Below are 70,326 nucleotides of genomic sequence, written 5' to 3'. Positions count from 1 at the left end.
GATCAGGAATTTCCTAAAAGGAAAATTGTTGTTCATGGAAGGTGACATTACGATAATAGAAGATGGCTTGAGTATCGAGATTATAAAACTTGAATGCTTTATGAGTGTTAGGATAGTTGAGAAATACACATTTAGAGGCACGAGCAAAAAATTTATCACGGGAAGCATGGAGGGTTTAAGTATAACAAAGACAACTGAACACGCAAATGTGATCATAGGTGGGTGAAGTGTCGAAGAGAAATTCAAATAGAGATTTATTTTAAAGAATAAGGCTTGGTGGACGGTTCATGAGATAGGCAGTGGTGAGGACACATTCATCCTAAAATTTCAAAGGTAAGTGAGCTTGAAAACGAAGACTGTAAGCGACATTCAAGAGTTGTCAATGTTTACGTTCCACAACACCATTTTGTTGTGGAGTTTCAACATAAGCACGTTCATGAATTATGTCGTGATCATGGAGATAAGTTTGAAATTTGTGGGAACGAAATTCTTGTCTATTATCAGTTCTAAATATTTTAATCATGGTGTACTAATTTTGGATAAAGGCAAAGAAATACATAAGGTGGGTATAAGCCTCATATTTATAACGCATAAGATAGATCTAAGCAGTGCGTGAAAAATCAACTATTATAAAAAGTAATGAGCACCACATAGTAAAGAAGTATGATAATCACCCCATATATCACAAAAAAAAAATGCAATTAAAAATAGAAGTACTTTTATTAGCATGAGAAGGAAAATGTAGTCTTGTGTGCTTAGAACGAGCACAAACATCACAATAAAAAATAACACGAGAATTATTTAAAAGACTAGGAATAATTAAGCGGGAAAGATGACCTATGCGTTGGTGCCATAAGGTTTTATTCGCAGTAGTTTGCACTAAGAAAGCCATAATGGGTTTGGGCCAGTATGAAATTCAAGGGAATTGGCGATGGAGGGATTAATGGAGTTGAGAAGCCAAGTAAGGACCTTGTCTTTTGTTTGGTTCCCTTGGGTGTAGTTGGCGGAGTTGGGATCAGGTGGTGGGAGAGTGCTATCAACAAAACTTAATTTATTTTTGGCATTGAGGGCACGGGTCATTGGTTTCTACCATTTGGGAAAATTATCCCATGTAAGAAGGCCAAAAATCAAGTATAAGGCTAGGAGAATCAGAGGGATGGAGGAAATACAGGGAGGAATGAGGGTGGTTAGGGTTTGAAGAAGAGGCCATGTAGGCGATGGAGAAAGGATCATGGTTAGGCTGATACCATGTCAAACTTACAAAAATATGAACCTTTTATTTCCGGAACTACTTTTTATAATGAAAGAATTAACAAATAAATAGATACATGAAACTAAGCTTTCTATAATAACTAATAAAGTATAGAAAGAATTTACAAGGGCTAATTTCTTAAATCATGTTTTTGCTGATTTTGTACTAAGTGTGGTCCTGTCAATAAGTAGGGCTCATATGTGTTGATGGTGGGCAAAACAATTTTGAAATAGTATTGAAAAAGCTTTATAAATAGGTAACAAAGGGCTTGTTCCTCCCTCTGTTGCAACCAACTTCCCAATGTCAGATGGAGTGGAAGGGGTGAACATCCTCTACAATTTTCTGATCAATGTAATTATCATAATTTGTAGATCCCACGACATCAAAATGCTACTCGTGGATAATATGGATGTAATATTATATATACTGAAGTCCACAAGTTATTTCTATATTTTTTCAAATTGTAAAAAGTGTTTAGATCATAAAATTGTAAGAAATCTTAATTCTCTTAATGAATGGAATAGAAATGTAAAAAAGTTGCAAAAATTATATTTGCAGTCACAAGGTATCTAAGCCTCACGCATTGAAAAAAGTGGATAAGTTTAGAACCCACATAAATATATATATATATATATAATAATAATGGTAAACCACACTTTTTTTCAAAAGAAGTACGTGGACCTTTTACACCTTAAGAGTGTATCTAGCATTACTCAAAAAGTTATCATAGACTGAAACATTTAGTTCTGATTTGTTTTCACAAACAATACCATCTCATTTTCATCTAATCTAATCATAACAACTTTCTCAAAATCCTAAACAAAATACAAAAAACTATTTAACTTTTTCAAATCTCAAAACAAGAATAATATTTTTAAAAAATATATTATAATAATATTTTATTCAACTTTCATATCATCTCATCTGTAAAACTAAACGAGGTCTAATTTATAAACATATTTTCATTCCCAAAACATTTTAGGGTAACGTTTAGGTTTTATTGTGTTTATGTTTATGGACTCTATTCAAACTAGCATATGTTACTTGAAATATTTTTAAAATGATCCTTGGAGTACGGTGTCTACTTCTTTAGATACGTTTGTTTATTAAACTACTCTCAACTTATCTCAACTCATCATTACAACTTTTTTAAATTCCAATACAAAATATAATAAACAATTCAATTTTTTCAATTTTTAAAATCATAATAATATTAAAAAATAATATTTTAACAATATTTTATCATCTCAACTCAACTCAGTTTAACATCCAAACGCAGCCAACATTACAAGTGCTTTACACGTTGTATCTAATCAGTCACGATATAACTAATGAAAAAATCTATTATTTATTTTTTCATCATTCTCTCATTATTCTATGATGTGAGATTAGAGGATAAGTTCACAAATAAAATATAATAAATAATCTTCAATCATTTAATATCATTTCATAGAATGATGAATAGCATTACACATAACTCATTAGAACAGTACGCGACATATTTATATGCAATCATTTATGTTTAAATAGACATTTTAAAAAAATTGTGATAGGTAAATATTTTTTTATGTATATTGAAATAAGTCTAATAATTACAAAACAAAAAAGAAAATATTACATAAATAATACTAAATCCGACGTCTTAAATGTGAAATTTTTGAATCGGTCAACCGAATAGTTGACACCGTTTTGATGTAGCGTGAGTAGTGCTCGGTTTGAAAGTGACATCTCACCGCTTTTGTAAAAGAGCTCACACAGTAAACACAGTGTAGGCCACCACCACCCACATTTAATTCGCTCTTGCATTATTTTCGTGTTGATGATGTTTTCTTCAGACTACAATTATGTTGTCGGCAGCTGCTACATATTCAAGTTCAGGTTTTTTTTTTTCTGTGGATTTATACAAAAAAGTAAATTTCGTATTTTACAATTTAATGTACATGTCACTTTGTAAGTTTCATTTTGTAACTATAATATTTATCTTTTGGTGTATTGTTACTTTTCCTTCTCCTGTAATATATAAAATAACTCAAATAATATTGAGCGACCAATTAATGTTATCTGAACAAATACATTCAAATGATAAGAGAATGTAATAAACTCACATTTTTTCTGTTCTAAATTTTGAAATCTGAACAAAAATGATAAGAAATTCTAATGTCATATGCGTGTATAGACAAGAAAAATGAAAGACCAAATGCCAGCAGAAATGTGAGTAAAGTCCTTTTTCCATAAAGAATGAATGGAATTATCAATGTTCCAGGAGGAAAGCATCATACATTCAAATCCAGGAGCCAGCACATTCTCCCCCATGTTTGTTTTACCTGGGGAGCCAATTTATAGTTCTCTTTTCCCATTTGCACAGCATAGTGATTTGCAAACCTCAGAAACAAAGCCATGCAAAAACAGTTCAACTTGAGCTTAAAAATTACAGGATGTATGTTGTCAAAATTGAACAGAGATCAATTGTGATTAAAAAAAAGAGAATAAATTGATCTGGTCCACTCAATTTTTAACAAGATACATCCAGTAATTTTTTAACTGGATGTGAATCAAACTACAAGCAAAAAGTACACTCTAAAAAAACTACTAAAAAACGGAATAAGAGAAGCCAATGGATTTCTTGCGCAAGGCAAACCCATCAACGGCGATCAAACTAGAATCACGGTATAGCAGGAAACCAGACTGATAATAAAATCTAAATGCAACTGTGAACTTGGACCCAGCAGATATCTATCTGGGTTTTTCTTTCCTAAGCCAATCTAAAACATGCCTCTGGGGCTCTGAAAATCCAGAAACTAATAAAAGCAATCCAAGGGAAATACCTTCCACTTGGACAAAAGGACTTTTTCCCCAATACATACTTCCAGAATGCGTCCTCTATAATTAAGCTAGATAACCTTCTTAACTGGACAGCATCAACCTTAAAGAGAGAAAAACACACTGTTAATTTTCAGCTTAACAATTGGTAAAATATTTTCAGATCATCGCACTCCAATAAACCTAATTTGCAAGCCAATCCACCAACCAAAATGCATGCCAAAAAGTGTAAGTAGCAACTCAAAGCAATCTCTTTTATAAAGCAGCTCTGGGGGCTTGATTCAACATAATTCTCATAGTACGTGAGAAGAAAAAATAGTATCATAGTAAGAATGAATAAGAGAGAATAAAAGGGGGTACATGTGACGTTTATTTTGGAAATTGCTCTTTTACCTTTCATTAAATTCATTCTCATTAACTAAGTTACTATATTTTGAAGTTTAAAGTTGTAATACCCTGGATTGTGTATATGAAGGTGGTGAATGGGATCACACATTACTTGGGAGGGAGACGTTTATGCCCTTTATAAGGATTCAAGGGACTCGATTTGTAACCTTGACTAGTCCTTTTAGATTATGAGCCTAAATGTGGCTTGGCCTTCGGGTCATTACAAATGAAATTAACATCAAACCCAACTAGAAGTATGGGACTTGAGCCATGATATCCATATGATGTAATGGCCCAACGAGGACGTCGGGGATTTAAAGGAGGTTGTAATATCCCGGGTTGTGTATAGGAAGGGTGAACGGGATCCCACATTTCTTGAAAGGAAGAAATTCATGCCCTTTGTAATGATCCCAAGAGACCCCAATTGTAACCTTGAGTATGCTTTTGGAATATGGACCCACATATGGCTTGAACCTTCATAAGGTCGTTAAAAAAGTGTAATTATAGAAGGCATGCAATAGTTGCAACAGAAAATGCTGGGATATCTTTATTAAGGGCAATGATTAACCAAAGAAAATAAGATATGCCAACACACTAGATGATGAAATTCTAAGAATACTTTCTTTGAGCTTCAACTTCACATAACGAGAATGCTATATGTACTACAAATTTTACTAAATATGCTTTAAGAATGGCCCTCACCAATCCATAGGTAAGTCAAACGATATTATCATATTAGTGAGATCTGTCAACAACTCACCAATCACATGGAGTTAGTAACATTTTTGTAGTAAAACTTGTAGTATGTAGTAAAACTTGTAGTATGTTTAGCATTTTCCTAGCATAAATATCGTTATATTCATAACTAAGCCCAAGTTTTAAGCTTTAAGCCATTAGTGGCCTATATTATGGCACATAATTCAGTAGTCCAAAAAGCATACATATAACATATAGATTCACCAGTATTTCTAAATAGATATAAGAAATAATTTTTATTTAATTTTTGATAATTTGAAATAAGGAATGATATATCTTGCCATTATGTGTTTGTTTGGGGATAGAAGAAAGTGGAGAGAAAACACACTTATGTTGAGATTAGGTCGTATCATTACTTTTCAATTTAACAGCTGATAGAGAGGAACTGTCACACTATTTATTCAATATCTTAATCGGAATAAAAGACACACACACTCAACCACTCAGTTTGATGAACTTAGTCACTTGGCATTAAAAAAAAATTTCAGGTGCATCAGCGAGCCCATTGTATGCTTTACTCACCATCATTGACCACACGGTAAGAGATATCTACCAGCAGTCACCGACAGTATATTGCCTGATCAATATGTGGTGGAATTTGCTTTATCTCAGTCCCAAGTTCTTGCTCAATCCGGTACCTATTGGGGAAAACATGAAAAATAAATCATGAAGCCACCAATAAATAGCTGTTTATAGCTTTACGATTAAATATAATAGAGAAAGAGACAAAATACATACAAGTTAAAGCGGTCCTCATATGTGATCAAATTCACGGCTAAACCAAGGTGCCCAAACCTTCCAGATCGACCAACCTGCATGTAAAATAAATCAGTAAGCAAAGAACACGTGGAGAAATCTGCATTCAACAACTGCATCTTACATACCCTGTGCAGATATGTTTCTGAGTTCTTGGGAAAATCAAAGTTAATAACCACATTGACTGCTTGAATGTCTATTCCCCTTGTAAATAGATCTGCCATTTCACCAAAGGGAAATCAGAAGAAGTAATAAATGGCTAATCGAGGGTTTTTTCGTTTAATGTGTATGATAAATGTAGATTTCCTTCTGAAGTTATAAATACAGCCACGGGTCATAGTCAGGTAAGAAGTTCATTATATGGCAATATTAGTTTTGTCTTAACACTGATAAATAAACTATGCAATACTAACACCTATTGTTGACATGAGAACTCAAATATCATCACCTTCCAGCATAAGTGTATTCCACGGTACAATGAAAAAGTAACCCCCACCAACTAAAACACATGCATGCACATACTACCTATGTATATAATATCAGACAGTTAATCCTGTGTAAGATCCATCTCTGTACAAACCAAGCTTGGAAAAGATGCAGAAAAAACAGAGATGTAGGGGGGGTGGGGGTGCAAATGCCGTCTAGAGCCTAGGCGCAAAGCGCAGAGTATAAACCAGACTGAAGTAAAGCACAAATTTTAAGATATATGTATAGTAACAAAAAAAATCTATAAAATACAATAAAAAGAGCTTTGAAAAGCAAAACAGTAATATATTTAGCCTAACTCAATTTACTACAATATTGTACAACATAAAAATGAAGTAATAAACTAATAACATAAAACTAAAACAAAATAGTTTATATAACTCTCCCATGCTTCACTAAAAATACACGTCTACAATATTTGATAGCCATAATCAAATTAAAGTACATGGTTCAATCAAAATATACCAAAAAGGCCATGAACAAAAAGTTCAAGAATGCAAGTATTGACTTCTATGCTCACATGAGCAATCAAATATCAAGCCATCTAGCAAGCCAACTTAGGCCTGGTTTGGATAGAAAGATTCTTCTATCTCATCTAATCTCATTCCATCCAATCTCATCTCAATATCCAAACACCACAAACACAAACACTTTTTCAATTTCAAATCTTCAACTTTTTTCATCTAATTATTACAATTTTCCAAAACTTCCAAACAAAACACAAAATAATTCAAAATTTTCAAATTCTAAAACAAAAATAATATTAAAAATTATATTCTAACAATATTTTAACTTTATAATATTTTTATTTAACTTTTTCTCTCTTTTCCCAAAACCCCATAAAACATTTTAACTCAAACCATTTCTAGCTCATCTCATCTCAACTCAAATATCTCACTACCATTCATAAACCATCTTAACTCACCATCCAAACCAGGCCTTAGACTATCATATTGGGTTCATAGAATATACATCACACATGACACGTGACGCCATTGGTAAATGATCTTCAATATCAAATGAATACTTATGAATATTTTATTACCTCATTTTCTGGGTCTTGAACTGAATTTATCATTTTTTCTAAAAACGTTACAAATGCGTGATATTATGCTCTTTAAGCTCACACAAAAAGTGCACTTTTGGTATATGAAGCACTTTGGCCTAGGCTTTTAAAACTTTGCGCTTAAGCACACTTTTACCAACACTCGGGGGTGGTTTGATAACTAAATCAGCTGCATGACAAATTCATGGAAGTAACATACCAGTGCAAACCAGATTCCTGCATGCACCATTGCGGAAATCATGAAATACTCTGTTCCGATGGTCTTGCAGCATCTTTGCATGAATATAAAAACACGAATAACCAAGTTCAGTAATTTTCTTGGCCAATAGTTCAACCCGATTCACTGAGTTGCAGAAGATGATTGATTGGTTTATTTGCAGCTGGAAAAGAGAACCGCCAAATTATTATTATTTTTTTACAAGTAAAAGATTGTATTAATAAGAATAGGCATAGCCCAAGTATACAAGATGGTATACAAGAGGTAACACCTATCTAGGAAGAAGAAATGGAAACAAGAAAGTCATGAACACCGAGGCCATTAAAATCTACAGCTATGGCCCATAGAAATAAAGTTCTACTAAAAAGAGATCTAAGTTCCTCTAATGAGAACCACCAAATTATTATAATAAATAGAAGGAAATAAATAATACATGCATAAATAGCTCATATTAAAACAAACCTTGGAGAAAAGGGTATTTAGGCAGTGGACTTTCTGTCTTTCTTCAACAAAAGCATAAAACTGTGTGATACCCTTCAGAGTAAGCTCATCCATAAGGTTAATAATATATGACTTTTGAAGATATCTGTCTTTAAAGTCCTTGACTGTAACAGGAAATGTAGCTGAAAACATCAATATTTGACGGTTTGCAGGCAGAAATCGAATTAGCTGCTCTATCGATGGTTGAAATTCCGGAGACAGAAGCTTATCAGCCTAGGAGATTCAGACATTTCAGATTTTTGCAGTTCATGACATTTAAACGAACCAAATCGCATGTAAAATAAGAATCAAATAAGCAGCATATTAGAAATTTCACCACTCAATCATACAGTGTCACCCATAATTTTTTTATGAGTAAATGTCCACCATGAATGATAGTTACAGGTGAAAAGGAGATAGCTGGCAGAATCTGAGTTATTTGAAAATTCATAAACATTGAAAGTGCTAACAAACCTAAAATTTTAAGCATTTACCTCATCCATAACAAGCATAGAACAGTCTTTCAAAATGCAAACACCTTTTTTAGCAAGATCTAAGATTCTTCCAGGAGTTCCAACTAGTAAATGAACTGGTTGATATAAGCGCATGATATCATCCTTTAAGCTAGTACCACCCGTTGTAGCCATAACTTGGATATTCAAATGCTTCCCAAGTTCTTTACAGACTTGTGATGTTTGAAGAGCCAACTCTCGGGTTGGAACGAGTATAACAACTGCATAAAAATAATCAAGTCAATACACAAAATGAAGATAAACAAGCATCAAAATGAATGTCAAATGCCTAAAAGCTATGTACTGAACTACATAATACCTCCTTTTCTAGAACAACAATAGTGAATAAAAGCGTCTATTTATCATCCCCTTTTTCATAGAAAACATAGTATAGTCTTGAATAACTACCATAGACATCATTTGAGCAAAACTACCAATCAAATGTAAGTAGAAGTATTCAAATGCTGATGACCAAACCTTGGATAGCATTGTTATCTTGATCAATTTTTTCCAATGCAGGAATGCAAAATGCAGCTGTTTTCCCAGTTCCATTTTTTGCTCTAGCAAGAATATCACTCCCAGTTAAAGCAATAGGAATACTTTCTTCCTGAATAGGAGATGGTCTTTCAAACCCCTTCTCATATATTCCCATAAGCAACTCACGCTTCAAAAAGTAGTCTTCAAACTCATTTCCCTTAGTTGCTGTCACATCCTGAATGTAAACATTAACGACCATCTCAGGACTAATTTATAGATTATAAAGTAGATTCCAAACACATTTTTTTATAGGTAGATTCCAAACACATTAATAACAAACATGTTCAACCCCACAAATAGTAACATTTAAAATACCTTGTTGCCAAACACTTGCAATAAAAATAAGCATATCAAAATTACTTTAACAATAAACAATGTTCATAGCCTTTTTTTTCCAAGATTCGAGCACTGCTACTTTTTCTTCAGGGCAGAAGATATGACTGAAATTATTTGAATCTTGGGAATCAATACAATGAGCAGGCATATATTCACTTTTATGCCTGTAAAGAAATCATATTATTTAAGCTCTCACATTTATCGAATTAGCACGTGATTACTCCCTTTTGCATGTGTATTGAAGAAAACAATTAAAAAAAAAAAAAAAAAACTATATGCATTACAAACATGTTGCCAAGCCTCACACATAAAACACAGCAGGGTAAAAACCTTCCCTATTTCTTCACACAAGGCAGTTAATGTCCTCATTACCAAATACATTTATTGTACAAAAGAAAACTACAGATAATTAACTAAAACAACATCAAACAGGGAAACACCACAAAAAGATGGTTCACTTTTACAGAATAAATTTCAACCATCCAGCGGATCTAATAATAGAAACCTAGTTTGTTACTTCACTATAAGGATCTTTAAAAGCATAAAGAAGGCAAGTGAAGTTGGGTTAGTACCAGGATATGCTCCGCCAAGCTACTTCACCAACCGGGCAAGTTATCCAAGAGTTGATAAAACATACACTAGAGAGCTCTGGTGGAGAACCTCATAAACTTGACGGGTGTTTTATTCAGTTTATAGAGAAATTAGGATGCCTTCAAATTACTGTTCTACACGGTAATCAATCTCCCCCACAGAATTGATTTCAAATTCCATTTGCCCATGCACAAACAACGCATTCCCTCCCAAAAATAAAGGGAAGAAAAGAATGAACACGACAGTTAGAAGCAAATATCTGTTGGGCTGTTCACCCAGATGTAGATGTAGGTAGCCAGCAAAAACATGATCCACATCTGCGTTTGCAAGATGTTGGCGGATATCTGCCTGGCTTATCCGGATTTTTCCTGGGCCAATATCCGCCCATATCCAGGAATAGACACCCAGAAATCCGCATTATTTGGGTTGTAACTGGATTTTTTAATCCACCCATCTCTCAGGCTTATTTTATCAGCCTTTTTAGGGCCTTTTTAAAAGTATATTTTTAGTGATTTTATGGGCTCTTTTATAGGTCTTTTGTGCTTTTTTTAATCATAAATAGAAAAAATATTTCAAAAATAACAAAATTTGATTAAAAAACACCCAAGATAGGACCAGGGCTGCCCAAGGGGTGGCCACCGAGTGCCATCTAGCGATGACCCATGAGGGGCTGCCCAAATAGGTGGTCGTCCAAGGCCACCCACAAGGGACAACCTTCATGGCTGGAATTTTTTTTTTCCCAATTCTTACTTCTAATTATTTTTTTGATAGGATGTCAAAAAATACATCTAATTATTTATATATATATATGTATTTTTATTATCTATTAAGTTTTTCTTTAGAAAAAACTATCCGCTATCCGGCCTGGATAGGGCGGGTAGTGAATGTTGTTATCCAGTACAGATTAATCCAAACCAGATAACCGCTCAAATGAATCCAGATATATAGATCCCAGGTAAGTCCGAATAATGAATGAACAGTCCTACAATTAAGAACACAATGCATGTAATTCAAGCGTTTAAAAGTTGTCTAAGAAAGCATTGGCAACTATTTAAGAGTTTTATCATTCGTTGCAAGCGCATTCACCACCGTACCTCAGTTCTATAGCGTGTATCAGGCGGAGGTATCTTTAGCCTTGCCTTCCAGTCTTGTGAACTAGACATGAAAATTGGACAAAAAAAATCAATACGAGCTCACATTTTAAGTAACTAAATACCATAAGGATACACAATTTACAGAAAAGCAACCAAAATGATTTAGCCCACATTTTGAAAATCAACAACAACATTATGGAACCAAAGCAAGAAATCAGTTTCAATTATCAATTATCAATTAATCTCCAACACAAATTCCATATTGGTACTAATCTTTGCATGATTATTTTGCAAAATCAAGAACAATGTGGAAGATAAGGAAATGCATAAATATCCTGGGACATATCTTGATGGTATGAACTTCCTTATCCTCTAAGAAACACAGTATCCAATCAACTTTGTCTAAAGAGAGAAACGTGGTGATCCTAGGCTCACAACACCTCGAGCATACTATAAACAAAATAGACCTACAAATGAGGAAATTGTTACTACAAAACCTGCTTTATAGATAGTGTCATATCTTTATCATAATTGGCTACTGTGTCACACAAAAGGAAATTTTGTAACAGTTATCTACGACTCAAATGGCTACTACGTAATTGTATTGAAGATTACTCTTGCGAAGTCTCATTTTTCCACTTATAAGAAATACTAAGACAAATAAGCAGAATTATTCCAAAATAAGGATGGCCCTTGTACAAGTTGCACCTACTCATCCAACTAGATTCAATTCCCTCACATTACTCATCCAACTAGATCCAATTCCCTCACATTTGAGATAACAGAGCAATAAGAGTTGGCGCAAACAACAGTAAAACATGCTTAGGTGTGACAAAACCACATACATTAAATGAAGATGGAATACATGCGAGCTATTAGAACATTATTGGGGAATACCACTTTTAGCCAATGAAAACAGGTACAAATATAACATCCAAGGCTTCTACGATGTCTACCTGCCAAATTACCCACCCTATACAGAGGCTCTTATTGTAAAGAATTTAGTATATATAAAGACTCGGACAGCACAGTCTTTGGTCTTCAACACGTTTCTCTCTGTAGTCTTCAACATGGAAGCTCAAACTTGATAGTACAACAGGATACACAAAAACATGCATACGTATACAATACATCAAAAGCAAACAGCACCTTGAGTCGACGGCCTCGGACTGCACAGTTTTCTCGACCTCGTCGACAATTGAATCGGCACCACCCAACTGGCCTCTCCTAAGCCACTGTTGCTGTTGCTGTTGCTGATGATACTGCTGCTGTTGTTGCTGGTACTGGTGCTGCTGTTGCTGGTGGTGGTTCTGCTGCTGCACCAAGCTCCTCTGCACGTAATGTTGCTGCGGGACCCTCGACTGGAACGCCGGGTTCAGATTCATGCCTCCGCCTCGGCCAGCGCCGATTCCCGGCGGATACCTACCCCTATTGTTGTTCATCGCACACCGGTTCAAACCCCACCCAAAAGGTCGAAAACTAGGGCTTGTTGGACGGGAGACTACGACGATAGGATTTCCTAGGAGTAGAGATCGTAAATTAGAGTACACACCGTGGGCGTTCTAGAAATACTAGCAATCGCTTGATGAAATTGAAAAAAAAAATAACCCACGTAGACAAAATATTTCCAAAGCCTGCGGTTTCTCAAGGCTACTGAATCTCAAATTCAAAACAGAACCAAATGTAAGAATTTTGCAGTCGATGCAACAAAGAATAAATCTTCAAAAAAACAAAACAAAAACTAGGGTTTCTCGGTGGCAAGATCGTAAATTAGAGCAAGTTAATACGGTCAGAAATCGGCGGAGACGTAAAAGCGTAAGAACCAAGAACCGGAAGAAAATGAGGGTCTAATCCAGAACCATGAGATGGAGAATTAGAAAAAACAAAAAACAAAAAAAGCAGGAAAATTAAGAACAAAAACAGAGAGTCGATCTTTCTTTTTCTTTTTTTGTACAGACCTGGAAGATCGGAAATTAGTGGACGGAATATACTCGTAAAGCTAATCCAGAGAAATGGATGGGGGGGGTTTGGAAGATGACATAACGTAATTGGGAAGCTCTAGCTGGTTGTGGAAACACCAAAGGAACGGAGCAACTGACGCCTAATGGAGCATCCTAGGGCATCATCGCAAATGAGACACTCTGAATTTGCTCAATGGCCCCCACCTTTACTTGTTTTTGCATTCAAGCTTTTTCCATGCTCTATTTTGGTTTAAAGTTTAAACAATAAGAAATTATAGACTTTAATTATAAAATTAGCAGTTAAGGTTTTCATGTTTCTATAATTTGAGTTTAGATTTTCGACTTTCGCACAATTATTTCTCAACTTTACAGAACTTGCAATCTCTTCATTGAAAACTGTTGGGACGTTACTGCTTGAGAATAGTATGCCACGTGTCAGTTATTTATTAGTCGGCGAGGCATGCGGATGCTACGTGACAATCTTTCCATTTGTTGAAGATTAATTTTTTTAATTTTTTTTAAATATCATTTAAATATAAAATATTTTTAAATTTTTAATTTTTAATTTTTAATTTTTAATTTTTTTACCAAATAGCATTAGTATGCTACGTGACAATCTTTCCGTTAGTTGAAGATTAATTTTTTTATTTTTATTTTTTAAATATCACTCTAATATAAAATATTTTTTAATTTTTAATTTTTAATTTTTATACCAAATCATTATATTTTTTACAAACTTTAAAACAAAACATAAATATTAATATAACTTTTTTAAACTTCAAAATAAAAATAATATTAAATTATTTATCTCTTCTTTTCCAAAAATAATATTAAACTATTTCTCTTTTCTTTCCCAACTTTTTCTCTCTATTTTTTAAAATTAAATAAATTATTTTAATTTAAATTATTTTATTATTATTCAAAGAATTCGAATATACTACAAATGCCCAAACGAGTCCTAAGCCTCAATTTGTAAAAATATGAAAATAATGATTTTGCAATTAACCAAAAGTATAATTGGAAATTTTGTTCTCACGTCGTTTGCATTATTTAGATTTAGGACCATGTACTTTTTTCTTTTTCTTTTTTTGTCCATCGATAACCGATCGGAAGTTGTGGTTTGATAATTTTAGAGAGAGGAGGTTGCGTTAATTTTTTTACCATTCACCGTTACGGCCTGGTTTAGATAATAATTTAAAATTATTTTATTTCATTTCATATAATTATTATATTTTTTTAAAATTTTTTAACAAAATATAATAAATTATTAATCTTTTTCGAATTCTAAAATTTTTAATAATATTTTATTCAACTTTTAATTTTTATCTCATCTCATCTCAATTCACCATCTAAACTAGGCCTACATGAACAAATCAAAGATTGTGCATGTGTCAATTTGAGATTCTTTTTTAAAATATTAATGAAATATTTTTTGAAAATAAGAAATGTATATTTTTATAATAAAAGCTCATTTTCTTATCCTAATAAGCTTAAGAATTCGTTTGACAATACAATTATTCTCAAAAAATTTTAGATATTTTATTCTCAAACAACACTTAAACATAAAATGTTTTTATTTTTAATTTTTAATTTTTTTATCTAATCATTTTCTAATTATAATTTTTTTAAAATATTTTAAATAAAACACAAAAAATATTACTTTTTAAAATTTCAAAACAAAAATTAATTTTTTAATTTTAAAATATTTTTATACAACTTTTTCTATCTGATTTTTTAATCAAATATTTTCGACAATTGTACTTTGAAGGAACAAACTTATACAAGGCCGAGTAGCAACAGCCAATACATATATATTGAAAATAGCGATGTGCTTATTCAACTAGTACTTGTTTTTCGACAATTGAGAACCACAGAAAATACCACTTTTATTGGGGTTTCCAACAACATTTCCTTGCTTTTCTTAAAATTCTATTGATGCATCTAAGATGTCTATGAAAATATTCCACATTATAGCAAGATCTTAAAATTCTATTGAAATAGTAGATAAAATGAGTCACTTGAAATATGTCATATCACCATGTGTGACGAGGATGACAATGATTAAGATAGAAAATAACATGAATAATACTACTTATCATTCTAATTTTCATCATCCTTCCATCATCATATGATGTAGCATCAGGTAATTGAAAATTATTTATTACATTTCACTTGTAAATTTATCATCTAATACCATATCATAAGATATGAATAGATTTTTTCAAATAACATTGCTAAAAAAGATGTTACTTCGAGCCTCAAATCAAGCAAAGACATGATCAATATCAAATTTAAAACCTTTGATGAACGGTCTAGATGGACTCACATGCTTTAGAGTTAGGACCATCCATCCATATATTTGACAAGCAAAAGAAAAAAGTATATATGTTTAACCGACATAACCACCAAGACACCAAAACATAGCAAAAAACAGTTGGGTTTTAACGATGATTGAAAAGGTCAGAGCCAGCAAACAACCTGGTTTCACTCCCAATTCATACAGATTCTTCCTAATTACAGCATTAGTTTTCCATCTTTAATTACTTCGTAATAGTGGGATCTCCAATCATTTCTCCACCATTTACAGCTATTTAGCATATCCATCCATCATAAATTGATATAAATAAGTGTGGTTTAAGCAAATCCAAGACTTTGTTCAATCCCATTTGTCTGAGGTAGAGTTTCCAAGCTCTGTTCATGCTTCCTCTTCCTGAGCTTCTCTTTGATCCTCAGACAATCTGAACCAAAGAAAAACATAAGATTTCGGATTCAACTTCAAGAGCAGCCTAGGTTTCAAGTCTTGTTGAGAAAAAAAATAAGGGAAAGAAAATGGCATTCACAGGAACTTTAGATAAATGCAAGGTTTGTGACAAGACTGTCTATGTGGTTGACATGATGTCTCTTGAAGGATTACCTTACCATAAGTCCTGCTTCAAATGCAGCCACTGCAAAGGATTTCTATCGGTACGTATGATCTCTTTTTTTTTATTAACTACAAGAAAATTGCTTATTGTAATTAGTTATTTTCTGCGAAAATGATTATTTTTTCTAAAAAGAGTGTTTTCATCGTAAATAGTCATTATTTTTACAAATAATCCGTTACAAATGTTGTTTTTTTTTGTAGTGACCCAAATTTCATCTTGAAAATTTGGATTGTTCCAATTTCCATCCTTTTTGAGAAGCATTTATTTTTTGTTGTTTTTTTCTTTTTTGGTAAAGCCGTTAATCTATAATTTGATTAGCTATAATTAATTATTTACAGATGAGTAGCTACTCTTCCATGGATGGAGTCCTGTACTGCAAGCCTCATTTCGAGCAACTTTTCAAGGAATCTGGCAATTTCAGCAAGAATTTTCAAACAGGTAAGATCTTGCTTTCAAGCCTTTTTTTGATTGTTTACAAATTTTTTTTATATGGGTTTATTTTATTTTATTTTTTCTCATGGATTCTAACAATATGTTGAATTTTGCTATAAAATCGGTGCAGCAAAATCTTCTGAGAAGCAAGGCGAGCTGGTAATATTTATTATTTATTATTATTGAATAATATTAGATAGAGTTGTATGGTGCAAGCCACGTGCATTTCCTTTTAAAATAATAGAATCTATTATTAAAAGAATAATTTTTTCATGTAGATCACAAACTTACCCATATTTCTCAAATAAGGTGCACTAGACATACATACTTTAGGATTGCACATATCATTTCTTATTATTATTATAAATTGGGACATCCAAATCCAGGCCGCTTCAAATTTATCAATTTTTTTTTTTTTGTAATTAAAAATAAAATAATAAAATTTTATATCTTTGACAGACTAGGGCTCCAAGCAAGCTCTCTTCCATGTTCTGTGGAACCCAAGACAAATGTGCCACTTGCTCCAAAACGGTGTATCCTCTTGAAAAGGTTGGTTGCTACAAGGTTATGTTGGTTTTTTTACATGTTTTGGATGGAGTTTGAAGTCATCAACCTAGCTATATATGGTTTAAAATGTTTCATGCTTTTAATTTTATCCACCACATTCTTTTACAATTTTTCGGGTCTAAATTTTTAAAATTCACGAATAAATCACATCATAATGTGAAAATAAAGAAATATTGATTGCAATAAACATTATTAGAAATTTTAAAAATATAAAGTTAAAATTGAAAATAAATGTAATGAAACCCTTTATATTCAATTTTTAGAAGATAGGTTGCTACTATGGTAACATTTGGTTATCCCTTCTACCCTTTTATCAATAAAAAGAAAATTAGTTATTGAATATAACTTGAGTAGCTGACAGCCATGAATGTTGAAATGGTTATTGCATGTTTCCTTAAGCAAAATTAACCTTGTTTTCCTTTGTTTTTTTTACCTTACAGGTGACATTAGAAGGAGAATGTTACCATAAGACATGCTTTAGGTGTGCTCGTGGCGGGTGCAATCTTACACATTCTTCATATGCTGCCCTTGATGGAGTTCTCTACTGCAAGCACCATTTCGCTCAGCTCTTCATGGAGAAAGGAAACTACCACCATGTCCTGGAGTCTGCTACTCACAAGAAGAATGATCAGCCACCTCCAGAAGCAGTAGACTCTGACCCAAAGGCGGAGCCCGAACCAGAGGACAACACACAAGAGCAATCCTAGAGAAGGCACTTCAAGGACAACACACAAAAGCAATTTTTCTTTCTTTCTTTCTTTCGCTTTCTTTTGTTGGGTGCATAGCCTCTCACACTATTGAACTTCATATCAAATTTGTTCACAGATTCTTTTGAAGTTATTGATCTTGTTTTTAAAGTAACAAGCACGCGGGGGCAATGTATTTATTATGTACTTTTTTCAATTGATTTTTGTTGGAGAATTATGTAAGGTAAAAAAAAAACCTTGCAGTTAAGCAAAATAAAAAGCAGAGAGCAAGTTAATGGAGGCAAAAAGAATCTGCCATTCTCATTGAGGAGTTTTTTGTACAACGCAATACAGACCAAAATGATTATATATACAGAAAGAATGCTAACAGACTAACTAATTGAACCTATGGCCTTGTGCCAGCTAATATGGAATAAAAGTAAATAACAAATGAAGCAAATAAATAATAAACGACTAGTAGCTTTGGCCCGTATCTATTAACACCCCTGCAAGATAAAGAATGGAGATTATTATTCCCATCTTAGATAAGTGTGATTGCAGAAGATAGAATGGTAAAGCTTTAGTAAATGTACCATCCAAGTATGTTTGAGAAGAGACATGAGTTGTTGTGATGCTTCCTTCTTGAATTTTGTCTCGAATGAAGTAACAATTAAGTTCAATGTGTTTTGTTCGCTCATAAAAGACTGGATTTGCAGCAATATGTAGAGCTGCCTAACTATCACAAAAGAGAAGTGCAGGTTGGGGATGAGATTTGCCAAGGTCCGTAAGGAGGTATCGAAGCCAAGTAAGTTTTGAACAAGTTGCAGTCATTGATCTATATTTGGCTTCTGCTGAAGATCTGGAAACAATAGTTTATTTTTTTTCCAAGAGATAATAGAGTGGCCCAAGAAGACACAATAGCCTATAGTAGATCGACGAGAGTCTAGGCAAAAAGCCCAATCTCAGTCACGATATGCCTTGAGTTGAAGCTGAGATGAAGAAGTGAGGAGAATGACTTGAGTAGGGGCTGTTTTGATGTATCTCAAGATTTTATGCGCTGCTGCTAGATGTGATGAAGTGGGATGTTCCATAAATTGACTTAACAACTGAACAGCAAAGCAAATATCTAGTCAAGTTATTGTGAGATACAATAACCTACCAATCAACCTTCTAAAAATGCTAGGATTAATAAGAGGTGTTCCTTCAGCTTTGTAATTTTGAAATGTTGATCCATTGGAATTTTGAGTTTGCAGCTTTATTAATATCTCAGGTTTGTAGCCAAGCATACCCGAGTCTGCCAAAATATCTAAGGCATATTTCTTTTGACAAATATGAATGCCTTTGAAGGATCTAGCAATTTCTAAGCCTAAAAAATAGCGTAGACAGCCGAGGTCCTTGATCTTGAACATTGTGTTGAGAAAGGTTCTTAAAGAGGCAATAGATTGATTAGAATTGCTAGCCACCAAGAAATCATCAACATGAACTAATAAGGCAATGTAGGAATCTCCTTTTTGTTTAGTGAACAAACTATAATTTGACTTGGATTGTAAAAATCCAAATGCAAGAAGAGCTGAAGTTAGTTTGGAGTTCCATTGTCTTGAGGCTTGCTTAAGACCATAAATACTTTTAAGCAACTTGCAAACTTGTTTGGGTTGACCCTTGTTATACCCTGGTGATTTCTTCATATAAATCTCTTCATTTAAATCACCATTAAGGAATGCATTATTTACATCAAATTGATGTAAATACCATCCTTTGATAGCAGCATCACTAAGTAAACATCTTACAGTCACAAGTTTTGCAACTGGTGAAAATGTCTCATTATAATCCATACCTTGTTGTTGTGTGTAGCCTTTAGCTACGAGTGTAGCTTTAAGTCTTTCTATAGTACCATCAGACTTGAATTTAATTCGATAGACATACTTACAATCAATTCCTTCCTTCCCTTCAGGTAAGTCAGTGATGATCCAAGTGTGGTTGTTTTCCAATGCTTCAATCTCAGCCTCCATAGCTCTGCACCAATCAGAGTCCTTAATTGCTTGCTTGTAAGAACTAGGTCGGTTTGAAGGGAAATGGAATAAGAAAATGCTTGAAAGGATGGGTTAGATTTATGATAAGATAAGCAACTAGTGAGAGAAAAAGGGCTTACCATTGGAGATAGAAGCTACTGTAGGAGTTGATTGGTCAGGTGGTTCAAGCAAAATTTGTTTGCAGTGAAAATCCTTGAGATATTCTGGGGCAGTCCTAATTCTAGTGGACCTTCTAAGTGAAGGAGCTGTAGGTGTAGGAATGATATGTGTTTCTGAAGTAGAAGGAAAATGTGCTGAGGGAAATTGTGAGGAAGAGCTGTTGTTAGGGGAGGAAATGGAGTTGGCAGGATTGGAAGGAGATGAGGAAATAATAGGAACATAGGGACTTGATTGACAAATAAAAGGAGGAGGTGAAGGAATAGAAAAAACGGGTAATGGTGAGGCTATGGAGGTAGGAGAAGAAGATGTTTGAAAAGAAAAAATAAATTCATGAAAATTAACATCTCTTGAAATGAAAATGGTGCTGCTTTTAAGGTCCAAAAGTTTGTATCCCTTGGTTCGTAACCAAGGAAGACACACTCATGACCTTTAGGGTCAAATTTCTTTCTACCCGTGAGAAGTGTGGCTGCAAAACATAGAGTCAAAGACTCTCATATGAGCATAGGAAGGTTTTTAATTAAATAGAAGCTCATAAAGGGTTTTATTGTTCAAAAGGGGTGTGGGAAGTGTATTTATGATGTATGTGGCTGTGAAAACCGATTCATTCCAAAATTTTAAAGGTAAATTGGCTTGGAAAGGAAGTGCACGAGCCACATTTAACAAGTATTGTTGTTTCCTCTCAACAATGTCATTTTGTTGAGGAGTTGACACACAACTCTTATGGTAGATAATCTCTTTTTTATTAAAGAAATCTTGCATGTGAAATTCAGCACCATTATCAATTCTTAAGATTTGAATTTTCACTCCAAATTGGGTTTCAATGAGGTTATAAAAAGCTTCAATGCATTTTTTTATTTCAGATTTGTTTGCTAGTAAGTAAAGTCATGTGGTTTTTGAAAAATTATCTACAATGGTCAAGAAGTACTTGGAACCATCGTGTGCAATTGTGGAGCAAGGGCCCCATAAATCATAGTGAATTAATTCAAAGATTCTAAAAGAAGAATGAGAACTAATAGGAAAAGGTAAACGATGGAACATTGCTAAGGACAAATTCTGCAAGCTGATCTATTAATAGATGAACTCTGTTTTTTGTACAATGGGATTAGATATTAAAAGTAATCTAGGAAAAGATAAATGACCTAGGCGACAATGCCATAGGTCAGAAGTAGAAACAATGTTTGTAATTGAAGCAAAACAAGTAAAAGTTGTGAGGTGTTTGTGTGAATATGTTGGGATTGAATCTGTCAGATCTGAGGGAAGAACTTCTTTGCAAATGAAATGGTACAAGCCATGCTTGAGCTCACCCTTCCCAATCGTAGTCCATGAAAGCAGGTCTTGAATAAAACAATGAGTGGAAAAGAAAAGCAAACAACAATTGAGAGAATATGTTAGTTTGTTTGATGAAATTAAATTGAAGGAAAATGATGGAACACATAGGACTTCTTGTAAGATGATGGATTTTGTTAATTTGATGGTTCCTATATGTGTAACAGGTGTTGAACTTCCATTGGGAAGTTTGACAAGGTATGAAACAGTGGAGGTGATCAAAGTAAAAAATGTGGTGCTGCAGACCATATGGTATGTAGCACCTGTGTTGATGATCTAGTTTGTAGAAGAAGGATGTAATGAGCTGTGTGTGTAGACGAGCAAGTGGATATACCAGACATCTTGGAAGAAGAGGTTTTGTGAAGGGTGGGTTAAGGTGAGATCTTCGAGTGAGTTGTTGAGGCTACAATAGGAGAATCCTGAGATTGAAGCAAGGCAAGGACCTGCTGATATTGCTGCTTGGTCAAACCAAACTTGTCATCGCAAATGTAAGGCCCAGTGGGTTGTGAAGCCGGTCCGTGCTTGAGGGCCTAGCCTTTTCATTTTCCGTGGGCGAACAACGTCGTTTGGAGGGGTAAGCTTTTCTTTTTCCCTCCCCCGATTTCTTTTCCTTCTCTTTCGGCATTGCAGTTACTCTGTTTAGTTTTTTTTTTCTTTCTCCGCAACTCTCTCCGTCCCACGTTTCTTTCCTTTTTCCTTGCAGTTTCAACTTCATTTCTTGTTGTTGGCATTAGTTTGAGTTTCCGAATCCCATGCCCTAGACCTCCTCACGTGGATTTCTGTTGCTGCGTTGCTTCTGGTTTCCCGAGTGTTGCCGTCTGCTACACTCTGTTTTCCCTCCATTTTCGACTGGTAAGGGTTTCTTTCTCATCCAAGTTTCGGTTTCTCCTTCTGTAACCGTGCGATTTCTGCTTCTTAGTTTTGGGTTTGGTTTATCTTCATTTTGATGCAGTATCTGTTTTGGCTGTGAGATTGAGTAACTTTTTGTGAGTTTTTCTGGTTGTTGCATGGTGAGTATTTCGGGTTGGTGTTTTATCATAGGTTTGGATTATTTGAAGTTTCATTGTAGTGGAATTGTTGGACTGGTGGTTGAGAAAATATTTGGAAGTATTAGTTTATACTTTATGTTATGGAGTTGGGAATGGAAAGAAGAGTGCTTTGTGTAGTGTAAACTGGTTATGTTGGCAAAATCTGCGTACTTCGCTCGAGCGAACTGTCGAGCGCGATTCGAGCGAACAGCCAAATGAGCATTGGCTTGAGCGGAGTGTCGAGCGAGACTCGAGCGAACCTCTCTGACTTGCATTCGCTCAAGCGGAGTGTCGAGCGAGACTCGAGCGAACCTCTCTGACTTGCCTTCGCTCGAGCGGTCTGTCGAGCGAACTTGGCTCGAGCCAACTGTCAAGTCAACTTTCAGCAAACATTTTTTTTAGTTCCAAATCAGTCTCCACTTATAACCAACATACTGAGTTTAGTATAGAATATTTTGGGTCGAAGTGTGGGCTGTCCGGATTGTTATTTGGCTAGTTAAGTTTGATTAAACTCGTTGAATTATGGTTTAGAGTTTGAGTCTTGAGTTGTTTAAGACCAATTGTGTATTGTTGGACTTTAATATTTAGTTTATATTATCTTATGAATAGGTGGCGAGACGGATAGAGACCGTATTCAAGTCATAGATAATACGTTGCAGGAGTCAGGTAAGCGGGGTTCCTATGCTAGGTTTTATACAAGTTAATAAGACTGAGGTTGACCTTCTGAAAACTTGCATATTTTGTGATGAGATGAGAACTTGGGAAAACAAAGATTAACCTCAGTCGCTTATTTGCATTATTCATGAAATCTGTGTGAAAAAGGAAAAATACTTTCTGACATGCATTGTGTAGACATGAGCTAAATTCTGTCATGTGTTTTCTGAAATCTGGAAAAAGAGCGATATTGAGGATATGAAAAGTTGTGCATTTATTTAGAAAGATGTTCTGGCTTTTGTGTTCAGCGTGTATAACTGTCTGATTCTGTTTTGGTACTCTGTATTATTTTGTTATAACATCTGAAAACCTTTGGCATGGTGTACTGGCTTTCGTATCTGACTCTGTCTCTGCTCTGTTATGCTCTGCTCTGTTTGGGTTAGTACCAACTTCTCTGTCTCTGAGTGCACCCACTTTGGAAACAAAGTGGTTTTATTGTGGTCTTTCCTGTGTGCACACTCGAGGCTCCGAGAAGAATAAAGGAAAGATTTCACCTCTGTCTCTGCCTGGTTTGGCCACCAGGGTTAGCACAACCCTACCACGGGGGTGAAACATGGTCTCTGCTCTGTTTGATGCTCTGTTTTGATTTGATGATGATACTCAGTTTATGTTATGCCAAAGTACCATGGGTTTTACTTGTTTTAAAACCATCACTCTGTTATTTTGAAAATATGTTCTGTTCTGCATGATAACTCTGGAAAAATATTTTGTTCTGCATACTCTCCTTGATAAATGCTCATGTTTGCACGCTAGCATATGATTTCTGCTTACTGAATTGTTGATAACTCACCCCCTATCAGTATAATATTTTTCAGATGATGTGGTGAGTCCAAATGAGAACCTGGATTAGAATGCTGTTTGTGTCTAAGCTGAGGAGATGTTGGTAGAAGAAGGACTTCTGGTGTTCTTAGTTTTAATATCTTTGAGTTTTATTTATGTCTTGAGTTTAGTAAGATTTATGAAATATTTAGTTGGTTTGTTATGACTATCGGGAGGTTATGGACCCCTTTGATTTATTATTATTGCATTAAAGATTGTATGGAGTTTGTAATGAGATTATTGAGAAGATTTGAGATTGATTTCATTTATGAAGTTTTTGGAGTTTATTCTTTGGATGTGTTGGGAGATATGTTTATGAGTGACAAGTAGAAATTCTCCAAGCCACCCGGGTTTGGGGCGTTACAGCAAATATCTTCAGAGTTAGCAGCAGTAGAAAGAGTAGTTTGATTTGCAAGAAAACCAGATGGCTGCTTAGCATGAAATTTATGTCCAGGAGGATATCCATTCAATTTGTAGCACTTCTCCACCGTGTGCCCAGTCAAATGACAATGTGAACAAAGGGGTGGTTCGACATTCCCAATTTTGAAGCGGGTCTCTAAAGAATGGCCTAAGATTTTGCAATGGATGTAATAAAGGTAATCTTTCTTGGATGAATTATTTGGTTTGGTAGAAAATTTGGGAGGAAACTAAGGTTTCTTAACAGCTAGTGCCATGGTTTTAGATTAGCAAACATTGGAAGTCATATGGTGATGTCTTTCTTGTTGTTGAACAAGAGAAAAAACTTTTGAAACAGGGGGAATAGGGTCCATTAGCATGATCTGGTCTCTAATGGGTGAATAAGAATCATGAAGACCCATTAAAAATTGAAGAACACGGTCTCTCTGGTATTGTTCTAGTAAGGTCTTCATTGTGCCACAATTGCAAACAAGTATGGGGTTATACACAGAGAGTTCATCCCATATTCCTTTTAATTTTTCATAATAAATGCTTACCGAATCGTGTTCTTGAAGAAGGGCAGCCAATGCCTTTTTGAGTTGGTAAATTCATGGACCATTCTGTTGAGAGAACCTTTCTTGATGATCCAACCATGTTTCTCGAGCATCATCAACGAAAAGTATGCTAGATTGTAGGGAAGGGTTGATTGAATTTTGAATCCAGCGAATGATCATGTCATTACATCACTCCCAGAGTTCAATAAGAGCATGATGCATGGCGCGGAACCAAGTGGCATAGTTGTTGGTGGTGAGAGATTCGGAAACAAGGGTGAGAGGTTCGGAAAGAAAGGGCTATCACCATGGTCTAGACGAAATGGATTTGTTGGATCACTAAGATTTAGGTAACGTGGTAAGGTGTTTGAATGAGAGTTTGAGAGAGTTTTAGAGGAATTGGTAGTCTATTCTACCATTAAAATTCACTCTTGAAGGTTCTTGATACCATGTAAGGTAAAAACAACCTTGCAGTTGAGCAAAATAAAAAGCAGAGAGCAAGTTAATGGAGGCAAAAAGAATTTGCTATTCTCATTTAGGAGTTTTCTGTACAACGCAATACAGACCAAAATGATCATATATACAGAAAGAATGCTAACCGACTAACTAACTGAACCTACGGCCTTGTGCCAGCTAATATGGAATAAAAGTAAATAACAAATGAAGCAAATAAACAATAAACGACTAGTAGCTTTGGTCCGTATCTGTTAACAAATTATATATGTTAAAACTCACAAAAATGGGTTCTATTTTAAATTGAATTGAGATACCATAATTCGTCAGCTTTAGTATATTTAGAGGCCTAACCCATTTCTACTTCTTTTTGCTCAAATGTTTACGATTAATAGTTGAACAAACATAACCAAATGTACACACCATTTTTTCACATTTTTGCTGCATATGTAATTATGTATAAATTCCTTCCCTAATCTAAGAGGGGACATTGTTGCCACTCAAATCCACAACCAAAGCAACCCCCTGACTAGATAGATTTGTAGTCATTCCCTTCTTAATCGATAGCAGTTATGGATAGACAGACGAAAAAAACTACCAATCGGAGACCACAAAGCAACTATAGTGATAGAAAGAATGGAATTGTGTCTGTTACGCTTAGATAGTGAAAGTGTTCGAGAATGTTTGTGAATACTAGTAAAAAAGTAATGAAAAAGTAATGAAAAAATAATAATAAAATATTGAATAGTAGTAAAAAGTAATGAATAGTAGTAAAAAGTAAGTGAAAAGTAATAATAAATAAGAAATAATAGTGAAAGTGTTTGAGAGTACTCTCAGTACCCAAGTCTAAGTAAATTTTAGTTTTTTTTTAGTTAAAACTCCTGCATTGGACTAGTCAAATATATATTTTTAAAATTTTGAGTTACAGTAATTTAGGGTCCTTAGTCATATTTGGAGAGTTACTGTAAAAGAACCAAATTAATATTTTATGATTTTTCCATTCAACTACCTCTCTCTTTTAATATTAAAATTTAATATTAATACAAATTATTAAATATTAAATACAATTGTATTTACAAAATATTAATTTTTTAAAATATTATTAAAATATACAATACTTGGTACCTAACACCAATGATTACATCTTATCATGAGCAGTTAGTTATCTTTATTTATCACTTATAATTTATATGTGTCACATCATACTTATTTATAAAGAAATATTTTAATTATAAAAAAATTTAATAAAAATAAATTTATAAATTAATATAACTTGATGTATATATTAGATTATGAAATTATTTTTATAATAAAATAAATTTAAAATATCATATAAAACCATATTAAATTATGAATTTATTTTTATATAATTTTGAACGTAACACTTCTTCTATTTATGATTCCGTACGTTCTCCTATTTAGCGCAATACGTTACATCAATTTTTTAATATTGATAGAAACTTTATATGAACTTTAAAGGATACAACACAAACAATCATGCTGGTAATACTCATGTACAACAAGTACTTCCTTTCAAGTATCACACTTTACCATATTTCTTTAAATGAGTACTTCATAAGCAAGCAATTTTTTTTAAGAAAAATTGTCATCATTCATTTATTAGAAAAATTTACATCTATGATCAGATATATTTTGGGATGTCTCCATATCAAACATAGCATCATAAACTAAAATAATATATTTGGAACTCTACAAGTACACTATTTCATTTTGTGACTAGTTTGGTATTCACTGTTACTGATATTTTCTGTATAAATGTCAGACAAACGTTATAGAGACGAACTATTTTTTATTTTATTTTAATTTACAATAAGGAAAGCAGTAAAATAGATGCGAAAAATGAATAATTACAATTTGAACCAATTTCGGTAGATTTCGGAATCAGTGACGGCATGTGAAGGCAACAATACACTTATTTCTTTTCAGCCATAAAAATCAAATTTAAAAGGTTTGGCGGTGGCGAGTTTGGTGATCTGGCTTGTGTGTTGAGAATAACTGCTGGAAGGGGTGGTGCGTGAAAACCACGCACGATGATTTTTACATAACCACTATTTTTCTCTGAACAATTTTCGACCTGTGAATCTGCATGGGCCTTGCATGTCTTTCGGGAGTTGTCGGAAAGCTATAGATCTATCTTTTTTGATTTTGAAGAAAGCAGAATAAAACTAAATAAAAAAAACCTTGATAAATAATGTGAGTTAATGGATAAAGGAGGGAATGAGAGGGAGGAGGAGGAGGAGGAGGAAGTCTCGACCTCGCGAAAATCAAGTATGGAGCCTTTGATTTTGTATGAGAGACAGAGTAGCAAACAATTCTTTATGAATGGACGACGCTTAACCATATGGTTCAAATATATTAAAATGAGAAATGATATTTATAGTCTTAAATTGTACAAGTCTTGTGCACTTCATTTAAAAAAGTGAATAAATTCAAAGCCTACATAAAAAATTTATTTTTTTAATAGTAGACCTTACATATTTTTTAAAAAAGTGTGTGAAACTTGTACATCATAAACCGTGCACTTTTTAAAACTGTATATAACATTATTTTATTAAAATAGGTCTATTACTTTTACAAACCTTCTAAAAAATTATTCTCAATCCAAAATTTTTTTATGAACCTCAAAACATTCACAAAAAAAAATCAACTTAAAAATTTGTTAACAATTGTATTACATAAAAGAACATGCATATAGTATAAATTAGAGGAAAATGATACTATGCTGTTTAAGTTGGTCTTATCAATTTGATCGCTCATACATTTTATTTTATGTTAATTTTTTTACTTAATGATTAAGGAAATGATTATTAATATATTGATTTTTTAAAAAAAATATTTAAAGAGGTTCAAAAAATATTTAAAACAAAAATAAAAAATAAGGTGTAATTTACGATAGGAGGCACACCAAGTCCATAAACTTGGGTGACATAATAGCACTGCACAAGATAAAAAAATATAATAATTAATGACAGTTAAGTTTTTTAATTTTAATAATTTAAATATAAAAAATTTGAAATCTAACGTCACGCACGCACCAGTGGATGGTGTTTCACACGCGGATCCAGGCGAGTGGGAATAGGATTTCTGAGGATATTCCTAGCACATATAATAATATCAATCTAGCCATTTCTGTAAATTCGCTCAAGTGAAAGTTGGTCCACTAAATAATCATATTTTCTCGGCAAACTTTCATTTTCTCACTGTTTCTTACCTCCCAAACAAACAGCGAGAAAGTAGAGAGAGAAAGCAGAGCCTGTAGCGAAAATTTGCATTCATTCACTGTACAAAATAATAGTCCAATTAATTTAAATTTAAGTCAATTTGTTAGTAGTTCCGTCATTTTTCACCCGAAGTTCTGCCATTGCTTTTCTCAGCTCGCTCTCCAAAGTTCCCGCTGATGATCGGTTAGTCCAACCATTCTTATACAGATGCTTAAACTCGCATGCTAAATACATACTACATGTCTGTATGCAAGTGTACATCCGCATAAATGTATATACACAAATATTAGTTATCTTCACGTTGCGAGTATGATTGGTGCTCGTAGCTACAGCTTAAAATAGTGACAATTTTTTATTCACTCACATTATTTTGGTATAGAGACATGCATGTATTTATGTGCGTATGGTGCGTGTTTGCAACATCCCAATGCATGTATACGTTGTTGTAGGGTAGGAGAAAATCGGTTTTATACGCAAGTAATGAGGACTGGATTCAGTAATATTGTACATGCTTTTCATTTTCTGAAATTGACTTTCTTTCACCAGGTGTTGACTAGGGCTGAAGTGAGTATCTGAAATGTATTGTCGACTTGGTGTATGAAGATTTGTGCACTATAGAGTTATCTACCACAAAAGGGTTGAGAAATATGGATTTTGCCTGTAGTTTTCAGCAGCTGAATGTGTTCCATGGCTGTGAAGGCACAAGTTATAAGATTTTGGATCATTTTGATTCGCATCTGCAGTTTAAAAGCAGAGACTCTGGCTGTAACTTTCTGTGTAATTCAAGAATTGTTTTGAAATCGCATTTGAATAAGAAGACTAAAAGAAATATTGCTTCTAATGGTTCTCAGAATTCGAATATAGTGTCCACTGGAGATTTTGGTAGTCAACTGTGGAGATCAAATTTGAGACTATCATTTTTTTGTGGCTTTGACTATGTTTTTAAAGGGTCAAGAGCAGTTCAGTCATGGTGTCAGAGTAATGATTCTTTAGCATATGTAAATGGGAATGGTCGAAACGTGGAATTCATGGAAAGTAGTGATGAGAGCTCAGGAGTTGATGGTGGTGAGTTAAATGGTTCCAGAGAAGAAAAGAGGCGGGGAGAAGAAGTGGAGCCGCATATTGTGGATGAACTGAGGGAATTGTTGCAAAAGGCAGCGAGAGAACTGGAAGTTGCGCGTGTCAATAGTACCCTTTTTGAGGAAAAGGCCCAGAAAATATCAGAAACTGCAATTGCTTTACAGGATGAAGCAGCAAATGCTTGGAATGATGTTAATTCTACCCTTGATACTATTCAGGAAATAGTGAATGAAGAGTCTGTTGCCAAGGAGGCTGTTCAAAAAGCAACAATGGCTCTTTCATTAGCAGAAGCAAGGCTTAAAGTGGTGGTAGAATCTTTGGAGGCTGCAAAAGGAGGAGTTGATTCTTTGGAAGGGTCTGTTGAAGAGGAAAAAGCACTTTTAGCTGCTCAACACGAGATTAAAGAATGTCAAGAGAGTTTGACAGATTGTGAGGCAAAGTTGAAGTTCCTACAGAGTAAAAAGGAGGAGTTGCAGAAGGAAGTGGACAAGTTGAACGAAGTTGCGGAGAAAGTGCAGTTGAGTGCCTTGAAAGCGGAGGAGGATGTAGCGAACATAATGCTTTTAGCTGAGCAAGCTGTTGCCTTTGAACTTGAGGCCACACAACGACTGAATGATGCAGAGATTGCATTACAGAAAGCAGATAAATCTCTGTCCAGTTCTTATGTTGATCATGCAGAAACCATCCAAGGACAGTCCCTGAGTGGAGAGGCTGTCATTGAGGAGGAGAATACTGTCCAAGGTGTTTCTGATAATGTTACTGTTGAAAGGGACAGTGATGTGCTAGCTGATGCTGATTCTTTTGTTGTCAAGCCTTTACCAGATAGTCTGCCTGGCAAAAGCAATCAGAATGTTGAATACATGAACCAATTTGATGATTCAAGTGATCATGAGAGTGGAAAGTTAAGTTTAGACTCACCTAAGGAAGCTGAACTAGAGGCAGAAAAATCTAAGAATGTGGTTCAATCAAAAAAGCAGGATGTGCAGAAGGATTTGACTAAGGAGACATCACCCTTTAATTCTCCCAAGGCATTATTGAAGAAATCTTCTCGCTTCTTTTCTGCATCATTTTTCTCCTTTACTGTAGATGGGACTGAGTTGACTCTAGCATCAGTTTTCCAGGGTCTCATGGGGTCTGTGAGGAAGCAAGGGCCTAAGCTAGTTTTTGGGTTGTTGCTATTTGGAGCAGGGTATGTATCAGAAATGCTACTTCTTGGTTTTGATTATCATTACTAAATATTTTGTTTTCATTCTCTCCTTCTAGATTGGTGTTTCTTTTGGATAATCATGTGTACCAGGGTTTCACCTTTTGGTCTTTCAAATAAAATTTTATTACTTAAATTTATATTTTTAATCCTGCTAAACTGCTTTTCTAAATAATTCGTATATTGCATAATTGATGAATATTATTGTCTTGGGTGAGCATGACTACTCTGATCTGGCATGAGATTTCTGGAGTTCTAAGCAACTCTGAGAGAATGATCTTCGAGAGAGATTCTTTTCTTTACGAATGTTATGTGTAAATGCTAAGGACTGACTATTTTTTTCTTAATAATATTGTCCTTGTCTCATCAACTTGTTTTCCCATTTGTGCTTTTCTCTTGTTCATTGGCTAATAGGGTCTTTACTTACCCGAAAAAGGCAGGCAGTACTTGAATGCCTTAAATATATAGATATTTTCTTCCTTGGATTTTCAGAAAGACTATCCTCTGCCTTTACTCTTTGATTAGGTTGTTATATGCAGTGTGACTGTTTTCTCCCACTGATTACAAGATGCTGAAATCTTAACAGGGTCTCTTTTTATGCTAATCGGGCGGAGAGGAATGCTCAGCTGCTGCAACCTCCTGAGCTCATCAGCACTAGTATTGAAGCTGGTATTGAAGAAGTTTCCTCAAGTGCAAAGCCTCTGATTCAACAATTGCGGAAACTACCTGAGAGAATTAAAAAGCTAATTGCGGTGTTTCCTCCTGGAGAGGCATGCCATCATATTTTCTTCACTGCTTCTGTCTTTTAGTATTAAGTCTTGCATGCCTATAATTTTTTTATCTCATCATTTCCACAATCATTTCTTAGGTGAATGAGGAGGAAGCTTCCCTGTTCGACATGTTGTGGTTATTGCTTGCTAGCGTAATATTTGTGCCTACCTTTCAAAAAATTCCTGGAGGTATTTGAATTCGTATTATCCTTCACGACCCTCGAACTTTATTATTGAATGTACTGAGGCTGTAGTTGTAGATGCTTTTAGAATTTGAATTTGTTTAGGTGCATGATCCCATATCACTGACTATAACTGTTAATCGACAAATTACCGAGAAGCCTTTTTCTTTTCTATATTTCAGTTTCCTTGTTTACATTCTATTTTGCTTTCTTGAACTTAGCCAGAAATGATGACTAGCTTTTCTGGTTATTTATGTGCCAAGACATCATCTGCGCCTATGTCACCGGGCCTTTATTTCCTTTTTAATATATATGTCCAAAGTTTTATGCATTGTCTCCGTGATGGTGTATCTTCTGCAATTTATAGGAAGTCCTGTTCTTGGTTACTTGGCTGCTGGCATCCTGATTGGGCCCTATGGCCTATCCATCATTCGCCATGTGCATGGGACAAAGGCAATTGCTGAATTTGGAGTTGTTTTCTTGTTGTTCAATATTGGCCTTGAGGTTGGGTTTATTTCTAATATTCTGCTGTACTTTTACATTTTACATGTCCTAATAAAAAATCATCAGTTGATGCTTTGAACTGGGTTTTTTAGCTCTCTGTTGAAAGGCTAAGCTCCATGAAGAAATATGTTTTTGGGTTAGGCTCTGCTCAGGTGATTGTGAAACTTCATCTTTTCTGGTTATTATTTGTGTTTGGTTTCTCCTTAGATGCCTTATATGCAATACAAATGCAGGTTTTAGTGACAGCAGTGGTGGTTGGCTTGGTTGCTCATTTTGTTTGCGGGCAGCCTAGTCCTGCTGCAATCGTCATTGGGAATGGCCTGGCACTATCATCCACTGCTGTTGTACTCCAGGTAAGAGGTAGCTATAATGAGCATATTTTGCTCCTACTTCTAGGAAATTCCTGTTTCCTCGTACTACAACCTCCCTATTTTGCATTAGTGTTATACCATACAACAGATTTGTGTATCCTCTGGAGTCTGGATTATGTTGTGTCTTTTCAATATTAATTACTTTTTCTACCTCTTGCAAAATCTGTGAAAACACCCATTAGACTTGGTCCATGATTCTATGATAATGTGGCTTATCACAGCTCTGATTCCATGCTGAACATGTTGCTAAACATATTTCTATATCAGTGAAAACGGCAGGAACTTGCAATTTGACATATTCTCAATTGATAAGTGAATCAAATTTTGTCGACCTCTTTTGCAGGTGTTGCAGGAACGAGGTGAGAGCACATCACGACATGGGCGAGCCACATTTTCTGTCTTGCTTTTCCAGGTTAGTTTTGAAATTACAGCTTAAGAAGCATCTTTCCTTGAAATAAATGCCTTGTGCAAGATATTGCAGCTCCTTTATTCAGATGATATGCCTGACTGAACTGCTTCTTACTTGCGGACCTACACACCGTTGCTTGCTTCGTCATGTTTATCTTCACAGTATGATAGGCGGAAAATATAAAATCAATATGTAAAGATGCATAATATTGGTATTTAGCTTCCATATAGCCTTGCTTCTTGATTAGAATGTGTAGAATTCCATTTCTTGTTGATTTTTTTTCCTGCTGCACTTTACTCTTTTAGTTTCATACAAAGAAATGCAATTTAAAGTTAATTGCTTTCATTTATTTCGCTTTCTTACAGGATTTGGCTGTTGTTGTTTTGCTGATACTCATTCCTCTTATCTCACCCAATTCATCCAAAGGAGGGGTAATAATTTCTTGTACTTTGGCTTTCCTTTTAATGGCTTTATCAAATATGGCGAATGCTATGAATACTTATTTTCTTAGCCACTACTATTACTTATTCATGACTCAAAATGTGTTATGAACATAATTGATTTAAATATGGGGAGAACAGAATGCTACAAGTTTTGAAGACCGTGAGAAGATGGTGTTGGAATTCAAGGCTTTCTTCTTTGAAACCCTCTTCCACTGAATGACTGCTTTTGACTTTCTTTCTTTATCTTGCTTTCAGGAGTTTCTTGATCCTTTACTTTTCTAGTTCGGTGCTCCTCTTATTAGTTGGGTTTTGCCTTTTTCATTCTTAATAAATTTATATTACTTGCAAAAAAGGGCTAAAGATGGTTGATTAGAAATTAGAAGAAGACAAAAGAAAATATATGGCAGGGTCAAGTTAATCTGTTAACAGATTTTTTTTTTTTGATTGGAAAACAAAATTTTATTGATCATGAGAATAGGCAAGAGCCCAAGTATACAAGACATATACAAGAGCATTGCCTATGCATGCTAGTTTAGTGATACAAGAAATTCATGAAAGTTCACACCATTAAAAATCTGTCAATGGAAAAATAGTTAAAAAAAAGTGCAACACTAATAGTGTCACACTACAGATGGATATATTGCATTGTTTACTAAATAATAGTTTCATATTATCATCTCTCTCTCTCTCTCTCTCTATTTCCCTCTCAAAATTTCTTTGGCTCTGCGTCTTTGTTTCATCATTTAGCTAACTAAAGACTTCTTGGAGTTCTTTTTCAGTCAAACATGATAAGATGACGGGAATGATCTGCATCCTCCGGTGGTGTTCATTCCAAAGCATGTGCTATTCATAGATCAACCCCAAACTTCCTGATCCAACCTTGCTTTCTGCACATTTTGATGTTGATCATTTAATGCAGAATAATTATTTGTTCTTCTTTTTGAGTATAGATATGGAAATTATTTACTCGTAATTGTTTGTTGTTATTATTGTCATGATTTCTTGTATCACTTTATTCTGTCATTTGAGAAAAATTCATCTGCTGTTTTTCAGGTTGGTTTCCAAGCCATTGCTGAAGCTCTTGGACTGGCTGCTGTTAAGGCAGTAGTTGCCATCACTGCCATAATTGCTGGTGGACGTTTGGTAAGTTTCAGAAATCTGTGAGATTCGTATGACCCTAGCACTACTTTTCATTGGCCACTTCTGACCATATATTACTTCAAATCTGCTACAGATTAAGTGCTAAGGTTCTGGTTAGTTTTGTGGATTTGATATGTGCTCAGTTGCGATTCATAATATCATCTCAGGATATCTAGATAAACCTTCTTAGCTTTTTGGGCCATTTGGAATTTGCAAGTGATAAATAGAGCCCCTTTCTAGGTTGTTGATGCCCTGATGCTACTAAAACTTATTATGCTCACAGTTGTAGGATTTTTTTAAAGGTTACTTTTTCTTTTTGTGTCTTAAGAAGATGCCTGGGATTTTTTTTTTTTTTTTCCTGTCAGGACTTGGATCACAATGGCTACCATTATTATATCTATGAAGTTTTCTTATAATGAAATACAGCTTGTGTGGCATTAATTTTCCTTTCCCTGGTTTTTGTAGTTGCTTCGACCAATCTATAAGCAAATTGCAGAAAATCAAAATGCAGAAATATTCTCTGCCAATACACTGCTTGTTATTCTGGGTACCAGTCTACTTACAGCCAGGGTATGACTCTGCATCTTATTGTTGGTTGTTCTTCATGTATTTCTTAGTAATAACTATCTCTTTTCGTTCCTACTTAGCTTAGGGCATGCCTTTTGTTTTTTCTATTAGAGTTCTGTACAATCAATAAAATTTGTTTACTTATCAAAATATAAAAATAAAAAATTAACCATCTCTTTTCGTCCTCCTTGGAGCAGGCTGGACTTTCCATGGCATTGGGAGCATTTTTGGCTGGATTGCTTCTTGCAGAAACTGAATTTTCCTTACAGGTTGAGTCTGATATTGCTCCATATCGTGGCCTTTTATTGGGTCTCTTCTTCATGACGGTAGGGAGATTACACTGACTTTCTCTAAGATCTATTTTTATTTTTTCTTCATTAATATTTTCAATTATAAAAAGAATTGCCCATAAGCATTGTCCAAAAGAGAAATTCTAAATTTGGAAATCATTCGCAGCACTGTTTGAAATCTTCCAGCTTCAGGCCATCTACCTTATAAGGCATCATTTGGCTATTTTTGGTGCTTTTATCAAAATGAACAAAATTGTACTGATTATCACACTGCCATACTTACAAAAATGGTATTTGATGTTTAAGTAAAAGACTTTGCTCGAGTTTAGCCCATTAATTGAAAATATATTGATCAATGATGCCCCATGTGCAATTGATGGAAGTCTTTGTGGTTTTCAGGTTGGCATGTCTATCGATCCAAAACTTCTTGTTTCCAACTTTCCAGTGATTAGTGGAACATTGGGACTCTTGATTGGTGGAAAGACTTTATTGGTTGCTCTAGTTGGTAGGCTTTTTGGTATTTCAATAATATCTGCAATAAGAGTTGGTCTTTTACTTGCACCGGGTGGAGAATTTGCCTTTGTGGCGTTTGGCGAAGCTGTTAATCAGGTTTTCCTTACAAACTATAATTGTTTTTAGCTGCAAGACTTGAGAGGTTTGCATTTAACAGATTACTCTGTACTTATGATTCATAATAAACACCCTTCTCCATTATCTGGACAGCCTCCTAGATGTTTGGTATGGCTATTTAGGTGTTTGGTCTTATTTATGCTCAAATAATTTTCGTAATGTTGACGGGCCTAGTTTTAGAGGGAACAGGAAGAAAGTTTGGCTAGACCATACTCGCTTTGCTGAATTAACTTGTTGAGAGTCCTCTGGATGATCATAGAGTACGTATGTCTCATCCATGAAAAGGAGATGAAACACTAGCAGCTCATCCTTGTTTGTTTGTCCCTCTGAAAAACCTGATGAGATTCCCCTATGACAATTACACATAATATGCTACTCAAAGCTTCCAAGACCGATACTAAGAACAAGGGGCATAACTGTTCCCCTTGATGTAGACCACGAGAACTTTTGAAAAGCCCGTGGATGTACTGCCAATCAAAATAGAGAATTGTGCCATAGAAATACAATGTGCTATACACTCACACCACTTGGCCCTGAAACAATAGCAAGTGTGAGCGTATAGCACATTGTATTTCTATGGCACAAGTCTCTATTTTGTTGGCATTACAATTCCACCTTCTCCAATGTTGCTTTCGTCCTACTTGCTAGGACCAATTCTGATTTCCCCTCAACAAGGAACTCTCCTATGCATATTTTTATTATAATTGGGTTGTGCCACTACCACTCTCTAATGAAATTTGGTTGCTTATAAAAATTAAAAGAGGTTAGGAAACATAGATTGTTATCATACCCACCCGTGGATAGCCCAAGTGGTAAGGGCGAACTTGTGCGCATGAGCCCCATGTCATAGGTTCGATTCCCCTTGGCTTCAAACTGCAATTTAAGTGAGAGGTTATGGCGGTGGGTTGCTGTGCTAGTCTCCCCGGGGGTGGTCACTAAGTCTTAATAGCTCTGCCGTGGGGTGGTTCCCCCGTCATAAAACAAAAAAAAAAAAAAAAAAAAAAAAAAAAAAAAAAAAAAAAAAAAAAAAAAAGATGTTATCATTTTCCTGATTATAACCAATGCATTTTTTTCAGTAAAAAAATGATATTTTTCCAGGTACTATTTCAATGATTGGTGTTTTCTGTAGGGTATAATGTCTTCTCAGCTATCATCATTGTTGTTTCTGGTGGTGGGAATTTCAATGGCCCTCACACCTTGGCTAGCTGCTGGAGGCCAGTTAATTGCCTCCCGCTTTGAGCTGCATGATGTTCGAAGTTTATTACCTGTTGAGAGTGAGGTAAAGTGTGAACTCACTGCTATTGGTTGCAAAGATTGAGAGTTAAAGCAGCTTTTGATATCTAGGGAAGGCATTTTTGCCAATTTTTTTTACATAACTTCATGTTAACAAGAAAAAATATACCGTGTTTTGCTGTTCAGAAGTGCAGTCATCAAAAACCAGTTTGGTGATTCATCATTATTTTTGTGACACATTAAATGATTTTCAGATGCTCAAGAAAGATGAAATGTTATTCTTTCCATGTAAGTTAACTATTTCAAGTATAAAGGGGCTAAAATAATAGAGAATAGCATGGTGACCATGTTTGCTTAACGGCAGTTGCACTGTTAGTCTGCTCCTAAATGACTTAATATAGTCCATGTAATTCTTTTGCATTCAATTTACAGAAGCTTATGCCCTTTTTGCAGTTTCAAATGTACCTAGCTGTTGGAAATCCCTAGGAAGTAATTAGTATATAGTTTAAATCATGTCCATATATCGGGTTGCTTTCCTTCTTGGCTTGTTGCCACTCTGTGTTCACAAAAGTAAACCGAAAGGATTTTACTTATTATATAATGGATATATTTTTTCTTTTATTTTATTCATAAAAGAAAATAGAATGGATATATTTCCTTGGCTTGTTGGTTCTACTACAACGTTTTGAAGTTTACATGTGAAAAACATAGTGAAGTGGTTCATTTCAACATGAATTTTGTGTACTTTACTCCATTTGTATATGAGTAATTGTATCGGAAGATTGGTTGGATTGAGTTTCCTGATTGGTGGTATTCAACTTTTTAAGAGGTTAGTTTCCTTAATATGGGAGGTGTCACGGTCAACTGCGTTTCCTGTGTTTGATGTCTGGCCAATTCAATATGTGACAATTTGATTTGCAAGGAAGTCTCTGCCATTTTATATCATATAATTTTTGCAGCCTACAAAATAGTCTGGTATTTGGATATCTTTTGTTTGCGTTTCATACAATGGTGGCAGACAGATGATTCAATAATTAGTCTTCATTTATTTCTGCTTGGTTATTTTCCAGACAGATGATTTGCAAGATCACATAATCATTTGTGGATTTGGACGAGTTGGTCAGGTATGGTAACTTTTTGGAGGTCCCATTTAATAAATTCGTATCAAATCATTGATATGGCAAATCAAGTATGTACATAATATATGAGCTTTTCTAATTGTAGTGTCTTTTTCCCCCTTCTGCTTTTGGTTCCCAGATCATTGCCCAGCTTCTTTCAGAGCGATTGATTCCTTTTGTTGCTCTTGATGTAAGGAGGTAACTGATTGACTTAAAAATCTCAGCATGTATGTCAGTTATTGTTCTTTCATTCAGATGATTAGTTCCATATTGTTAATCTGTAATTGGGATGTGTTTACATGTGATTGTCCTTCCTTCAGGAAATGGATGCATTAAAAATATTGCAAAAGTAGTCTTCTTAGTTGAAGTGTTGAATTTTGATTGCATGTACGTGCAATCATATATGTTAGAGTCTACCACTTGCCTGCATGGCTCAATAATCTTGGAACATTATATCTCAGCCAATGACATGAACGTTATATCTCCTGTCTTCAGTGATAGAGTGGCAGTTGGACGTGCCCTGGACCTTCCTGTGTATTTTGGAGATGCTGGCAGTCGAGAGGTGTGGCAGACTGTATGAAAGTTTACTTACTTGCAGGTTCATTATTTGACTTGCTTTATACTGCATGACTAGGTCCTTCACAAAGTCGGTGCCGAAAGAGCATCTGCAGCGGCAATAACTCTAGATAGCCCAGGTGCAAATTATAGAACTGTTTGGGCTTTGAGCAAATATTTCCCCAATGTGAAGACCTTTGTCCGAGCTCATGATGTTGATCACGGCCTTAATTTGGAAAAGGCAGGGGCTACAGCGGTAAGTTGTCTGCTGCACATTATTTATCTAATTATAGAAAAGCGAAAAAAATGATTATATAATTCATCTTTCCCAGTTATGAGAGCTCACGTTGTGGAGATAACTTGCAGGTTGTCCCAGAGACCTTGGAACCGAGTCTACAGTTAGCGGCTGCTGTTCTTGCTCAGGTAACTAACTTGATCGTCTCTGTGGTCCATATAGGACTTCTTTTTTTGTCCATTTGGTGCTTCGACATGTTCTTACTTCTTAGTGTTGTTGAGTGATGCCATGCAGTGGGCAATCAAATTGGGTGATGGCTAGTTGTGTGCAATTGAATTGAGTAGCATATTATATAATTGAAGGGTTTATTATTCATTCCCTCAGCATTAGTTGTGCATAGATTTTGCCATCATGTAACCGAGCTGCAATCCATGATCCTTACTAATATTAAGAATTTTAGATTATTATAAAATGGAAAATGGATCAAGGTCTAGGTTGATTGCTCTAAAGATAACAAAGTTTTATATTATATGCGTGCATAAATAGAAGATTCTACTTTCTAAAGAGGGAGAGAAACTGTGGTAAGTTGGAACGGTTACATTCAACCCTAAAGAAAAAACTGTGTAATTAAAAAACTACTTTCTTGCAAAGATGAATGCTAAATGTTTATTTTTGGTTAGTATGTTTCTTTTTTTACCTTAGCTCTTTGTTCCCCCTTCAGACGAAACTACCAATGTCGGAAATTGCAGCCACGATCAATGAATTCAGGTCGCGGCATCTGTCGGAGCTGACCGAGGTATTTGTTTTTCCCCCAAATACAGATACAACAAAAATTATGCCTTTGGCCACGAAATGCAGAACTGTGTAACTAGTCTGTCTCGTATAAAACCGGAATACAAAGGGACAATTACAATTTTATGGTTTTATTTGTGCAGCTATGTGAGAATACTGGAAGTTCTCTTGGTTATGGATTTTCTCGAATGGTAACTCGACCGAAAACTCAATCCTCAGATCCTTCAGACGAGAACCAAGTCAGTGAAGGGACACTGGCAATATAGAGAATATCAGATATTAACATACCCAAAAAAAAAAAGGAACATGTAGAACTTTAGAGCTGCTTGCATTTTTTTTCCCCTGGTATAAATTGTACAGAGCACACTGAAAAAAAGGAAAAAAAAAAAGGCAATTGCTTAGACATACTTTTATTGATTATTCCTTTATTTCCCATCTCCACAAGTACATTAATTCTTATCCCTCTCAAGTCCCAATCCCAACCATCTCTGCCTTTCACACTCTATAAAGTGTCATTTTGCTTCTCCAGATTTTCACAGCTTAAAAGCATTACTGTAAAGAACTTCCTGTCAAATATGAACCTTCAAGTTCGAAAGTATAAGCTTTATTTTTTAAAGTTAATTTTCAATTTAGAAGATATTGGACTAACAATAGAAAAAGCTACAATATATATTTTTATTTATTTATTTTATTTTTTGATACATGAAAAGAAAAGATAAAGAAAAGTAGGGTTAGAACTTTGTTAAGTTTTATGTGAATAGATTTTGATTTTTTTTTTTTTTGTGATTTCATTTACTTGAATCTTCTCTCTTATTGATTAAAATATTTAGTTGAATTCAAGTACGTGGTTCCAAGGCTTGCCTCACGGGGTGCAAGTTCCAACGGGTACTCAGCAACAATTTTGCTAGAAAAATGATAAACACACATAACTTTTTACAACACATTACACAATCATATTTTAACATCACTTTACAAAAATACGCTCACTTTAAAATATGTGTTATGAAATATGTTATGAAATGTGTTGTGTGGGTATCATTGCTCAAGAACCCGATTCTTTGTCTCCTAAACCCAGAGTTTCTCCCAGTTCAGTTCGCAAACCACTTTCTTCCATTTCCAATTCGCTTATTACTTAATCTGCAGATCTCTCCCAGTTTACAGCCCCGATTTCAATTCTCCCAAACCCAATTTGTAACTTTCTCCCAAGTTCCGGTTCGCAAATTGCCAAATACCTCAAACAATTTGCAAACCCATATGCTTTTGATGGTTGAAGATAAACCACCACTTTGTAATGTTATGGAATCTAACTTCTAATTTAATCCATAAAAAAATAGCTAAACAGATTATAAATATGAGTATGAAGGGAAAAATACAAAAAAAAAAAAAAATATTAACAAGAAAAACATTTTTTTTTTTTTTTTATACATCAAACCATAATTTGAGAAAAAAAAAAATTGTTTCTTTAGCTAGGAACTCAATTGCAGATTTCATAAATAAAATTTTCAAAAGCTATCAAAATCTAACTTTGGCAAACACAGGAGAACACACTAGTGGAATTAGTGTAGAGTGGGCTGAGCAGGTTGGGAAGGGTGAGAAAGCTGAGAAGGAGAGGGAGTTCCAACTCAGTGGTACTGTTGATGACGATCCTCAACGAGTTTGTGGGGTTCAGCCTTTGCACCATTGACAAGTGAAAATCTTCATGTTATTGCTCCCACCTAATCTGAGAGGAAGAGGGAGAAAGAGAGGTTGAAGAAAAAGGAGGGAGGGGCTCTGTTTATGAAATGCTGTCGTTTTATTAAAGTGACGTGGGCTATGATTGCACCACGATTGCACATGGTGCTTGTCTTCAGCTTTTTTAAAAAACAGGATTCCAATTCTAAAAGGTGGTCTTGACCTCTTGACATATTTTAGCTTCTCAAGAACCTCATCATTGAGTTTTATTTTCTACCAAAGTATGCTAATGTATGAGGATTTAGGATTGAATCTTTTTTTTTTGGAAAGAATGGTACTCCAAATTTTATTGATAGCCCTCACTTATAGTAGAGAAAAATCGTAGTTACAACTAGACGCTTAGGAGATGGAAAGCTTTGGAAAATCATACTGGCACTTGGTATTCATTTAGCTAACATCTATTGAAAAAGGGTGAAGATTTGTATGAAGGTCATGACGGGTTAGATTGAATTTCAAATGTAGACCCCTGAGATTTCCATGTATAGGGGCTCTAGAAATCTTAGGACTCAGAGATATTTTAGCTAATTCTCAAGGTTTCATAGTCCTTCAAAAGTCCCTGCACCTGAGCTCTCTTCCAAAACTTATGTTTCTCAATTTTGTAAGTATTGCTTCTAATTTCAGTTTCCTGAGTTTGCACTAGGAACTTAACTCAGAGAATCCATAACAGTTATTCACCCACCAATATGTTCTGCATGAGTTAAACTCTTTCCCATAAATTTGTCATCACAATTTTTTTCCTTTTCTTTTTCTTAGTTCTTTGTTTTCATCTTTTTGGGCTCTACAAATCCTAGCTCAAGGCTTCACTGCCTTGCATTCACTCCAAAAAAAGGGGATAGAGCTTATTTGGAGTGGATGTGAAGCAGTGAAGCCATGAACTGGGGATTTATAAAGCCCAAAAAGATGAAAACAAAAAATAAGAAAAAAAGAAGAAGAAAAAACTGCAGTGACAAATATATGAGAGAGAGTTTAATGCATGCAAAACAGGTTAATGTGTGAGTAATTGTTATGGATTCTTTGAGTTAAGTTCCTGGTGCAAACTTAGGAAATTGAAATTAGAAGCAATACTTACAAAATTGAGAAACACAAGTTTTGGAAGAAAGTTTGGTGTTAGTTTTGGAACTTTTGAAGGACTATGAAACCCTGAAAACTAGCTAAAATATATATGAGTCCTAGGATTTCTAAAGCCCTTATGCATGGAAATATTAGGGGTTTACGTTTGAAATTCAATCTACCCTGTCAAGACCTCCATACAAATCTTCAACCTTCTTAAATGGATGCTAGCTGAATGAATACCAAGTTAGCATGATTTTCCAAAGCTTTCTAAGGAGATTTAGACAAAATCATTGAATGAACAAGAAATAAAAGATTCAATCCTAAATCCTCATACATTGGCATACTTTTTCAAAAAATAAAATCTAGAATTGATGGGGTTATGGAGAAGCTAAAATGTGCCAAGACGTCTGGACCACCTCTTGGAATTGGAATACCCTCTGACAGGAGATTTTCTCAAGAACCAAAAAATTCTGATAAGTCTGTTTGAGAAAATTGCCGCTTTTTAATGCTAGAATACTAGATCTCGCTAGAATACACTCCCTAGAAGGTGTATATTCATTCAGAAAATACCCTATTTGGAAAATGCTATGGTTTGCTATTCGGATTTGGGAATTGATTTGCTATCTAATTTTGGTTTTCTCTAAACGGAAGGGAAAGCAGAGCTCGTTAGGGTTTTGAGAAAGAAGATGGGGATCGAGATCGAACTTTTATCCATTTTTTTAATATATAACCATGTTGCTGCCACGTGGCACAGCCACATCAAGCGATAAAATTGAGGTTAGGAACCAGCAGCCAACTAGCAACACCCTAGACTTATTTAGTATTCAAACAAGGACCATTAATCTTTTTTTTTTAATTATTTTTTTCCATGTATACTCCAATTAGAAGGAAAATGATACTTGTCCACCCAAAATACTAAAATCTGACTGAATTTTTATTTTTCTAGATTTTTTAACTTTTGTTTGAATAGAAAATGATATTTAACTGATATATCTTTTAAGGAAACTCAAAAAGTTAAAACAAAATTGAAAAAGGTATTTCCATCAAATTTCTCTATTTGGAGGGCTCTCCTAATTAAAAAGGAAATTATTACTTAGCAAACTAAATGACCGAATTTCTTTCCCTTTTTATTATTTTGTATTTTTTTTGACCTTTTGAGTTTTATACGAATAAGAATTAGTTATAAAATTAAAAAAAGTGAAAAAAAAAATACGAAAACAAAAATTAAAAAAAAAAAGGGGTATGAATTGGTCATTTTATGGCGAGTAGCAGAACCGAGCTAAGATTGATCTTTTGCTATAAAAAAACGATTCCTACCGAGACCGGCAAGAGAAATTGATTACCCAACTGGTTCCAATGGTCTGCATCGACTGTTCTTCCTCCTCCGCCACCGCTCGGCTCCTCCCAATGAGCCACCAACACGTTGCTCTTCGCCGCTTCCTACGCGGCCCTCTCTATTTGCGACCTCCTTGCTGTAGCTTTCCCAGAACGTTCAAAACCCTCACTGTTCACTCTTCGGCTTCGCCGTCACCTGTTCTCGCCGGTACAACTCCCCCTCTTTTCTCCTTTGGTTGCCCAGAATATGTCGGAAAACAAACAAAAATTATGACTTTGTTAAATACATGTAAAGCATGTATTTGTATGTCAGTACGTACAAACGCAAGTATTTATATACTCTGAACTGAGTATGCAGCTTTTTCTTAGCCGGCACATATGTAAGCATGCTTCTTCTGGTGCTGTGTTTTAATTTATTGTTTAACTGATAGAGTACGGATAGGGTTTTCATATGCAACGGCACGTTTGGGATGTCAGAGACTTGAAACCACTTAATCTTATATTGATGATAAACTCAAGTGTCTGGAGAATTAGATTCTACCAAATTGATATTTGAGTAATGCTCGCTGTTTGGTTGCATGTACTAATTACCTGTTATCCACAATTGAGGTCCGGATACGTAAACAGTGTCTTTACTGCATTCACTGTTACCTATTTGATCAGGCCAATTTAGTTGTGTTTGGGCAGTGAAGATGCTGTAATTTCTATAATTTATTCGTTGGCCTTTAAATATCTTGCTTAAGCATTTTTAACTGAATTTTTTGTACAGCATCAATCGCCCCTGAGGCATCAGCTAAAGTAATTGATGGAAAATCAGTTGCAAAGCAAATCAGGGATGAGATAACTACTGAAGTATCCCGGATGAAGGATGCAATCGGTGTTATTCCAGGATTAGCAGTTATCCTTGTCGGGGATAGAAAGGACTCTGCAACTTATGTTCGCAATAAAAAGAAATCGTGTGAGTCGGTGGGGATCAATTCTTATGAAGTACGCTTGCCGGAGGGTTCTACAGAACAAGAATTACTCAAGTTTATCTCAGACTTCAATGATGATCCTTCAGTTCATGGAATCCTTGTTCAGTTACCTCTGCCTTCTGTATGCTTCTGAATCTGACCATATTTTCGGTGCTGAATAATGCTAAGATGCAGAAGTAGATAAGATATTTTACACTGTAAATCTATCTTTTTGTATAAAATCTAAAAAAACTCTCTATCCTGCTTCCTTGTACAATACTTTGCCATCTCTCATAGGTTCTATTAATGCTAGCAAACATCTATTGCTTGCATCACTGATTCTTCTCAATGTAGCCGCTCCCAATTTGTTGGAATTAAGGCAGTGAGTTGAGCTAGGTATCCTATTTGGAGAGAAATGTGTTTTTATGTCACATCGTGTATTTTACAGTGATATTATTGTTGTTGCTGATGTACAAGTGTTTCTGTTGCATGCTATCATCCATATTTGCTTTGCTCTATAAAGTATTTCCAGGTGCATGGTTTTGTCGTTTTAAATATGTGCATGTTCTTGTCATGTGCTCATGTTTGAGCTATGACACAATTGAGTTAAATATTGGTGGCCGGGCACAATGTGGTTTTCTTTGGATGCCCAACTGCCCTTTTCCTTTATAAACCCGGTGTTATATAGTCTTACCAATTATTATATATAGAGATTATACTATAGTTTGTAGCCCTTTTTGTTCACAAAAAATTGATTTTCTTGTTTGCTTGGAATTGTACCAGCATATGAATGAGCAGAACATCTTAAATGCTGTTTGCATTGAGAAAGATGTTGATGGATTTCACCCACTGAACATTGGTCGTCTAGCCATGCGAGGTAGAGAACCCACTTTTGTTCCATGCACACCAAAAGGATGCATAGAATTGTTGCATAGATATGGAATTAATATCAAAGGAAAGAGGGCGGTTGTAATTGGCAGGAGCAATATTGTTGGCATGCCAGCTGCTCTATTGCTGCAAGTGAGATTTCATTTGCCCAAGCTTCACTTATCTTGATCGTTACATTAATTCAGTACCTCTGTACTTTGTTTCTGCCCCATTTTGATTATGATGTGATTTTCTAAATGTGGCTAGAGGGAAGATGCTACCGTCAGCATAGTCCACTCAAGAACCAAGAACCCTGAGGAGTTTACAAGACAGGCAGATATTATTATATCAGCTGTAGGCCAGCCAAATATGGTTAGGGGCAGCTGGATAAAGCCTGGTGCGGTGATCATTGATGTTGGAATTAATCCAGTCGAGGTAAGAATAACTCTATGGTCCCTTCAGTCATATTAAATTATCTCTCTCATCTGACTTGATTTCTTCCTTAAAAACCCAAGAATAAAAATGCATTTTTCAACAAAGCGTTGAATGGATTGTCAGATAATTTTTAAAATTTTAACTTTTTTCAAAAGAATGAAAGAGGATGGATTGTGCCAATTAGACCTTGCTTCTTAACTCAAGGTTACACATTTCTGAGGTGTTCGTGGGTTTGTGCACGACAGGATTCAAAAAGTCCTCGAGGTTACCGTTTGGTTGGAGATGTCTGTTATGAGGAGGCCACCAAAATTGCATCAGCTATTACTCCAGTTCCTGGTGGAGTGGGTCCAATGACAATAGCTATGCTTCTTTCGAATACTTTCATCTCGGCGAAGAGGATTCACAACTTCCAGTGAAATTTTCAGAATCACTGTTGCAAGGAGTTTCGTAAGATGCTTGTTTCACCAGTTCCATTCGCTTTTCATCTACCATGGGTTGCATCCTCAGTCTGGCCTTGTAGGTACTCTAAATTACACACAAACTTGGAACTTTAGAGCCAATTGTACTGAAACTTGAATGTCTCTGCAGCTGGTCCATTTTATGGCCCTTTGTAATTGTTGCTAAAACTTAATTTCCTTGATTTTGAATTCCCCCCAGTCAGTCAATGTTCCCGCAGATTGCACTTCAGCAAGGGTAGTACGCAGCCGCAAAAGCTTCGGCAACCTACGGCAGAGTAATGCATGTTTAATGTAAAAAAAGGTTCCCTAAATATATATAACAGCTCGTAGCTATCTATATGCAGTATTATGTATCTCGCCAAAAGCAGAATCCATATTTAGAAGATCATTTCTTGACCATGTTAGGCTTTTGTGGCAAGGACATGAACTCTTGAGTTCTGTCACATTGAAATTAAAGATCAGCAAAACCAGAAGGGAAAAAAAGAAAAGAAATTAAAAAGATCACTTATATTGAAAATACTTGAAGCATATATAATGAACATAACAGAGATTGATAAAATTTACCTGCATTATCAACGAAGATGAACAAGATCATGATGGCAAATAAACAAACGGATTTAGAAGCCTTGATCATTTTTTACCTTGTATTTTACAATTTTGGTATTTACATACGAGTAATGTTAGATACAGTTATGAATCGTATAAGTGTTGTGCATTCGTTTTGAAAAATAGTGGGATCTATTATTAAAAAATTAAATTATTCATGTGGAATTTTTTTAAAACGAGTGTACGGTGCTTGTGCAGTAACAGTATGACTGTAAATATAATTTCTCTTTACAGAGACTGAGAGTGGGAAATGAACGTTGGATGCAACTTTTAAGTGAACAATTGAACAAATGATAATCTTTTTCTTCACCACTTGCGGAATTATCTATAATTTTATTTGTGTTGATGATCTAGTTGGTATGCTGAGAAGTTACACTAAATAAAGATTTGAGAGGACACGCAGCTTTCAAATAAAATAAAATTAAAAGGACTCAAATTATGCAACTTATATACAGTCTCAAGTTAGTTCCAATGAGTTTGTAAAATGATAAAAAGAAACAGTTTATCAAGTAAAAGAAAAGCTGATTAATTATTGTTTGTAAGGTCTGGAAAAATGTTGGAATTTTAGTATTATATAATCATGACCATTTCGCTTTCAACTTAATAATAATAATATTCTAGTTTTTGCCTTTTGATTTCATTCAATATATGGGTGGATCATTGCTCAATGTGTTTCTTTATGCACTCACTCATGATTCAATCTTACTTTAGGTCGATATTTTCTTGCTTTTAAAAGAATTATTGAGAGTAGTTGACGGCCTTTTTCTATTTTAATATTTTGATGTGATCAAGCATTATCTATTTCCATTTGATCATACGAATCATGGACTGTGCATGACATATTCAACAGCTTTTGTTGGTGCCAATTTCCGCCGTGGTCAAGTAAACCCGATGAGCCTTCGCGATTGAACAGCGGGAGATAACTCCGATGATTAAGTTAATTTCAATGAGCAAGGAGTGGGAGGGGAATTAAGAAAACACACCTTATTTTCTTATTTATTTCTTTTAGTAAACTGGTTTTGGTAAAACCCATATCCTAGAAAAAGAAGGAGAAGACAAGGGCATCGATGGATTTCGAAAAATTCTTCTCATAAGCCACTATTCAATATTACACACCCCACACTTTATGAAAAATACCTCTACATCCTATGAAAAAAAAAAAAAAACACTAGCTGTAGAGTGTGAGAGTGAATAGTAAGTAATGAGTATAATTTCTCGTGGATCCTGCATTTTGCCCTCAATAGCTAAATTATATATGCAAACATTTGCATCGAGTTTGCCAATTTCAATATGGGTTGGATCACTACTTTATATGAACGCAAATTACGCAATACTGTGAAACTCTCCCCACCTTTTTGTTAGCAAGTATAATTTTGTGAATGCCACTATGTAAATTGCTCATTAGGAAAAGCACATATGTAAGGAAACATACTTAAAAATGTATGACAATTATCTTTTCATACAAGCAGAATCCCTGTGCATAGCATGCACATACATGTAGCTCAGGGAAAAAATGTTTATTCATAAATGTAAATTACAAATGGCACACAGTTGAAGAGAATAGCCAGATGCTCATGAAGTTGCAAGGAAGAGAGTTTTACACATCTCCATTGTATCTTCAGGGCTGGTAACTGAGAAAAGAAAAGTAAGTACAGTCACACATCACTATGATAGTAAAATAATAGTGCATTTAAGTTTTTTATGCTTTACAGTCACGAATTAACCTATTCAACTTAATTGCATTTGCAATGAATCCATTTTGTTGTTTTGGCATTTGTAACAGAACTTTGGCTTTCTATGTAAAACATTATTCATGAGTTGTGAAAAATAAGTAGATGTCACATCCACTATCCTCTATGGTCAATCTTTGTGTTGGGCACCATTTATATTATATAACTAATCCATCATGAAATGGAATTGTGCGTTTAAATGCTATTGAAGCAAAAGGGGATGATTTTTTACTTCCATAGGAATTTACTTCTTAGTTGAAGTTCAAGCATATAGAGCTGACCTGTGTGACCGATGGTTCGTTCTGATTCATAAATTTCATGGTCATTTCCTCCCTGCTCAAACCAAAAGTCAGAATTATCATGTATGAATAAAGAGTTGAGTAACCTAAATTTAAAGGCCAAAATTTGGTTGAGTATGGAAATATCATTTGAGATTCATAGTAAATAATTATCAACATTATTTCAGTAGCAGGATATCTGGAATGTTTAATAATAAAATCATCGACTGCAATGTTGTGCAGGATGCATATCTACATCTCTTCTAAGCTTTTCTCAGCGTCATCTAAAGAAGCAAACTTGCCCTTTTGCTGTGATCATTTCTTACCAAAACCAACAATGCTATTACTTGAGAAACTGCGGTAATTATACAACCGGACAGGATTGGACCATAGCTTAATCACTAACAAAGAAAAAGAAATAATAGAAAGCGATGACTAATGAGACTAAATGGCTGACCTTGTAAGTTTTGTCACCAAAGAAATGGATTTCATGAAAATCATCTAGGTATCTCAAGCAGTATGTCTTGTCCCAACCTTGAGGAAAAACCTGAGCCAAACATTATGTACCAAAATTAGATTTGAAGGCAGTTCCACTTGCCTCCACCAAACTAATCCAAGAAACATCACATTGTAATGGAGGTGTAGTATAATAATTATGCGCTACTCATAATGAAGACGAAGTACAAGCAGTAAGTGCAACTCACATCAAAACTTATTTGTCCTCCTATTGAAAATGTCAGGTTAAGGTGAGCAAATTTCTCACGAAGCACAGAGACCATTTTCGGGCGAATATTTTGAACCTGAAACTCATGTACATGTTTTGTTCCATATTAAACACCCAAACACATATAAGCCATGGTATGATAACAGATTCACTGAAAATCTAATATTCTGGAAAAAGCCAGAAGAAAAGAGAACCAATGAATCTTCACCTTATCATATTTTTCAAATTCATCCCTTTCTTCTTGGCTGCAGTTTCGCCCGATTGGCGATACATTGAGCATGCCACTTCGGAACTCTATAAATGTTCCCCTATCGATTTAGAAAAGAAATCTTGCTAAGCTTGACACAGACAAAGAATCAATGTTTATGGCTTTTGTTCCACTAACCTTTTTATAGGGATATCCAAGTCAGCAATATAATGAAGCGTAAAATTAATAAATTCCTGCACATTGGCAATCCACCAGGACAAGAAATTAACAAACATGGCATGGGAGCAAATGTTTTGTGCATACAGCTTTTAGTCTACCATGCAACTCTAAGACCTACAGACCCAGCAGGCATTCTCACCATCCATTATTACTGTAGCGAAACAGAAGAACAACGTTGCAAAACAAACAGATGCTTTTAGTCATCACTAATGAGTTCTGTGCCATACAGACATGCATCTAGGGGAAAATTAATTGTTCTAGCTCCTAAAAATGGAAGAACATGCCCCCAAGAGGGCCAACATAGGTGTCAGGAGTATAATGCATAGGATGTTTTCCAAAAAGTTAACTCAATAGACCGTTCCAATAGTGCAGGAAGGTTCTTACCTTGAGTTTATCATCTCCAAGAAATGACTTTAAGCTCTGGACAAGGGAGAAGTACATAACCATATCAAGTTAAAGAAATAAGGCATATGCAAAAGATAATATAGAGTTTCTTCATAAATCCCAAGAACACAAAAAAATGCATTTTCAATCTTGGCTAACGTGTCAAGAAGAATATGACTAGGAGGCGATACATAATTGGTCAGAATAATAGGCTTTAATAGGGGACATATACAGAGGTATGGCAAAGGACTAATTACAAGCATCGACGGCTTTTTGAAGTTCAGTATTGCAACCTAAGCCAAACCATCTTTATGATTCTAGCTCAAGGCTTTTGCAGATATCTATTATATAACCATCAGTTTCAGATGCGATGCTTTCATGTATTCCAGGTTTATGCTGTCACTAATACCTGGGTGCCAATTAGCTTCCCATCTTTGTGAGCCACAAGGCCATTCTCAGAAAATACATAGTCGTAGTCATCAGTAACTGCCAAGAAAAACGAGATGCTCAATAAGCACTATCATGTAAATATTAAATATAGAGAAGCAGACAACTGCATTTGGCCTCGGTTTTGAGAACTATTGAGACCCATTTTGATACAGAATGCAGGCAATCCTAATAGACCATAGAAATGATGCCAAACACTGGGACATCGAGTAAAATATATATATTAGGCAAAAAACACACACAGAGGCTTATAAAGGTTTAAGTTTGAAACGAAACACAGAAAGAGTATAATGCTTGTTCGCCAAGATTTGTGATGAATCCCCAGATCATTCTAAGACAAGTCGAATGATCATACAGATTTTTGGTTCCTAGCTTGTTTCCGATATACTCTCTTATAAGCAAAAAGCTAAGAGCTTGATAAAGCAAACCTGTCTTTCCAAGTTGCTCTGAGATTTTACTAAGGTCAGATCCTCCCACGACACCAACAGTCACAACCTGCAGTCAGAAAAGAATGAAAAACGGAAACTTTATCCAATGTGCTAAGGGGGTTGGTGAGAGAAAACACAAAGCAAAAGAGTTCTAAAACTACCAATACCACCGCTAATGCTAATCAATCATGTACCTTGCGGAGTTCTTGCATGAACTCTACCATCTTTGGAGTGGCCACCTAGCATTTCAGTGGAAGAAACATAGCATCAAAAAAAAATCTCAAGCCCATATATAAAATTTACGTAAATTACTTTAATTCAATAGATCTGAGCAGTAACTACTTTCTAAATAGATTCTATGTTTCTGTGGCCCCAATCATATCAAAACAACATAATGGAAAAAAATAGAAAGAAAATATTGAAGAAAAGGAACTCAGATTCTCAGAAGAAAATGGGGTACCTTTCTCGGAGCAGTAAGGGTCCCATCAACATCAAATAAAGCAATTAAACCAGGCTTCCGGAGAGCCATTCCACTCAATATATTTTTCTGCCACACCAAAATCCGAATTATCAAAATGCGTCAAATGAAAACTTACAAAATCAGTTCCTATTATCGGTGGGAAATTAATCCTCAATTTCAAATATGTGAAGAGACAAAAGACATCTTGAAGTACTTTAAAATCGATTTGAATTTCGTTCGAATTCTAATTCCAAAGCTGTCTGCTTTCGTTTTACTGAATGTGAATGTACTTTTATGCTTGAACCACCAAAGAAACCAAATTAAATTCTGCAGCTGTGTTTGGCAGCAAGCACATAAACCTCAGACTGGAATTCGAGGGTGCAATTCCAAATCCAAGGTTTGAATGTTAAATTCAAGTACTACTCGCTAAACCCAGAATGACTACTCCACAGTAGGATCCAGACTTCCAAATCGAACAAAATTGGATGTCCAAACAACAGTAACAAAATCGAATAATCAAGTGAACGAATAAAGTTGAAAAGGATTGAACTTGCCTGAAGAAACCCAACAGTTGAAGTGAGAGAATGCTAAGCTTTGTCTCAATGGGACTGAAGTTTGAGCGTAGATCTCCAAGAGCAGAAGCGGGGGGGAGTTCCCGGGGTTATATAAATTGTTCAAGGGACTCATTGAGAGTGAGGATTAGATCTGGGGAGAGTATCCGGAGGTTCACTCACAATCAGGGTTGTCCCCACGTGCGACTATCATATGATTCAGGTCATTTGTGAATTAGGCGAATATGCCAGCACTCTTGGGGCCACTGCCATGTTCATTAACTATTTAATAAAGAGTAATTCTATTTGCAGTTTTTATTTAAAAATTATATATGCAAGTTTTTTATTAAATAAAAAAATTATTTTATGAGTGATATTTTTATAATTTTAAAATATTTTAAAGGTAAAATTATTTAGACTTGCATTGTAATCTCCAAAATGAGGACTATACGTAATATTGCTCATTTAAATTTTGTTGGGTTAATTGAAAAATCAATAACTTATTTTCACTTTTTCGTTTGTTTTTATAAAACATCTCATCTCATTTCACCTCATCTTATTATTACAACTTTCTTAAATCCCCACACAAAATAAAATAAGAATAAATATAGATAGAAGCTATTATTGAGAGCACCTATTTTGCCCACATGATGTGGCATCATTTAGACCACACATCTCCCCAAGTGAGTGTTGGAAATAATTAACTAGAAGCAGCCATGCAGTGAGTGTAAAGTGTGCACTGCTACAATGGCTTCTCTCTAGCATTACTCATAAAATAAATAATTTTATTTTTTTAAATCTCAAAACAAAAATAATATTAGAAAATATATTCTAACAATATTTTATTCAACTTTTTAACTTTAATCTTAACTCATGTCTGAAAACAAATGTGCTTATTTTTTAAATTTGAGACCTCGATTTTGATTTAAAACATCAATCAAATACTTTGCTAATTTCTATTATGATGTAGAAGGCTACTAATACCTGCTTGAATGTTGACGAGAAGATCACAATGGTTGGTATCTTGATGGTTTCTAAACGTAATTGTTATTCCTTGGGTCATACTGAAGACTTGAATCATGTGCTTTGTAACGGTGAGTTTGCTAGGAAAATTTGGCATATGGCTGCTATTCACTTAGGTTTGCACATGAGTGTTTTTTAAACTTGGAATGAGCAAATTAATTTTTAGTTTCGTCGTGGGGGTAAGTCTTATCAGCTTCGAATTATATTTGAGCTTCTCCCTTCTATTGTTTCTTGTAAGATTTGGGATTGGAGATGCAAAGTTTGGTACGAAAATAAGATTGATTTAGTTGATTCGGTTTGAAAAGTTTTTAAATTTTGGATTCATCGGATTTTGCATCTGATCATGAAAGTTTCTTGAATTTCTACTAAGGATGTTGCTATTTTAAATAGATTATATATTCCGGTTTTATTACCTATGCCTAAGTCGATTTGTGTGGTGAGATGGTCTAGGCCTCAATAAGGTTGGATGAAGCTTAACACTGATGGAAGTAGTTTGGATAATCCTGGGCTAGCTGGTGCTGAATGTGTTATTCATAATAATTGTGGTAGGCTTCAGGTGACTTATTATGTTCATTTAGGTCAAGGTTCCAATAATTTTATTGAAATGAGAAGTTTGTTGAAGGAGGTCAGAAGGTGCTATTATCTTGGTTTTTCTAAGGTTGAGATTGAGACGGATTCTCAACTTCTTATTAACTGGATTATTAAACGTGATTCTAATATTTGGTACTTGGAAGATTATTGGAACGAATTATTTGCTTATTTTGCTTGCATGGAGTATCGTGTAAGCCATGTTTATCGTGAAGGTAATGTTGTGGCTGGTTTTCTTGTCAAGAGGGGTGTTGGGAGTTTAGATATGGAATGGTCTACTGACTGTGATATTCTGTCTAGCCAGTTAAGAGGTCTTCTTAAAATAAATAAAATTGGTCTTCTTTATCTGTGCATTTCTTAGACTGTCCCTTGTACGTTTGTTTTTGGCTTTCTCCGGTTTAGATATATTTACTTGCATGCGATTTTTTGTTCTCTTTTTTTTGCAAGTTTTTGTTCTTGTGTTATTTTTTATTTTGGTCTTTATTTCATTACCTTATGGAAATTTTGTATTTTGTTTGGAATTGTTAAGTTTTCTTCGATGCCTGGGTTTGTTTGATTTTCCTTAATTGTATCATTCAGGTATTTTGTTATAACTACGATTTTCTTCCGTCATAAACGAGAGCTATCAATAAAATAAGCCTTATCATTTTCTTTAAAATAAAAAATATTTTTTTAATTTATAATTAGAAAATTAATGACATGATTGACACGTGACATAAGTGTGCCATGTCTCAATTTTTGATTGGTTAAAGATTGACGCATGATTTTTTTTTTTTTTAATTCTCTAAATAAAATCTGATGGAGATACATAATTGCGAATTTCTTTAAATTCATATATTATATTTTGTAAAAATTAAAAATTGTCACTTCAAATTACAAAAACATAAAAATCCAAGGTAATGATTTTGCAATAAATCAGTTTTATATTTCAAAATAAGATAATTCATTCAAATGTGTAACATACTGCAGTAAGATACGAGTGTAACCTACTGTATACATCAAATTTGTAACATGTGACATTTATATATATATATATATATATATATATATATATATACACACACACACACAACATAACGATTAATTTTGAAATTCAGAATACAATTAAAAAGAAATCTCATATTCAATGTTTTTTTTTTTTCCCAACAATTTATAGTCAATGTATTCATTTGTAAAAATGTCATTTAGATAAAAGTTAGTTCTCAACTCGTCATATCCATCATTTTCTTGAGCCAAAATAAGGTCTTGGAGCGGTCAAACTTCCACCATCTGTTCAACATAGAAAAAGGGTAGAATATCAACTGCAAGTCCGAGGTGACTTTTCCATCTAATTTTCCCATCATATCATCTCACCAGAAATTATATGAAAATATTTCATTTTCAACTATATTTTTTACGATAATTTTCATTTCAATTCAACTCATCTTATTATTATAATTTTTTTAAATTTTTATATAAAATATAATAAATAATTTAATCTTTTTAAATTTTAAAATAATTTTTTTAAATTTTTATACAAAATATAGTAAATAATTTAATTTTTATTTTATTATTTACAAATTATTTTAACTTATCTTTAAATTCAAACCAGAGATACATTAATGTGTCATGCAATTATACTCCACATGCTTGTGGGGCATCATCCAATTCCAAATTCCATCCAACTTTTTGGAAACTGGTCGGAACTTTCTTCTCAGTGACTGTTGTCGGCAGGAAATTTCTCAGCATCATACACCATTCCCACTTTTTTGAAATTCTCAGCATTAAACACCATTTCCACTTCACTCCACCAACTTTTTGTCTTGCTTAATTGCTCTTTGATCTGCTACCACTTCTCAAGCATATGAGCTATATATGAGGAATTATAGGAAAATGATTTTCACCCATCTATTATATAATTTTGTCAAATAATAAGAAATATTGAAAAATTATTATTTCAATATTATATGATAAGTGGGGTTGTGTAAAACTATCAATAATTCCGGTTGGGCTGATTAACAAGTATTTAAAACATTGTTCATCTTTAACTTCTGAATTACAAACAAGTCATTTTTATTTAAAAAAAAAAAATACAGAAATAGATAAAAAAAAAAAAAATTAGAGAGACATAATAAACCATTTAAGGGAAAGTAGGAAAAAGAAAAAGAAAACAATAGATAAACATTTATTGTAAACATATAGAGGTCTTGTAACTGATCTGATGAGGACTAGTCTTCATCAAAAAGGCGACACCTGATTCCGAAAGAAGAAAAGGCCAGAAGGACCTCCATCAGGAAGCAGTGCCAACCTGAGAAGACTTTCAGCACTTTCTTCGACTGTTAAGAAGCCAGCATTGAAGTTTATATCAGTCTTGGCATAGCCAGGACAGACGCAGTTGATAAGAAAAGATGGATACTTCTTGGCCAAAACTCTTGTGTAGCCATTCAAAGCTGCTTTTGAAACTACATATGCAGACAAATAGGCAGGCCAGCCATTTTCTTCCAATGCACCTTCCTTGAAATCTTTCATGAATTTATTTAAAACGCCATCCACTCTTTCTTCTGTCAAGCTTTCAGCATCACTTAACACTCCTTTAGCCCACTCATTTCGTATTTCCTTAAGAAAAAGACAGAACATTTTGGAAGGAAAATGAGTTATTATTTAGATCGACAGTTGAACAAAAGCTTCATATGTATCATATCCATCAGAGCAGTGGTTCATATGAATGGCATATATAAATAATAGGACCATGCAGCCATGCCATGCCATGCCTGGCCTGGCTGAAGCTTTGATCATGCAAAACATAATAATAATATTTATAATTTCCCACCTTCGAACCATGACTTTTGTAATGTGGACTTAAAATTATGAAATGTTGCATCATCCGTTAAGACTCGACTGTTTATAAGATTATGTCAGATAACCTATTTTTGTGTATCTCAGGAGGCAATCTAATCGAGGATGCACAACTATGATCAACTTCTTGACAATTTAGGGTGCATTGCAAAATAGTTGGTAGTTTGTGATTTGGGTCCCCATGATAACTCTATCTGAACTCTAAGACTTAATATTGCTCGAGAAAATTGCTCAAACTATTATAAATGTTGTAAAACTCACATCATATATTTATCTCCCTCTTGCGTTGTGTCCTAAGATTCCGGTAAAAATTCTAAGAGATGTGAATCGGATAGCTTGAGGAGTGCAAAGTATCATTTCAAAGTTAACCAAAAGAGCTATGTTCATTACTTCTCCATCAATGCTACATTGTGTACTCGAGCTTTCATCTAAGATATTGGAACAGAACACTCTAATTTGACTCGTTCAAGTAGAATCATCTGCAAAAGATAATAAATTATCATCATAAGTATATACATGATTTTTGCTGATACCTTTAACTGCCCTCCCGAGGAGGAAACATTAACAATCCTTGGTGAATCAGATAACTGAAGAAGAGTAATTAGTGCTTCAACCATCCTCTTGGGACCATTGTAGTTTGTTTCCACACATTCTTCAGCTTCTTCATTTGTTTGAGTCAGCAATATTCCACTCCAATCGACCTCTACTCCTTCGGCCTGCATTGACTGAGGAAACTTAATCTTCTATGAAGTTATCTTGTAGATTTAAGTGCCTTCGCAATGCCTAGGGTATGTTTTGTTAAAAGAAATTTTGAGAACTTTTTTAAATTCTTTTGTAGATTTATTTTTTATTGGGTTTTGTGATAAGAGGATAAAAAATAATTGAATAAAAAATTGTTTTGGAATATGTTTTATATATATTCGGTTTATGAGAGAATGTAAATAAAATTGATTTTTTTAATATAACTTTTTAGTTTAGTTTTTGTTTTGCTTTTTAAATAGTTACTTTGGTTTTCTTTTTAAATTTTCATTGAAATCTATGCAGAAATGATCGTATAAAAAGTTGAAATAGATTTTTTTGTTTTTATTGAAAAATGTTTAGATTAAAGTTGAAAATTTTTTCTTGAAAAATTTTGAAGCCCAAGCTTCTCCCCAAGGAAACAATAAACTTATTGTAGTATTAGCTACAGAACATAATTGGCATGTCATATTTTTAAATATTTAATCGATTTATGGCTAAAAATGACAATATTCTATCAAAAGCATAAAAAAGACTCTTGTATTGCCTTGACCTCCTATATAAAGATTGGCCTAGGAGGTCAATGCAATACATGTATAATCTTATGAATAAGTCTAACACTATTGTGAACAAGTCTAACAAATTGTAATATATATTTATATATACACAATTTGTAAAATATAAATATTTATATTACCCCCGCTAGGGGGCCAAATGCAGGGCGGGTGGCCCGGCACCTACATCTGGTGGACGGGGGGGTCCGTCCCACCCATGTGGAGGCGGGGGGGACGGGGGCGGGGCAGTGGGATGCGCGGCCTCGCTACCCACCCCTAAATGAGTCATAGAAAACTTACCGTTAAATCTACACCTAAAGCTCTTAAAGCATCGCCATCCAGTGTACATCCAATAATCCCTGCATTGTTCACCTGCACAGAATTTCAACAATATTTTCCATATTTAATATATTTTCATATTAATATCCATCATTATGATAATGTTCAAACATAGTTATCCTTCAGATTTTCAGTTGTAATTGCTTAGGAAACCTCCATAATCGCATTATATTAAACTGTTCCTGTTTTTTTGGGATGAATTTGCCAAATGCTTTGTACATTACGTTCTACTATTTTTTTTTTCGAAGAGTTATAAATTAGTTGTTGGTGTATTATTACTCATGTATGTTCCTGGGATCGAACTCCTTGAGTTGAAACTCCAGTTGGGATTGTGTTAAAGTTGTTATATTTTGAGAAGTAGTATTTATTTATAAAAAAAATATATTTTCGAGTCGGTGTGGATAACGCACTCAGCAGAGCGCATATGGCGTAACACATTTAGCAAAGTGCGTATACGACATAATTACTGGCTTTGGTTACTCTCCATCATTAACTTGGTTTATGAAAGTACCATAAAAATGAAACTATAAAGTGGGATACTCTGAACAAGTAAACATATTTTGCACAGTAATTCAAGTTTGTAACATAAAAGAAAGGATGGAAATGATTCAAAAAGAAATTGAATTGCAAGGAATACCAAAATATCGAGTTTCCCAAATCTGGTTTTGATGAAATCTGCAAGAGAAGCAATACTAGCAGTGTCAGTCACATCAAGCTGATGAAAAATCACATGATTAGAGAGCCCAAACTCTTTCAGCTTCTCAACAGCTTCAAGACCCCTATTCTCATTTCTTGCTGTCAACACCACCGTGATTCCTTTCAAAGCCAACAGCCTGCATAGTTCAAAACCAATCCCCTTGTTTCCGCCTGTAACTACCGCAATCCTGTCAAGAAAATCTAGAGTCAAGAAAACATATATATATATATATATGTATTAATGTCATTTGTTCAGTGTTAAAAAACACGATTAAGAAGCAGCAAAGTGTCTCTTTGTTCTTGGCAAAAAAAAAAAAGGTTGGGAAAAGACATAGCAAAAACAAAGTGCCTCTGTGTTGCTTCTGCCATTGAAGATGAACTGCAGAGTTTCTGAGAAGAAAGAGAATTCTGTAACCTATTCCTTTCTGGCCTGATAATCAATAAGCCAATGTTGTGGTTTATATCTGCCCTGATAATTGACAAGCAAGGAAATTGGGAGCATCTGGGTCACAAAGTAGCTTTTAAAACCTATTCTTTTCTGGGTGTTCTTCCACGTAAATTTTTAATTAGTTTCCAAGAAACTTTATCTAGAATTTTTCATAAACACGCTCAAATATTCAACACGCCGCCCGGCGCCCACTGACTCCACTCTTTTTTCTTCCAGAAGGTTTTCAATATCACCGACGCCGTTAGATTTTGCAGAAGCTAATCTCAACGTCTAAACATTATTTAATTTTTAATTTTCTTATTTAATCATTATTTAATTTTTATAATTTTTCTAAACTTTAAAATAAAACATAAAAAATAATTCAATATTTTCAAATCTTAAAATAAAAATCATATTAAAAAATTATATTATAACATTATTTAATTTTATAATATTTTTTTTACTTTTTTTTTAAAAAAATCTCATAAAATATCTTAACTCAAATTATTTTTTTATATTAACAAACCATCCTATTATTACTCATAAATATCTCATTTTAACCTAATGAAAAGTAATTTTTATTCATATAAAGATAAAAAAAATCACTATTTACTTTTCTGATATATTCTACGTAATTGGTTTAAGAATAATTAAAATGTAATGCGGCCTTGAGACCTTTCTACAGTAGATGTATCCACTCACAACCGATTAAGCTCCGTTGGTCATCCCATTCCTTATTTTAAGATTTTGATTTAGGGGAGCTATAGTGATTCCCCATATATGGGGTCACTGTACATCCCCCAAAAGCTCTCTCATCTCCTTCGTCTGTTGGTCCTGCGTGTTTTCATCTCTCTCCACTCTCTATTGCCCTCTTCGATGTTTCCCTCTATCGCACCGTAGTATCCATTGATGGTAGTTTCTCTTTATCGGCCCAAATATATGTAAGTATTTCTCACTCTCCCACTGCTATTTTACTCACTGAAGCACCCCTCCCATGGTTGGATTTCATCGTCTCCACCACACGATTTGCATCTCCCATGGTTGAATCTAATGCATATGACAACTGTATTTTATCTCCTTACCTTTGGCTTTCGAAATCTTTGATTTTTGAGACTTGGGCTTACGATAGTGCTTTAGGGTTTGGCATTTCGATTCGATTTGTTGTGAATAATGATTTCGGAAGGCCATGGCTTATGATCTGTGTTACTTTTCGACTTGTTGGAGCTATGCATCTTTTGGAGCTTTTCCTTTTGAATCTGAGTACTAGGGATTTCGACTGATTGTTTGTGATTCGATGGGGTGTTGGTTATTCACTGTGTTTGGCATTTCGAAATCTTCTTTATGATTTTGGGGCTGTTCTTTATTCACAGTGCTGGGCATTTTGAATAGAGTAATACTAGATACAAACCCCAAATAGACAAGCCCTATACAAGCCTTTTATAAAACAATGGGTCCTACTAATAAATAATAGTTTTTTTTACACTTTTTTAAAGTGGGGTTCACTTTTTTACAAAGGCTTGTATGGAGCTTGTTTATTTGGGGCTTGTACAAATTATTTTTCTTTTGAATAACCAAGTTTGTGATTTTGGGGCTGTTGGTTATGATCTGTGCTTGGCATTTCGAAATCTTGTACGTGATCTTGGGGCTGTTGGTTATGATCTGTGCTTGGCATTTCAAAATCTTGTTTGTAACTAATGATGCTATTAGTTATGATCAGTGTTTGGCATTTCGAAATCTAATTATGATTTTGGGGTTGTTGGTTATTTATTGTGCTTGCCATTTCGAAATCCAACATGTGATTTTGAGGAATCCCATATTTCTATAATTTGCTAGTCTGAGACATTAACTTGAGGTGATCTTTGAGGAGTGTTGGGTTAAATATAACTTGTTGTGAGCAATTTAGATAAATTGCTTATTGTTGGTCTTGCAGAATGAAATTTAAAACATAGGGGGACTTCTTGAGTACATCTCCATAAGCATTTCTTAGTTGTTTGCTTGGCATGATCTTGGCAAGAAATTTTGCTGTGAGCAAATTTTATAGTTTTTTGCTTGAATACATCTTTGGACAACAAGTTTAGTCATTCGAATGGTGGGATTTATATATCTTATTCAACATTCTCATGAAAACAAGCAATCTATATATATATATATATATATATATATATATACATTTTAAATTGACATTTTGTTTTGGGAGGTTTAGAGTAGAGCATGCAATTGACATTTGGCACATTGACATTATTATTATTATTTTTTGGCAAGACTTGTCGTACTTCTCTATTACTTGTCTATTACTTGTGAGGTGTTGGTTACTTGTTTGCTTGGCATGGACTTATTAACACATGTTTTTGTGCATCAGTTTGCTTATAATATCATTACTTATCATTTTAATTATTATTGAACATCTCACAATTGTATTTGGTGGTATCTCTTCTATTGTTACCATGGACTTGATCATGGTTTCAATTACCTAGTTTGGAGTAAAGAAGCTGCTGTTATATTGATTTGTATCCAATGCCTTTGTATGCATTCATATGCTATTTGGTACTGATTTAGAATTGTGTAAGGTTGTGATGATGGTTCAAGTGACTCCATGTGAGGGGATAATTTTATAAGTGTTTTTAATGGGGCTCAATCGAAAGTGGCAGGGTAATCCAAACCCAGATGGCCACTAACCTTTTTGTGATAGTTTTCACAAAAGGCAATTGGGGTTTTTTGGTTTTGTAACCATTATCTTAGTTGAGCTCCTGTCTTAGACAGGATGTAAATTTTGTGAACCATTCTAAGCCACATTTAAAACACAACTGTTTAGGAAAGCGAATAAGAATGCTTTTATTTTCTATTTTGCAAACTGATTAGAGATGGATTTGAGTTCTCTATACCATTAGTTGTGATGATGAGAAATCCTCGTGGGGACATTTGGCATGCTTAACACATACCTTTGTGACATGGTAATTCGAATGACCAATAAATAGTGACAAGCTGTTGTTGCAATCATGTGAGGGAGGGTGCCAAGTGTGGTCATAAGTTACCATAGCACTTATTGAGCCGGCTACCAAAATCACTTGCAAATATTGGTGGATCCTTAATTGTCTAACATGTGTACCTATTCTTCTACGTCTACAATATTTTAGAGATGGATTCACAAGAGTATGGAAATATGTTTTTCACTAGTATCCTGACTCAGGAGCCTGAAATTGACCATATTTATGGTGGCCAAGGTGAACAATCTCCCGTGACTTTGGATGACTCTTTACCCCTACTCTAAGTAGAGTCTCAATCTCAAAGAAAATCAACCAGGAGTGCAAATTTCACCCTTGAACAAGACAAGTTACTTGTCTCCGCATGGTTGAATTGTAGTGTTGATGCCATCCAGGGAACAGACGAAAGACACGCCCAACTTTAGGAAAAAGTTAGCCAATACTTCAATGAGAATAAAGAAAGTACAAATGAGTGGAGTGTTGGGTCCTTAATATATTGGTGGTCTGCCATTTAAAAAGTGACCAATAAATTTTGTGCTAAACTCGCCCAAATTGAATGGTTGAATCAAAGTTGCATGACTGAGTAAGACAAGGTATAAACATTCACTTTTATATTATTTCTAGCACTTAATTATGATATTTATGCGTTATGTTTTCTTTATCTTTAATGGGTGGTTAATTATTTGATTTTATGCTTGAATTGGAAGTTTGAAAAAGCGAAGATCATGTACCATACACTTGAGAAAACGTCATTTCAGTTCGAGCATTGTTGACAGCTGTTGAAGGACCAGCCGAAATGGCTTCAGTGTTGCACAAAGGATGGGATGAAATGAAGGTCGATGATGTCCCCGACATATTCATGTACCCCAGCAGTTGCACCTGATTCACCTATGACAAGTATGCGAGCACTTTGCGATAGAAAGAAAAGGCCATTTGATGAAGGGAGTTGGAGATGAAACTTCGGTTTTCGAGAATGTGAATGCAAGCAGAAGGCATATTTATAGAGAAAAAATTTACCATTACATATATGACAAAAAATGTTACCTTCGGAGTAAAGACAAAAGAAGTTACCATTGGAGAAATGACAAAGCATGTTATTGTTGGATGCAAGAATTCAAAATGTTACCGTTGTACTATTTTGCATATTTTTTTTCATTAATACGCGAATAGGTATTACCGTTAGAGAAATTGAAAAAAATATTACCGTTATATGAAAATGAAAAAAATGTTACTGTTAGACAAATTCAAATAAAATATTACTCAAGTATATACGGACAAAATCATATTAAAAAATACCATCACGTTGGAAAATGCTTATATTAAAAAAAATTATTATATTTAATATCGATGTTGGATTGAAAAATAATACTGTATCTGGATAAAAAATCATATAATTATTTATAAAATGTGATCTTTGAAAAGAAGATAATAAGACAAAAGAGTTAATGATTAAGAATGGAAATGGAAGTGAGAGAAAAAAGTAACAAAAAAAGAATAGAATAATATTATTTTAATAGAATAGAGAAATGATAAGAAATGAGATGTAGAAGGTATTTTGAAGATGAGTAAAATTTAGGATAAAATTATAGGGAGTGTCATTTTTAGCTAAAATTTAGGGAAAAATTTAGGGAACCGGATGGAAATGGTCAAAGACACTAGGATTTTCCAGAATGATTTCCCATTACTTCCTGCTGCATTAAGTACTTGTGCTCTCTCCTCTCTAACAAACTGGTAATAAAAAGACCAAATTGACCCTCTAAGTCACTACATGTTTACACTACAAAATGCATAACACCATTAAAACAAAAACTACATCGTTTAGTAGCTATCACTAAACTGTGCATTTCAAGGCTTCAAAGCACTGCATTTTATTTCTTTATTGAACTACGTTATTTCCTTTTATCCTTTGACAAATCACTGTAACAGCTTCACTTCATCCCTTACCCCAACTCGACCAGTTAGGTTCCTAACATTATATTTCAACTAAAGCGCAACATTACCACCCTTTGCCAAGACACCCCTCTCTTGCCAGTATTACAACATCATTAAACAACATTGGGAGTAGCTTATTACACTCTAGACCACACCACACTAAACTTATAGTGTAGAATGAGTATGACAGTTCACAAGCAACTGAACGTATCTTCCAATTTCAAATGAGATTGAATGATTCGTATATTCAAATTAGAAGCCACATTTTGGCTATGGATCCCTTACCTGTTGTCAGCAGACTATATTCTATCATACACTAAGAAGAAACTCAATGTTTTCTTCATCTTCATTTGCCCACACCGGATGCCACTGCTATGCATGTTAATCGGGCTCAATCTCATTCTACACGTGATATTAAAGGCAAGGGAAAGATGACCGTTGCCATCTATGAACGTTAAGTAGTGTTGGCCACTCCAAATCTTTTTGTTGTCAACTTATCGATTTTCCTGCGTATTGGAATAAAAACCGGAACACTTCACGCAAAGACCTAATTCCGTAGCCTATGGCGCACTAGGTATCTGCTAGCTCAATTGCCACTTCAACTGAGCATGTAATTCTTGGTTTAACTAGTGAGCAATATCGCGAATTAATGGATCTACTCACACCTCTTTCCGCCAATTTTGCAGGTACCTTTTTTCTCCCATTTGTAATTCGACTTCTGTTTCTAATTTTGATTGGTTATAGATAGTGGCGCATCCAATCATATGTAAAACCACCCACCACCTCTCACTCGGCCACATGTCCTTAGTCCACTCAATCCAATTCGTTTACCCACAAGTGATATTGTTCCAGTATCTCATATTGACACTATTCACTTATCTCCATCTCTTCCTCTTTATTAATGTACTTTTTGTTCCTCAATATAAATTTTAATCTTTTGTAGGAGGGATAATATGTGACATGACCCGTGAACCCAACATGAACACAACATGAAATTAGCAGGTTTGAGTTTGATGTTAACGGGTTCAGATCAAAATTATTGACCCGTTAAGACACGATTTATAAACGGGTCAATCTACTTAACACAAAATTAACCCGTTTTGAATTTATTTTAAAATTAAAATTTTATTATTGTTAAGTTGTAATATTGATATTTCTCAATATGCTTATGTTTTTATTATTTTTATTATTGAGATTGTAATTTTAGACCTATGCTCATATTTTCTATTGTATAGTTTGCAATATTGATTTTTTTATATGTTAAAATTTGGAAAATATTGATATATATTTTTTAAGATATTGTGGTAATTAATAAATATAGATTTTAACTTTTATGTAAAATTATGTTAATCAGGTCAAATGAGTTATGCATTTTAGTTCAACCATTTAAATGAAACAAATGAGTTTAAATGAATCGTGCTGTGTAAACATATTTATAATTAATTATTAAATGGGTCAAAACGGGTGAAATGACACGACCCGTTATCTAAATGGGTTGGGTTAGGGTTTAAAAATTTAACACGTTTAGATTAACGGGTTGGATTCAGGTTGATCTATATAGTCGAATATTCATGACTTGTCACGACACAGATATAATCCGAAAACACGATTTGACACCCCTAATCTTTTGTCCATCAACAAGCTTACCAAAACTTTGAACTGTGTTGCCATTTTTTGTTTCTTAGCTTTTGTGTTTTTAGGACCTAACCACGAGGATGTTGATTGGAGTGAGTGATGAGCATACTAGATTTCATTACTACAATCCATTGCATTTGATATTTGACACCAACGACTTGGTCACCCATCTTCTTGTTTACCTAAAATGTTATCTAAATCTAGAAGTTTGCTACATTGTAGTGGTTGTGTTAAGGAGAAACATACCTGACTTCTGTTTATTGTGATTTCAAATAAAAGCATGTTTGCCTTTGACCGTATTTATTGTGATATTTGGAGTGGTTGTCAAATACTATCTACCATGGGTGCTCATTATTCTTTTACTATTGTCAATGATTTTTTTAGATTCATTTGGGTTTACTTATTGTGGTGTAAATATGAAGATTTTCAATGTCTCCAAAATTTATTTTCCATGGTCCGAACCCAATTTCAATACCAATTCGTCATATCCACATAGACAATGGCCAAGAATTTTTGTCCCACCATTCTCAACTTTTTTTCAGTGACCGAGGTGTCTTACATGAATGGATATGCTTTGAGAGTCTGAGACATTCCAACAAAATGGAGTGGCTGAGCTTAAACATCGATATCATCTTAATGCTGCTTGATGCATACATTTTCAAGCCAATCTTCCCATCACTTTCTCGGGTGAATTCATTCTCACTACGACTTTTTTAATCCGCACCCCTTTGCAAAGTCTTGCCCACACCACTCCCTATGAACGTCTCTTTGACAAGGCCCCTAATATGATCATTTATGTGCTTTTGGATGTCTATGTTATGCTCAAATGTTGTGATATCAGAAGGATAAATTTCAAGCTCGAGTTACTCCCTATATCTTTCTTGGTTATTCTTTTGGTCATAAAGCGTATCACATGTTCAATTTCTTGCGATGTAACTTTTGTCGAACATGTCTTTCCTTTCCATAATATTGTCCCTCAATCACCCACTCAGATTGTTGTTCCACATCCTCTTTTAGAGATACCCATTACACCTTTTAATCCCAATGTTGTCCCTTAATCATCCACTCAGACTATTGTTGCATATCGTCCTAATGTCTCATCTCCTACCCTCACCCCAATCATTTCCACCAGACGATCATGGTGTCACATCACTCATCCCACCTATCTTCAAGACTATGTTTGTCCCACATTGTCATTTGAGTTCGCTACGCCTTCCTCCATGCCTTAACATTCGTCCGGCACATCTCATTCCATTGTTAATTTTGTTTCTTATTGTAAATTCTCTCCTCAACATTTTGCTTTCCTTTCTTCTTTGATTGAACATTTTGATCGTATTAACTACTCTCAAGCTATTCAGCACTCCCATTGGCATGATGTCATGGCTTCTGAAATTCATGCTTTAGAAGCCAAGTGTACGTGGAGCCTTCAATCCCTTCCCTCTGGTAAGAAACCCATTAGTTGTAATGGGGCTTTTAAAACCAAACTCCATAAAAATGGATCCATTGAAAGGTATAAGGCTCATCTAGTGGCCAAGGGTTACACTCAGGTTGAAAGTTTTGACTATAATGATACCTTTGCCCCGATTGTCAAGCTTGTGACTATTCATTGCGCTTTTGCGATTGTTGCTTCTCGCCACTGGCATATCCACTAGTTAGATGTGCACATGACTCCTCCACCTAGTTTTTGCTGTGAAAGGGAGACTTGCATTTATCTTCATAAGTCTATCGATGGGTTGAAACAAGCTTCTCACGATTGGTATTCTAAGCTTTTTTCTGTTCTTTTCTTTGCTAGTTTCACCCAATCACAGGCTGATCACTCCTTGTTTACTCGCTCTCATGGCAAGTATTTCATTAGTATTCTTGTATACATTGATGAAATTTTGTTGGCAGTCAATGATCTTAGTGCGATGCCAAAGCTTTTTTAGCCACTCGCTTCAAGATCAAGAACCTTGGTAATCTTTAGTACTTTCTTGGCTTAGAAGTAACCAGGTCTTGATCAGTTATTTTTTTTGAATTAACAGAAGTACACTTTGGATATCCTCTCTGACTGGCACTTTGGGATCTCGACTTGCTATCTTACCCTAATAGAGCAAAATTTGGAATTAAATATTGATGATGGTGAACTTCTCTTAGATCCAAGTACCTACCACTGCCTTGTTGGCCGCCTTGTATACATAACCATCACTCGGCCTGACATTTTTTTTTTCAGTCAATGTTCTCAATCAATTCATGCGAAAACCTCGACAAACCTCATTCTCAAGCTACTCGTCAGTTTCTTCACTATCACAAATCTTCTCCGAATCATGGTCTGCTGTCCCCTTCCACATGTAGTTTTCATATATTTGCCTATTCAATTTTTGGATGGGCCACTTATCCCACCACTATCCACTCCACTACGGGCTTCTTCATCACGTTTGCTAGAAGTCCTATCTCTTGGTATACAAAGAAACAATTTGTTGTCTCTTTCTCCTCTGTAGAGGCAGAAGACAGTGCTATGACGAATATCGCATATGAGTTGGTCTGGTTAAAGTTCTTACTTCATGACTTGGGTATTCCTCATCCTCAACCCATGCTCCTCCACTGTGATAATTAATCAAGTTGCTCTTCATATCACTTGCAATATGTTTTTCATGAATGTACCAAACATATTGAGATGATTGTCACTTGGTCTATCATGAGAAGTTTTGTGATCTCGTTCCGGCCACCAATTAATAGCTTACATTTTCATTAAAGGACTTAGTTGTAACTTATTTCATCATTTTGTTTGCAAGTTGGATATTACGAATTTTTATACGCCAACTTGAAGGAGATTGTTACTGCACATATATTCGTATCTGCCACCAACCTCTTTCCTTTTTTTTCCTTATTTCCTTGGTCAATGCACAACTTTACTTTCCATGTATAGTGTATAAGACTGTTCATCTAGGCTGGATTTTTTTTTTCGGCCTGGTCCAGAACCCGGATAACCGGATTCCAGCCTGGGACATACCCGAGCTGGTACCTACATGATTAAAACCGGTTTCATCCGGCCCGGGTACCGGATTTAAACTCAGTACCTGGATTTTTTTTTTTAAAACCTTCATATCTTCAAAACGAATCATCACTCCTTCAAATCTCTCTCTCTCTCTCTCTCTCTCTCTCTCTCTCTCTCTACAACTTGCATCGATGTCCTCTCTCACTCTCATGCCCAAACCCTAGCCTACTCTGGCTTCATCACCTCCGTTGCTTCGTCATCTCTCTCTCTCTCTCTCTCTCTCTCTCTCTCTCTCGTCGTCAGGGTCCCATTCTGCGACCAGGTGAGAGAAATTTCGGTATTTTCTGTCATAGGTTTGAGTTTTGGACTGTTAAGTGCCAAAACCCTAGCCTTCATCTGCTGAGTGCCGAAACCCTAATACTCTTAGATTTACTTTTATATCTAAGACGGATATCGGATGAACAACCCTAATAGTGTAGATGATAGGGCATAATTGTAGCTTCTGCCTTTTATTTATACACTTGTACACGTCCTTTCACATATCAATGAAAGTGATTTCTTCTTCATTCAACAATATTAGGACCTGCGTCAATATTAGAGAAGCAAATACGTTGGAGAAATTTGTAATGAGTTTTA

The 70,326-nt window shown here is 34.7% G+C and overlaps 6 protein-coding genes and 1 long non-coding RNA gene across 10 annotated transcripts; 3 read left to right on the top strand and 4 right to left on the bottom strand.

The window, feature by feature from the left end:
* Positions 1-3,846: 3,846 nt before the first annotated feature.
* LOC121252829 (DEAD-box ATP-dependent RNA helicase 8-like) lies at positions 3,847-13,443 on the bottom strand. Its single transcript, XM_041152656.1, has 11 exons — positions 13,249-13,443; positions 12,440-12,809; positions 11,291-11,351; positions 9,210-9,444; positions 8,715-8,953; positions 8,203-8,454; positions 7,723-7,903; positions 6,100-6,188; positions 5,954-6,027; positions 5,738-5,853; positions 3,847-4,175 (listed from the first exon to the last, which is right to left on the bottom strand). Exons 2-10 carry the CDS (start codon positions 12,730-12,732, stop codon positions 5,775-5,777), a joined length of 1,503 nt encoding a protein of 500 aa, XP_041008590.1. The 5' UTR covers positions 12,733-12,809; positions 13,249-13,443; the 3' UTR covers positions 3,847-4,175; positions 5,738-5,774.
* A 2,212-nt stretch (positions 13,444-15,655) lies between these two features.
* LOC121265643 (LIM domain-containing protein PLIM2b-like) lies at positions 15,656-18,184 on the top strand. Its single transcript, XM_041169358.1, has 5 exons — positions 15,656-16,215; positions 16,514-16,613; positions 16,738-16,766; positions 17,067-17,156; positions 17,615-18,184. Exons 1-5 carry the CDS (start codon positions 16,081-16,083, stop codon positions 17,879-17,881), a joined length of 621 nt encoding a protein of 206 aa, XP_041025292.1. The 5' UTR covers positions 15,656-16,080; the 3' UTR covers positions 17,882-18,184.
* Positions 18,185-28,496: 10,312 nt separating this feature from the next.
* On the top strand, positions 28,497-40,521 carry LOC121253934 (K(+) efflux antiporter 2, chloroplastic-like). Its single transcript, XM_041153859.1, has 21 exons — positions 28,497-28,761; positions 29,125-30,847; positions 31,449-31,632; positions 31,731-31,821; positions 32,182-32,318; positions 32,411-32,470; positions 32,552-32,671; positions 33,033-33,101; positions 33,464-33,529; positions 34,595-34,684; positions 35,147-35,251; positions 35,446-35,574; positions 35,938-36,147; positions 37,298-37,447; positions 38,472-38,525; positions 38,659-38,717; positions 39,015-39,081; positions 39,154-39,330; positions 39,441-39,497; positions 40,031-40,105; positions 40,245-40,521. Exons 2-21 carry the CDS (start codon positions 29,226-29,228, stop codon positions 40,365-40,367), a joined length of 3,645 nt encoding a protein of 1,214 aa, XP_041009793.1. The 5' UTR covers positions 28,497-28,761; positions 29,125-29,225; the 3' UTR covers positions 40,368-40,521.
* Positions 40,522-44,146: 3,625 nt separating this feature from the next.
* LOC121238957 (bifunctional protein FolD 4, chloroplastic) lies at positions 44,147-47,356 on the top strand. 3 transcript variants are annotated; one of them, XR_005935211.1, is made up of 6 exons: positions 44,147-44,428; positions 44,990-45,315; positions 45,957-46,193; positions 46,308-46,475; positions 46,721-46,991; positions 47,152-47,356. XR_005935211.1 is itself a non-coding variant. In XM_041136070.1 (5 exons), the coding sequence occupies exons 1-5, from the start codon at positions 44,242-44,244 to the stop codon at positions 46,889-46,891; spliced, it is 1,089 nt and encodes a 362-aa protein (XP_040992004.1). In that variant the 5' UTR covers positions 44,147-44,241; the 3' UTR covers positions 46,892-47,127. The 3 variants fall into 3 exon arrangements, 1 of the variants encoding a protein (XP_040992004.1); XR_005935209.1 differs by having other exon boundaries at positions 46,721-46,995; XM_041136070.1 differs by lacking the exon at positions 47,152-47,356 and having other exon boundaries at positions 46,721-47,127.
* A 1,584-nt stretch (positions 47,357-48,940) lies between these two features.
* On the bottom strand, positions 48,941-53,145 carry LOC121240388 (phosphomannomutase). Of its 2 annotated transcripts, none has more exons than XM_041137820.1 (12): positions 52,968-53,145; positions 52,418-52,504; positions 52,152-52,196; positions 51,958-52,024; positions 51,492-51,568; positions 51,083-51,118; positions 50,657-50,712; positions 50,480-50,579; positions 50,252-50,347; positions 50,005-50,094; positions 49,551-49,602; positions 48,941-49,170 (listed from the first exon to the last, which is right to left on the bottom strand). In XM_041137820.1, the coding sequence occupies exons 2-12, from the start codon at positions 52,484-52,486 to the stop codon at positions 49,112-49,114; spliced, it is 747 nt and encodes a 248-aa protein (XP_040993754.1). In that variant the 5' UTR covers positions 52,487-52,504; positions 52,968-53,145; the 3' UTR covers positions 48,941-49,111. The 2 variants fall into 2 exon arrangements, with proteins under 2 accessions (XP_040993754.1, XP_040993764.1); XM_041137830.1 differs by having other exon boundaries at positions 52,972-53,144.
* Positions 53,146-56,678: 3,533 nt separating this feature from the next.
* LOC121236136 ((+)-neomenthol dehydrogenase-like) lies at positions 56,679-60,243 on the bottom strand. Its single transcript, XM_041132654.1, has 5 exons — positions 60,091-60,243; positions 59,683-59,929; positions 59,007-59,078; positions 57,948-58,130; positions 56,679-57,174 (listed from the first exon to the last, which is right to left on the bottom strand). Exons 1-5 carry the CDS (start codon positions 60,108-60,110, stop codon positions 56,797-56,799), a joined length of 900 nt encoding a protein of 299 aa, XP_040988588.1. The 5' UTR covers positions 60,111-60,243; the 3' UTR covers positions 56,679-56,796.
* Positions 60,244-61,043: 800 nt separating this feature from the next.
* Positions 61,044-61,856, bottom strand: LOC121236146. Its single transcript, XR_005934660.1, has 2 exons — positions 61,741-61,856; positions 61,044-61,502 (listed from the first exon to the last, which is right to left on the bottom strand). It is a non-coding gene; the product is annotated as an uncharacterized LOC121236146 (long non-coding RNA).
* Positions 61,857-70,326: the final 8,470 nt, after the last annotated feature.

The sequence above is a fragment of the Juglans microcarpa x Juglans regia genome, chromosome 1D, assembly GCF_004785595.1.
Source record: "Juglans microcarpa x Juglans regia isolate MS1-56 chromosome 1D, Jm3101_v1.0, whole genome shotgun sequence".
In the NCBI taxonomy this organism is placed as follows: Eukaryota; Viridiplantae; Streptophyta; class Magnoliopsida; order Fagales; family Juglandaceae; genus Juglans; species Juglans microcarpa x Juglans regia.
Note: the sequence above shows the minus strand (reverse complement) of the source record. Positions and strands in the feature narration are given on the sequence as shown.

What these genes read in the sequence shown, in the direction of transcription:
- LOC121252829 (XM_041152656.1), bottom strand. Translation starts at nt 12,732, where the DNA reads ATGAACAACAATAGGGGTAGGTATCCGCCGGGAATCGGCGCTGGCCGA. An exon ending in ATACACGCTATAGAACTGAG is followed by an intron (nt 9,445 to 11,290) that starts GTACGGTGGTGA and finishes GTTTACATTCAG; the next exon opens with GATGTGACAGCAACTAAGGG. An exon ending in AGATAACAATGCTATCCAAG is followed by an intron (nt 8,954 to 9,209) that starts GTTTGGTCATCA and finishes ATTTTTATGCAG; the next exon opens with TTGTTATACTCGTTCCAACC.
- LOC121265643 (XM_041169358.1), top strand. Translation starts at nt 16,081, where the DNA reads ATGGCATTCACAGGAACTTTAGATAAATGCAAGGTTTGTGACAAGACT. An exon ending in CTGAGAAGCAAGGCGAGCTG is followed by an intron (nt 16,767 to 17,066) that starts GTAATATTTATT and finishes TATCTTTGACAG; the next exon opens with ACTAGGGCTCCAAGCAAGCT. An exon ending in CGGTGTATCCTCTTGAAAAG is followed by an intron (nt 17,157 to 17,614) that starts GTTGGTTGCTAC and finishes TTTACCTTACAG; the next exon opens with GTGACATTAGAAGGAGAATG.
- LOC121253934 (XM_041153859.1), top strand. Translation starts at nt 29,226, where the DNA reads ATGGATTTTGCCTGTAGTTTTCAGCAGCTGAATGTGTTCCATGGCTGT. An exon ending in TTGGCGAAGCTGTTAATCAG is followed by an intron (nt 36,148 to 37,297) that starts GTTTTCCTTACA and finishes TGTTTTCTGTAG; the next exon opens with GGTATAATGTCTTCTCAGCT. An exon ending in TATTACCTGTTGAGAGTGAG is followed by an intron (nt 37,448 to 38,471) that starts GTAAAGTGTGAA and finishes GTTATTTTCCAG; the next exon opens with ACAGATGATTTGCAAGATCA.
- LOC121238957 (XM_041136070.1), top strand. Translation starts at nt 44,242, where the DNA reads ATGGTCTGCATCGACTGTTCTTCCTCCTCCGCCACCGCTCGGCTCCTC. An exon ending in CAGCTGCTCTATTGCTGCAA is followed by an intron (nt 46,194 to 46,307) that starts GTGAGATTTCAT and finishes AAATGTGGCTAG; the next exon opens with AGGGAAGATGCTACCGTCAG. An exon ending in TTGGAATTAATCCAGTCGAG is followed by an intron (nt 46,476 to 46,720) that starts GTAAGAATAACT and finishes TGTGCACGACAG; the next exon opens with GATTCAAAAAGTCCTCGAGG.
- LOC121240388 (XM_041137820.1), bottom strand. Translation starts at nt 52,486, where the DNA reads ATGGCTCTCCGGAAGCCTGGTTTAATTGCTTTATTTGATGTTGATGGG. An exon ending in AATTTGAAAAATATGATAAG is followed by an intron (nt 50,348 to 50,479) that starts GTGAAGATTCAT and finishes CATGAGTTTCAG; the next exon opens with GTTCAAAATATTCGCCCGAA. An exon ending in ACGAACCATCGGTCACACAG is followed by an intron (nt 49,171 to 49,550) that starts GTCAGCTCTATA and finishes TTCTTTTCTCAG; the next exon opens with TTACCAGCCCTGAAGATACA.
- LOC121236136 (XM_041132654.1), bottom strand. Translation starts at nt 60,110, where the DNA reads ATGGCAGAAGCAACACAGAG. An exon ending in TTGGGAAACTCGATATTTTG is followed by an intron (nt 59,079 to 59,682) that starts GTATTCCTTGCA and finishes AATTCTGTGCAG; the next exon opens with GTGAACAATGCAGGGATTAT. An exon ending in CCTCGGGAGGGCAGTTAAAG is followed by an intron (nt 57,175 to 57,947) that starts GTATCAGCAAAA and finishes CTTTTTCTTAAG; the next exon opens with GAAATACGAAATGAGTGGGC.